At 34.8% G+C, this 59,588-nt stretch overlaps 3 protein-coding genes across 3 annotated transcripts; 1 reads left to right on the top strand and 2 right to left on the bottom strand.

Moving 5' to 3' along the window:
* Positions 1 to 23,941: 23,941 nt before the first annotated feature.
* On the top strand, positions 23,942 to 28,005 carry WRKY13 (WRKY DNA-binding protein 13). The gene is made up of 3 exons (XM_008234134.2): positions 23,942 to 24,516; positions 24,686 to 24,931; positions 27,608 to 28,005. Exons 1-3 carry the CDS (start codon positions 24,221 to 24,223, stop codon positions 27,783 to 27,785), a joined length of 720 nt encoding a protein of 239 aa, XP_008232356.2. The 5' UTR covers positions 23,942 to 24,220; the 3' UTR covers positions 27,786 to 28,005.
* A 10,574-nt stretch (positions 28,006 to 38,579) lies between these two features.
* LOC103331687 (uncharacterized) lies at positions 38,580 to 39,167 on the bottom strand. The gene is made up of 2 exons (XM_008234337.2): positions 38,981 to 39,167; positions 38,580 to 38,926 (listed from the first exon to the last, which is right to left on the bottom strand). Exons 1-2 carry the CDS (start codon positions 39,165 to 39,167, stop codon positions 38,580 to 38,582), a joined length of 534 nt encoding a protein of 177 aa, XP_008232559.2.
* Positions 39,168 to 52,356: 13,189 nt separating this feature from the next.
* Positions 52,357 to 56,656, bottom strand: BRI1 (Leucine-rich receptor-like protein kinase family protein). The gene has a single exon (XM_008234124.3). The coding sequence runs from the start codon at positions 56,260 to 56,262 to the stop codon at positions 52,651 to 52,653; it is 3,612 nt and encodes a 1,203-aa protein (XP_008232346.2). The 5' UTR covers positions 56,263 to 56,656; the 3' UTR covers positions 52,357 to 52,650.
* Positions 56,657 to 59,588: the final 2,932 nt, after the last annotated feature.

Below are 59,588 nucleotides of genomic sequence, written 5' to 3'. Positions count from 1 at the left end.
ACTCGAAATCAAATCGCTATGGCATAGGATCCTTAAGAGCAAGTACGGAATTGACTCAAATGGGTGGGACACTAAACAGATTCTTAATGTGTCTCGCAGGAATCCTTGGCAAGAAATTTCGAAAGGGTATAATTCTTTTATTTAATGTTGTAGATTTTCTGTTGGAAATGGGGAGAAAATTAGATTTTGGGAGGATCTTTGGCTGAAAGAAGGGATTCTAAAAAATCTGTTTCCTAGACTCTCTTCCTTGTCTAGGAGAAAAAATCAAAGTATATCCCGTTTTGTTAACATTCATGAGATGCCTCTTAATTGGGATTTTGATTTCAGAAGGAATTTGTTCGAGGCTGAAATGGCAGAAGTGGTAATACTTTTGGATATATTGGGGAAGGTGAGATTAAATAGTTCTAGATCAGATCGGAGATCATGCGAGATTGAGGAGCAGGGTTTCCTGCAAGTCTTTCAGGTCTTTTCTTCTCCTTACCACTAGGATGTCTTCCCACCTTCCATCTCAATCTGGAAGGCAAAGACACCTCCTAAAGGGTGTTTTGAGTTCCTTAGTATCACTGGGAAGGGGAAGAGAGTGGAATCCTTCGAGATTGTCTAGTTCATGCTATATTCTGGAATCTCTGGATGGAGCGAAATAGAAGAATTTTTCAGGATCATAGAGGAGTAGGGGTTGAGGAATTATGGGATAGAATTAAATTTTGGGCATCTCTTTGGGCTTCGGTTTCGGGGCAGTTCAAGGATTATCACTACTCTACCATCATGAGAGACATGATGGCAGTCTTAAGATGATTTTATTGAAGTTTTGTGTTTTTTGTGTTTTTTAAATACATATTTTTTTTTAAGTCTTAGTAGGTCAGACACTCTCTTTTTTAGGTTTTATTTGTTTTGATCGAGGATTTTTCCTCTTGATTATCAATACAATGTTTCTATTCAAAAAAAAAAAATTAAGAAGAATACAAAGATGGAGAAAGCTTCTTTAATGTCTACAGGATAATTAAATTTTGGGTATGCACGCTATGGTAACTTATCATTCAAAGATGATAGGGGAGAAATGACAAGGAAAGAAAAACAAACAAATAGGAAATTTCCTACTGCAAGAAGATAATGCATGAACAAGAATGTTTTCCTCCGAGAGTGTATGTGTAACTTTTGAGAAATGCTCGATTGAACTGAATCCTAAACCCAGATAAAGCCTGTTACACTGTTGCTGATCCGATTACCGATTCATAGGATTAACCAGAAGAGAAGGAAGTTAGGACCAGCTGAAAGAAGGACAGCGGGGAAAGTTCTCTAACCTGGGAAAAACCTTAGAATCCGTCTTTTTTGGACATAAATTTCTTTACCCTATATTCATCTTCATATATGTATGTGTAATTACCGCAACAAATGGTTGGACCTAAGATTATGCGAAAACCTTCATCAGAAGGTCTTCTTTTCCATTTATATTATTCCTAATTACTATGGTTTAATCTTCAGAATATATATAGAGCGTTTTCCTATTGTTTGGAGCAAACCATTTTCTTGGCCCCTAAACAGAATAAACAGCAACAAAGTTTGAAATCCAAACTAAAATACTAAGAAATTATAGGTTCAAATTCCAATCTGAGTGATAGAAAAGGTTCGAGCCACCATCTCTGCGACTCGAAAATTCTCTATCGCTTTCTCTAGGTTATTCGAGCTCTACAATTGGAGGTGAAATCTTCAGTTTCCCATGTAGGACACTGGACATGGAGATTTTGGAGCTTATGGGGGAAGCGAGCAAACGCCAAAGAGGGTACAGAGAAGAAGGGGAAAGATCAGCTGTGCTCAAATTGGTCTCCGCTCTATGTCCTTGTTGTATAAAATGTTGCCACGCGTCACTCTATTTAACGAACTCAAATCCCAGCATAACATTGTTTCTTACCCCATGTTTTATCCCTGTGGAAAGTTTTAATGACGACACCATTAATATGTTTGTTCTTACCATGTAATGTTCTTTTTTTTTTTTGGGTTACAAGGAAGGCTAAAAGCCCAGAATAAACAAACTAAGCACAAACAACACGGGACCTGGACACCCCAATAGCATCCTCAGCCAAACAAGTCAAAAGAAAAGCAGGCACCTTAGTAAAAACGCCAACCCCTAGGGCTAGGTTTACAAAATTTGTCCGATCATGTGATAGTGCGATCATGGGTGATTCGACCGTCTAAACGAGACCGAACTCTCAGGACTTGTGTCCTAGGCATATTGGAACCTTAGAGGACTCCTGAACTATGCGGTGCGAGGATTGCGGCTAGGATGGAAGGGGTATCTTCGAGGCCGACGAGGAATGCGGCTGAGGCTTGCAAGGATTGCAGCCCGGATCGAAGGGGTATCTCCGAGGCTTGCGAGTAATGCGGCTGGGGCTTGAGAGGGTAACGGCTCGGATGGAAGGGGTATCTCCGGGCCTACGAGGATTGCGGCCCGGCCTGGGAGGATGGAGTTGACGGTATTAGTGGAAGTGATGGATCAGGAATGAGGGTATGCCTAGGTGGAGAGAATCCTGAGATATTCTGAGACTAGACTAAAGGGAGTTCAATGTAGGGCATGTTTATATTTCAGTATGTGACTGATACGAGTTTTTGAAAGAACCACGTGTAGCTTGATCCCTCAGTAAGGGTACGTAGGCAGCCTGATGTTATAAGGTGCAGCCACGAGTTGGGGTCTTTGAGATTACTAGTATACTGTTGATATTCTGGAAGTTGAGATGAACTTTATTAGTTGAATGAATTGTTGGACAAGTTATGGCCTGAGGCTAGAATTTTATGGTGTTTATTTTCTTGGTTATAATTTAATGCATGCTGAATAGTTAGGTTATATATATGCTTATTTGACAGGTGAAAGTTTTGGGGAAATGATCAATACACAGAGGAGACTCTGCTGAATTTTCGGCAGAAGTCTAGTTGATAGATAATTTGGTTTCTAGTTAGGAGGGCAATTTGATCAATTGTGCCCGGCACCCGCTAGGTGTCGACACGCACAGGGTTTGGCTCGGATTCCAAAGTGGAATTTGGGTCGGGTCCTGTCAATAATGATATGGTTAAATCCTATAGATACCTTGTTATCTTCACTCTAGGAATTGGTAAGTGCGGACTATGAGGATGTAATTTGTTGATTATATCATTATTCTAGTAAACTGAGAAGATTACGGGCCGACATAAATTTTACAATTTTTGGATATAATGATACCATAACGTTGTAAGCGGAGTGTTGTCTTAGGATCCATAAACATGGTTTGTAGGTTACACAATTTGGGTAATGATTTACAGGTTTTTGCACCATGATTACAATATTAGGGTTCTCATCATCCTTAGCATTGTAATTTTGTTTATCTATTGAGTCGTGAATATTTAAAGAATAGTTATTTTAGAAAGGCACAGAGTTTTAAATAGAGGATATGGATCAAAATTATTTTCTTTAAAGAACAAGTATATTAAGTAGGTAAGTCCGCTTGACCATGAGGATGTAAATTTGGTCCTTATTCTAGTAAAATAAGAGTTTACAGTAATTAAGGAAAAGAAATAAATATTAAGGGCCGATCTTACAATTTTGGTAATTTATGATACGAGTTCAATACCTTATTATATGGTACCAAAACATAATTTGGTTGTAAAATGGATCTAAGAGGTAGATTATAAATTCATAAACATGTAAGTTACACAATTATGTAGTGATTTACAGGTTTATGTACCATGATTACAACGTTAGGGTTCTCATAATCCTTAACGTTGTAAATCCTTATTTTACAAGGATATAGATCCAAATTACAAAAAATAGGTAAGTCCAGACCACGAGGATGTAAATTGGGGTCCTTATTCTAATAAAATGAGGGTTTACAAGATTAAAGGCTGATTTTACAATTTTGTGATACGAGGGTACCAAAACGTTGTAAAAAGAATCCCTAAACTAGTAACTTACAAGTTTTTGGTAACAATTTACAAGGTTTTGCTCATGGATTACAATGTTAGGGTTCACCGAATCTATAATGTTGTAAATCATATGTTTACAAGGATATGTATCCACATTACAAGGAATTGGTAATGGTAGACCTTAGCGATGTAAAATCGGTCATTATTCTAGTAAAAAATGCTTTATAAGATTAAGGACTAAGGGTACCATAACATCGTAAAAAAAATCCCTAAACTAGTAACTTACAAGTTTTTGGTAACAATTTAAAAGGTTTTGCCCCTGGATTACAACGTTAGGGTTCACCAAATGCATAATATTGTAAATCACCATTTTACAAGGTTATGGATCCACGTTACAAGGAATCGGTAATAGTGGACCTTAGCGATGTAAAATGGGTCATTATTCTAGTAAAAAATGCTTTACAAGATTAAGGATTGAGGGTACCATAATGTCGTAAAGAGAATCCATAAACTCGTAACTTACAAGTTTTTTGTAACAATTTATAAGGTTTTGCTCATGGATTACAACGTTAGGGTTCACTAAATCCATAATGTTGTAAATCACCATTTTACAACGTTATGGATCCATATTGGATCCATATTACAAGGAATTGGTAATGGTGGACCTTAGCGATGTAAAATGGGTCATTATTCTAGCAAATAATGCTTTACAAGATTAAGGATTGAGGGCACCATAACGTCATAAAGAGAATCCCTAAACTCGTAACTTACAAGTTTTCGGTAACAATTTACTAGGTTTTGCTCTTGGATTACAATGTTAGGGTTCACCCAATCCATAATATTGTAAATCATATATGTTTACAGCATTAAGGAATCATGTTACAGTGTTTGGAACATGAGAGTTCTATAACATTATAAAGTTTATATCTAATCTTGTAAACAGGGGTTTACAACATTAAAGACTCATTTACAGTGTTTGGGACACAAGCGTTCCATAATATTGTAAAGTATATCCCTAATCTTGTAGGTTACAAGATTTGGGTTCCAATTTATGAGATTTCGCATGGTGATTACAACATTAAGGTTCAATTTAATCCATAATATTGTAATGGCCTAATTTACAATGAGAAGGATCTCAATTAGAATATTAAGGTAATGTTGGACCTTGAACAAGTAAAATCGTTCCTTATTCTTATAAAAACATGAGTTTACAACATTAAGGACTCATGTTATACTATTTTGGAAATGAAGATTCCATAAACTTGTAAATTCTATCCATAATCTCGTAGATTACAAGATTTTGACTCTCATTTACGAGATTTCATATCTTTATTACAATTTACAACTTTGAGGTTTACCGTAATACATAATGTTTCAATAGCCTAATTTACCTTTGAAATAGGTCGTTTGGCAATTTCCAATCAAGCAGTTGGTTTTCACAAATTGGAATGACAATTACATGGTGCCTGTTCATCGATTACAAACTTGACGTGGCTGAGCGAAAAGCAAAATATGCAACTTGATGTGACTCACGATGGCATGCTTATGAATTCGCAATGGCATAATACTTAGCATGTTAAAATATAATACTTCATAACTGTATTTATGTCGATCCATATTTTCATTCAAATATTTGTCAATATAAAGCATGAATTTTTATTTTTTATTTTTTTGTCATAATAACAACAATATAAAGCATGGATTTGTAAAAACCGTGTGTATGTTAGAAGCATTTGTGGATAAACGATGGTTAAGCCGCATCAGTGCGGTCAAGATCACCCTTGATTAACACATTAATTGCATTTACAAACATGTCTAAAAATACAATTAAGTTTGAATGATTTGATATTATTTATTGATTATGAATTTTGGTATTTGCATACTAACAATGTAAAAGTGCAAAAGCTGTTCTGTAAATTAATATTGGGATTCCAAACGTTGCCTCGCTGTTCAAAAAAGTAGTATGATATGACAACATTCACAAGGAAAAATATAATTTCAACCAAAAAAGCGAGGAAAATATAATTGCATCCATGTTTAATTACTTGTACATAACAAAATTTATATACATAGTTGGAGCATTCATTTAGTAGGTGCACAGATAATGGCAATTGTGTAACTGGAATGCAAATGAAACTGCTTTAGAAGAGTAATGAAGAAGAGCTGAGAAGATTTTTTTTATTTATTTTAAAAATGACGAAGAGCTGAGAAGATAGTAAAGACATAAAATGAGTGTCTTGAAGTACTGCCCTATCAGATTTTTTTGTATTAGATTTTTAAGCACACAATTTACACAGAGTTTTCTTAGGCAAGTAGCCTAAAAGAAAAAAACTAAACAAAGGAAAAGGAAAATAAAATAAAAGGCGAGTGTTATACTACTACCAGATATGATTCCTTATTGAATAGCAGCGTATGCAAAATTCTATGGTGAACATCGCGTTGCCATCAAAAAAATTAATATAGCATATTTGTGGTGGCATATTTTTGATTTCATCCAATTGCCATACAGCAGCCAGTTAGTGCATATGTGAAATCCAATTGCGCAAACTTTAAATGCAATTGGATTAACGAAACATCCAATTGCCAGACAGTATACAGGTAATTGCATATGCGAAATACAATTGCGCGAACTTGAAATGCAATTGGATATGTACCTTGTGAGATACATGGCCAGTGACATTGACATGTAGCATGGGATCATATGAGTTGCGGTTCTTGTGTATGTATCACCTCACGCCAAACAGAGGGTGATCCACATGGGTTTTGTGGTATGGTGTGGAACTTTCCTCTCGCTCAGTGGTTACAATAGAACAGTTGTTTTTTTCCCTTTGCCGCCTTGTTTGGCGTCACCTGAGTAGTTACAACTTTGCCTTCCCAGCGTTTCTGGAAAGTTGGCTTCTTGGTCGAGGGCTTCTTCCCCGTACTTCACAAGCGAAAGGCCTGAGAAAAATACAAAACTAATAAAGAAAAAATAGTAAGAATCATGCCAAAAACTACAGAAAATAGAACCCAATATAAATCAAATTTGACATGACAGAGAATGCAACCAATGACTGAGATTGAAAGAAATCTGTAATTTTTTTACCAATACATGAATGAATATTATTTATCCATAATTGTCTCTCTCTTGAATCCTATATTGGCAAATATTTTGTGCTTTCATGTTCAACTATAACAATAAAAGCTTCAGCTAAGTCGACTCTGTTGCATTCTATGCTTAAGATTTTGCACAATGAAGGTAACAGAGTCCTAATATTTTCACAGATGACCAAGCTGCTTGATATCCTTGAGGATTATTTGGCCATAGAATTAGAACTAGGGCCACAAGGCCATATATATTTTTTTGGGGGGGGGGGGAGAGGGAGGATCATGCTGCTCCAGGTAAAAAAAAAATGAAAAAGAAAAAGAAAAAGAAAAAGACTGATCCTGCCAAGAAGAAGAGAGACACAAGTCATGCTGCTATAAGGTCTGCTATTATGACGACTGCACACACATTATATAACATTTATAGACGAATTATTGATGATACAAACTATAAACAATGAATCAACAAGTTCGACCCTAGTCATTTGTTATCAACCAAATCTGAACTCGATCTCTTTAACTAGTGAGTTAGGGAGAGGCGAAAGGAGGGGTTGCAGGGGTGGAGAGGGAGAAAGGGGAACTGTGGCTACGACGGGGTGATTGGGGAGAAGGCGAGGGGGGAAAGGTAGCTATTGTGGGGTGGTTTGGGAGAGGGAGGATGGGGAGGATGGGCTGTTGGTTTTATTTTTTATTGGGTAGGTTTTTGGTTAATTTTTTATATTTAATTTTACATTTAAATATTTAAATACATAAAATTATGAAAATGTCCATTTCATGTCAGCAAGTTAATGATTTTACTGACCAAATTGAAGGAATTTGGGAAAGGGGGAAGCAAAAATAAAGCACTAGGGCACATCGATAATTAAGCCTAGTTTTAGTGTTTAGAAGAGAAAATGAGAGGCTATCATACAATGTAACCTTGAGAATCTAAGGGGAGTAAGCACAACAAAGTTGCATATGGAGAACTTATTTGGGTTGATGAGAACAGAGAACACAAAGTTAGAAGTCCTATTGTGGTGTCACCTTCTACCTTTTATTAAGTTTGTTAGTTGTTTGGAGCAGAATTTTTAAGTTGACAATGTTGGTGAAAATTTGGTTATCAAAAGAGTAATGCTAAGTTTTCCTTCTACTTCAGCAATTTCTTCTTGAATTGTTGTCTTTGAACTCCCAAAATTTGCTTATGCCCCCTCAATCTTGTTGTGTCTAAAGAAATTCTTTTTTCCTCAAAATTTTATGCATTGCTAGTTTTCTCAAATTTTAAAACTTTAATCAAACCATAACCGCTAATTGGGCAGAAAGCATCTTTCATAAAACCAGTCATTTCAAAAAACTAAAATCTCAAACAACAAACCCGTATGAAAATACTTTTTTTTTCTTTCTATTTTATGCTTTACCCCATATTTTGGAGTTCTTCTTGATCCCTCCAAATTAGAATGGAAAACTTAATTGATCATAGATTTCAAATATATAGAAAACAAATGCAGGCAATTCTTTAGAAACTTAGGTGAATATGATTCAAACTTGAGACCCTTTTCAATATTGGAAATAAAAATGCTAGACCATAAAATAATTTGTAAGGGCAAAATGGGTCTTCCTCAAGACCTAGGAAAACGGCTGCTATGTTAGGGATGTATTATAAAAGGACTAGTTGTGTGTGTACATATATATAGTCCCTTTCTATTGAGAGACATCCTTTAGGTCCCTTTACGATTTTCTTTTTTAACAAAACATACTATCTATTTTTCAAGTCTCCATTCATAGATCATCATTACAAAAAATTAGGCAAATCAAAAATTATTAAGACATCTAGTTGGAACCAACAAAATACACGAACACTGTATTTTGCCTCTGTACGAAGAACTATGATGCTTCTTTAGATCATAAGTGGCCTTTCTTTGACAGTATTTGTGTACTTATGGGATGTGCTTCAATGGCTTTTTGGTTGGTGGTTGGCTAGATCTGTTTTCATCTCCATAGTACGTTTTGTCTTTGTACGAAGAATTATGATGCGTTCTCTAAATTATAGGAGGCATACTTTGACAGTATAAGCATAGTGTTGGGATGTGTTTTTATGGTTGGGTTCTAGATTTGTCTGTTTTCGCATAAGTTGTTCGACAATTCTGTTTAGTCAACAGCATGAGTGGTACTCTTTCCTCCCCCGGGGATTTGTTTTCTCTAAAAAGGTTTTAACAAGGCCACTTTATATCATGCTAGTTTATTCCCATGTACTGGTTCTTTTGCAATAAATGCAAATACAATCTTTTCTCATAAAAGAAAAGGCTATAATAACAACCATTTAATTGAGTAGTCAAATGATTTTGGATATAAGTGATTTTTTGCATAGATGATCTTTGAGGTAATATCTTAAACCTAGACATTTGGATCATTGAAATACAATGCATGGTGGGCCCCACAAGAGTGTCCCTCAAATAAGTTATTTGAGAGAACTAAGCTTATTTGAGGGATTAATAAATAAATAAATAAATAAATAAAAACTTATTTAAAGAATCCCTCAACTGAAGCACACGATCGTTAATATAACTTAGATCTACCCAATACTTTACTATTGTGGAACTTAAGGCACGATAGTACAATTCGAGTTATCACCATGTCTTCACATGAATGCATGACGTTCTCGTGTCGCTAGACCAATTTCTAATGAGCCTCCCTATAGTCACTAATATAGTCTGTATCAACTCAGACTCAGTGCTATTTCGTTGGGGGCCTCAACACACACTAGCACAACGTGGGGTATCACAGTCTCCTTCACTCAAGTACTTTGACATCCTCGTCAGGCACGTAGGTCATATACCTTGGTGAGTTTTTATTTATTCTTATAGTTAGTATATAATCTTCACTCATGGGCTATGGGCCAAATGCAGGGCTACAATTTAGCCCTCCAAAATATTATTATATAGGGTTAAATTTTTCCATCTCCATACATGCACGACTATATTTTAGGACTTTTTATATTTTATTATTTTGAGAAGAACTATGGTATAATACTCATATATTCTACTATTATGTATTGTTTAAAGAAATGTGGAATGAAATCAATGTGAAAATGTTTGAAGAAATTTGGAGGTATTTTTAGATATATGTTAGGTTTTTTTTTTTAAAGTCCCACAAAGGCTATTTTGAAAAAAAATGATGCATTTCAAAACTATTTTTATAATTTCTTTTAAAAAAATGAATTATATATATTTAAACATCTATATATATAAAGCAAAAGGCAGAGAATGGTGAAACATTCAAAATACTAGAAAATACCCTTAGTTAATTCAAACATTAAAAATTGAAATTATTAATTAAATGAAGATAATATGGTAAATTCATATTTTTTATATTAAAAAAATTAAAATTAAAAACAAAATCAGATAATAGTTCCTACTTTTATAGAACATACCTACCCATGTTATCTTTTCTTATTTCTAAAAATAAAATAAAAAATAAAAAATAAAACCAATTGGCACATGCTGCCTAGGGTCTAGTTAAAAGAACAAAACAAGTTAACATTCCAGAAGGTTATGACCTCTAACAGTTAGAACCAATTTTTTTAATATTCCTTACATCTTAAATAATTAAACATGATTTTATGAAATTTTAGTATAAAGTATAGATTGACTTATTGAACCCCAGTGACCACATCATCGAACCACAAAGGGCTGACAATGGGTCGGGTCGTGTCGGGATATTAAACGTGTCAAGAATGCTCAACTCGAACCCAACCCATTCAATAAACATGTCGTGTCGGGTTCGGGTCGTCTTTTATGTAACGGTTTGATAAATAATAACATGCATGTTACAAAAGTCACAACTGAAAAAAATTTAAATAAAAAAAAACGGAGAGAGGAGAGAAAATATAAGGAAAAGAAAAAAAAAGGATAGAGAGAGGAGAGAAGAGAGAAGGAAAAGAAAAAGAGAAAGAGAGAGAGAGAGAGAGAGAGAGAGAGAAGGAAAGAAATAAAAATAAAAAAGAGAGGAGAGAAAACTAAAGAGAAGGAAAAGAAAGAAGAAAAATAAGAGAGGAGAGAAAACTAAAGAGAAGTAAGAAAAGAGAGGAAAAAGAGAGAAGGAAAAGAAATTAAAAAAGAGAGAGGAGAAGACAGAAAAGACAGAAAATTGAGGGGTTTTCCAGATCATGGTACCTCCATGGACAGTTGTGATTTTGTTGAGAAGAGAGAGATGATTGATGAGAGAGAAATTGAGAGAGTTCTAGTTGGGGTGTTTCAAGTATGCAGAGAACTCACTCAGCTCATCAACCGGAGAAAGGTGGAAGAAAAGAAAAGAAAAGGATGAGGGTGTTGGAAAGTGGGAAAAGTACAAAAAACACCTCCTTATTTCTTATTGTAAAATGGGTTTTGTTTTTGTGTACGCGTGTGCATCTCGGTTCATCCTGCGGATGAGCCTATCCTTTTCCTTTTCTTCAGATGGATCATGGAAGGCTTTGCCAATCTATAATAATCTTAAGGCCCATCAAAACCCACTAAATTTAAATTTACTTCTAGTCCATTACCCAAAGACAAAATAAAAAGGCCCAATTCAACTATGTACTATGCTACAAGCCCACACCACCATTAGCACATCAAAAAAAAAATTTCTTTTGGGTTTTTATCACAAAACGTTCATAAAGTTTAAGAAATTATCAAGTTGCATCTTTTATGGTTTTTTATGTCATTAAGGTTAACGCTTGTGCTCACAAGTAGTCCATGATGTGAGGTTTTGTTAAGAATTATGTTAGGGTTTGGGTGAAATTTTTTAAGAATTGTTATATATGTTATAGTATTTCTTTTTAGGATATCATGTCACATGATAATAATAGACTGGCAAAAAAGGAAAAACTATTTATTCATTTTTTGAAAAAAGTGGTAACGATAACAAGGATACACATTTTGCAATCGATGTTGATACTTCAATTCCTTAGGAACTTACTCAACTCGGATCTTAAGTAGTTGAGCAATGTGTTTGATTTGATATTTATTTATATTTTGTACTTCTTTGTATTATATTTGCTCGTAATGTGGTCTTGTTTGATTTATAAAATTTTGTTTACATTTTTTTTTCAAGAGAAAAAAGTCTAATAATATATCTCCTATAAATAAATAAAAATAGCCTACCCCTATAAAAATTCATAGGTCTGCCATTGTACATGATGTCAACTTTCTTGAATAACAACTTCGGAATTCATTCAACGGCAACAGCAACACAAGCAACAAGGCACATACGACTTAAGGCTTTTACTATCTCTCAAAAGCTGTTTCAGTTCTCTCTTTATGATGAGATTAGGGTTAGAGAACGTATTTGATGATAGCAGGGTCTTAAGCATATATAGGGCTAAGTGAAATCATCTCTACTCATCACCAAGGCCTAGCTAACTTGACTAACACTCTATGACCATCAAGCAACAGTTCACACAAAAATAAATTATTAGGACCCTTTTAATTGGTTACAAAACTTTCCTTAATTCACAAAATTCTGAGCCGCAAGGTATAACCACATTTAAACTCTTATCAAACCTCAATAAGAAACTTTGGATTCTGGTGTGGAAGTAACAACCGTGAAACGTTGTTGTCGTCATGATAGTCACTGTCTTTTGTCCCATGTACACAAGTATTTGGCTCCAGTTGTTAGCCTTGAACATGGGTTTGAAGCTGCAACACAAAGAAGATATGGGTTTAGCTAGTTGGGTCAAGTTCAATTTTAGCCGGTATAGCACTCTCTCTTCAGGTTGCCCTGGAGGAAGTGGAAGGGTGTCCTACTTCTTAGTCTTTTTTTGTCTAATAATTTTCAAGAACTCTTTGAGGAGTTTGTTGTGCTGTATTTTCTCTTTTAAGCTTTCACTATGAATATGTCGTTTTTGTCGTTTCACGGTAGATTTGTATTGTAGGAGACTTACTTTTGGTTACTGAAGCAGGGATTTTAATCACTTGTTAGGTTGTGAGTGATTCTCTCAATATCAATTCAATTTGTTGTCGTATTTGGTCACTGGAGAAGATTTATCAATATTTGGTATTATAGTGGATTTGTGCTTTTTTTTTCTCATATGAATAAAATAATATCACCTTCTTTTTTTGGGTCTTTTTGAAGACCTTTTCAATTGAGATGAGCGATAACATACTAAACTCACACACAGTACACGGATGTTAGAACTCGAACCCATGACCTTTTCTAAGGAGAGCATTTGCTCCATTCCACTACATTAGTGGGTCTTTGCATATCGCTCTTTATTATAAATAAAATATAAAATAAAAAAATCTTGCAACAACAAAGCTCACTCTAATCACAATATTCAAGAAGAACTTTACCAAACTTGAAAGCGAAGCAATTAACCTGACATATAGAAAATAGAAAATTAATTCAAGAAGAACTTCATCAACTTACAGTAACCGATTCGGGTTAATTGCTAATAGGGGAGGGGGCCCTCATGTATGGGGTCTTTTGCAACTAGTCTCAAACTGCGACAAAGCTCTAATAAAATATTAAAATGTAATCATGATTTGTGAGGCTTCTTGATAATTAGATGAAGTGTTTTCTAATTCACTAGTTGGATCCTAATTGGGCAATAACAATGGAGAGTATTATTAGAATGTGAGCATCTATTCCAAAACCAAGTGTTAATGGGTGGAGAGGCCCCCTCACGTATGGCGTCTTTTGCAACTAGCACGTTACACATGGAAAATTCTTATTAAGTAACGTGAGAGGATGTGACTATTGAGCTTGACACATGAATATATCATGCTCTAATATCATATAAGAATATGAGCATCTAACTCAAAAAATCAATTGTCAACAGGTGGAGAAGTTCAAGATCTTGTAAGCATTGCAAAGCTTCCACCCTCCCAACCTCAACAACGAGCTCACGACCATACCAAATGAAAGGGACTGCCTTAGCACTCCGAAATAGCTATCATCCACTTTCTAATGAAAAAATCTATATTTTTCATAACCCAAAATATAAGATTTTAAGATTTGTGAGATTGAGAAGTGTCCATTGCATGAAAATAGACACTTTGGATTGTACACATGGATCTTGGAATGATTAACATGATTTAGGAGTTTGGCTATGTCTCTTCTCTCCTTTTTGCCAGTGAAATAGACATCCAAAAGTTTTCCCAACAGGAAGATGGAGAGAAGGAGCAGGGGAGGAAAAAGGTTTTCACAATCCCTGTGACCATATTCCAAGTAGTGATTGGAAAGTGTTGTAAATAACTTTAATCCCCAACCGGACGAAAATATAGTTGGCAAAGGACCAATATAATCTGAGTTCAGTGAATTGCAAAAACATTAGCCAACCAAAAGCATGTTATTTTAACTTATGTGTCCAATGACTCGGCCCACATGTTAAAGCCGATTAAGGGTAAATACAGTCATTAAGAAAACTACGTTTTCTTTAAAAAGAAATGAAAACAAAGTACGCTATGTTTTCCTTAAGAAATGATCATTCGCAAGATGGACGTTACTAAACAACCTAATTTTAATCGTGTGTTTTTTCCTTCTCACAGATAATAATCGGGTGCAATCACTCGCACATACATAATCATATATACTAAAAATAAGAGGGTGATATAAAAATAAAACTCAATCAGGTTCTCATATGTAGACTTTGGCAGCAGCAGCTAGCAGCTGCCGGCAGTCAATGGTTTGGTACAGTCCAAGTAGCTCATCACGCCCCACTGACTGCAGTCTGCAGACCGACAATGTGGTGAGGCCGAAGAGCACGCATGACAGCTTCTCAAGCTCCTCTCACTGACATGAATATCTTCCAATATTGAACCGTCATTTTCATATATATCTATCATCAAGTTTAATAATATTTGATCCATTGAGCTTGTAGTTTAAGTGGTTAAAAGTATTTATCTTTGAACTCAAAGTCCTAGATTCAATTTCCCCACCTCTAATATCGCTTGTATAAAATAAGAGAGTTGATTTTCCAACTCCCCTTTTATCCACTTACACTTCTTTCATTTTAAATTATATTAGTAAATTGACCTTAGACCCATAAAATTCATTTTAAATTACCTACAACCCTTTCCTTTAGTTTTCTATTTAAAATACCCAATTTTTTCAAATAATACCCGATGACTAGGATCCAACTAAGCAAGTTACCTAATATAACTTAAAATCTAATTTATTGTATTTTTCGGATTCCAAAAGTACCCCTATTTATAAGTTAATGTGTTCTTCGGGGGGTGTAACTAATGACACACATTGAATTTGGAAATATCTCTAAATAGTTGAAATGGATGTAAGAACTAATTTAGAAACTTATTTGAAATTAAATATTAAATTCCACATTAAAGTATTAGTAATCTATTTTTAAATTAATATTGTTTTCCTTCTATGAATTATGACTAGTAATCTATTTAACGTATTAGTAATTTAAATTCAATATTAAATTTAGGAATTAATGTTGTTTTCCTTTTATGAGTTATACAACTAGTATTCTTTTTTATTATAGTTTTATGAATAATAGTGTACATTCTAATTATGTTGAAAAATAATTTGATAATCTATTTATTGTTTGTTTTTTGAGAAACATTTTTTTAATGAACCTATTTTTTTCTCTAAATAATGCACCTTTTTTTTCTCTAAATAAAGCACCTATTACTTGTTTTATTAAAAATAATTTGATCATCTTTTTATTGTTTGTTTTATGAAAACAATTTTTTTAAATGAACCTATTTTTTCTCTCAAAATAATGTACCTATTTTTTTTCTCTAATAATTTACCTAGTAAAAAAATTTACTTAGTATAATGAACCTATTTTTTTTGCTAAATTTTGTATCTATTTTTTTCTCTAAATAATGTACCTATTTTTTTTTTCTCTATTAATGTATACCTAGTAAAACAATTTACCTAGTATAATGAACTTTTTTTTTTCTTCTAAATAACGTAACTATTTTTAATTTATGAAAAATGTACACACAAAATGTAAAGGAGTTCTGAATTCCTGTTAAATTTGAAGTAAATAATTTTACCCAGTGGACCATTGAAGTTATTATTGGACTGTACGTATTCAGTACTGTACGTAAATCCCATGTGCTTGTTTCTTTTCTTTTCTTTCTTTCACCTGATCAGTTGAGTGAGTGAGAGAGAGGCAGGCAGGCAGGCAGGCAGGCAGGCAGGCTGGGCGTGGAGAGTAGTTCAGCTTCAATGCGTAAAGCTGCTTTCCTCATATGCTCTCTCCATATATCTAGGTTATGGACCTACCTACCCTCCTTTCATACATAACCATACACCATACTTTCCTCTTTAACTTTCTTCCCTTTCTTCTTACTTTTTTTCAAATTTTTTTTAAAAAGTATATATAAAAGAAGAAAGAGACCCAAACAAATTTTTAAAAAAAAGTATATATGGTGGGGGTGTTGTTCATGTATGATCCTCTACAATATCAGCTTCACCTTACAATTGTGAGACTAAATGGTGTGAGTAATGCTACTCTTATAACATTAATATATTATATTCTCATATCACCTTATGTGACATACGAAGTGGACAACCACATCAAGTAAAAAGTGTCAATAAATCATAAAAGAAAATAAAACGTTAAATTAATTTTAATTGATGTGAATGTCCACCTCATCTATCATATCAGGTTATATGGCAATATAATATACAAATGTGGTAAGAGTAGCATTATTCAAATGGTATCTTTTTCTGATGGAAAGAAATTTTCAATTAAAAAAAACCTTACACATGGCAACTAGATAGAAAGCCACATGGATAAAGAGACTTTACTCGAAGAACTCGACTATGCCCAAAACTCTAATGTACATCTTGGGTTTTTGATAGTAATGGTTCATGAATTTATACCTAAGTTTCAATTTGGTACTCGAAATTTTATATATATATATATAGTAAATTTGGTCATCCAACTCTCTTAGGGCCAGTTTGGGATTGCTATCACTTTTAAAAAATTTGTTTTTACTATGCTTTGAAAATAATTAGCTGTAAAGTAAAGCAACTCTATGTTTGGTAAATAATTATTTTAAAGTGCTGTTAGTACTAAAAGCAATGTCAAAACCGTTTGGTAAATTTTAATATAAAACTGTTGTAACTGTGGATAATGATTCAAATAGACATGATATTAAAAATGTTATGCGCTAATTATGTGGTGGTAGTGGAGGTGGTGAAAGAGATGGAGGTGAAGATGGTGGTGAAAGAGGTGGTGGTTGTGGCAGTGGTGGTGGAGGTGGAGATGGAAGAGGAGGAGGTGGTGGTGGCAAAGGTGGTAGAGTTGGATGTGGATGTGGAGGTGGAGGTGGTATCATTTTAAAAAATTAATTATGGTATTTTGGGAATTTGAAAAATTCATTAAAGTCTTATCTCTGCTTTTTTAAAAAAACCATTCTGTCACATCCCGAATCGGCTCTGCTGTAGTATGATATTGTCCGCTTTGGGCCCTCTACCCTCATGGTTTTGTTTATGAGAACTCATGAGCAATTTGAAGTCACTCATCCCAGATTGCTCTAGCCCAAACTTGCTTAACGTCGGAGTTCTCATGGAATCTGAAGCTAGTGAGCTCCCAAAAGGTCTCGTGCTAGATGGAGGTGAGCATGTACATATAAGACAATCACTCCCTCTCCGTTGGTCGATGTGAGATGTTACAATCCACCCCCTTAGTGGCCTGACGTCCTCGTCGGCACACTCGCACCACAAGGCAAAGTGGCTCTAATACCATTTTGTCACATCCCAGATCGGCTATATTGTAACACGATATTGTCCACTTTGGGCTCTCTACCATCACGGTTTTGTTTATGGGAACTCACGAGCAACTTCCCAGTGGGTCACCCATCCTGGAATTGCTCTAGCCCAAACTAGCTTAACTTCGGAGTTCTTATGGAATCCGAAGCCAGTGAGTTCCCAAAAGGCCTCATGCTAGATGGAGGTGAGCATATACATATAAGGCACATCACCCCCTCTCCATTGGTTCGATGTGGGATGTTACAATTTTATTTTTACTAAACACCTTAAACTGCTTAACTTTAAAGTGAAGCAGGTTTTTGGCAAAACAAAGCAATCCCAAACGAGGCCTCAGTCATGCCAATCGAGTCCTTTTGTCATAGTTTTCGTTAACATATGATGTATATTTTAAGAGAGGGGAGGAACAAAACTAAATAAGTGTTGTCGGCAGCGGTGGCTAGAAAATCATTCTAAAGGGACGGTGGCGATGGGCTGATACCGGTGGCTTTCGAGCTCAAATCCCCTTGATATTCTAACCCTCCTAACTTCTCCGTTACAACTTTGAATTACACGTTGTTTGCTCCTAAGTGCTCGTGCAAATGAGCCCAACCTCATGGTGCTAAGAAAATTATCAAAACTTGTCCCAAACAAAAGTGGCTCAAAATGTTAGGTTTAACACTATAGGTGCAAAACTATCAATTTATGCTAAAAATTTCGAAAATTAAAAAATAAATTCCGGACGAGTTATTATACAAAATCAAAATGAGTGGCAAATTGGATGGAATGTGAGGAAAATTAAGGGTAGGGGAGAAACAATTATTCTAAGAAAAAAGGTTAGGGGACAAATAAAGAAAAAATTTAACTATAAATTAAGAGGGAATTTTGACAGTTTACTCTAACAGGGAGGGACGGGCAACCTTATCATTAAATTATGCCCGTCTTCATAAAAATAGTCGTGGTCATTACTTTTATTCTTTTTTCCTTTTCACTAATTAAGGTCATTTAGTATTAGTGGCAAGCTTTTCTTTTTTTAATTTAACACGAATTTAAGAAATTACAAATATGGGAGAATAAAATAAAAAATTAGGGAAATGTCTAGATAAGGTAATGATTAGAATTGTGACGGCAATTGTGAAGTTCAATGGACCACAAAATTAGCCCTTCGGCCCTACTTCCAGAAGGTATCGGTATATCTTCAAATTAGCTTCATTTTATTGTATTTTTTTTCTTTTCTTCTTAGCCTACATTTTATTCCATTTACATATCATGCAAAATTGTATATAAGAATTTATTTTGGTAAATTTCAGGGGAGGGAGGAGAGGGCAAGTTTCGACCCCATATCATGGTATGAAATAAAGTCCTCTATAGTTTGATCTAGAAACTCCACGTATATTTATGGTATTTGGGTGAAATATTGTTACAAATCCATCACCAAAATACCATAAATATACGTGCATTTTTAATAAATCCATTTTCTTAATTAGGTCCAAATATTTTCCTTCTTCTCTTGTAGTTTAGATTATCGCGTATATTCAAAGAAAAAAAGTCTAGTATCAATTTTATTTTTAAATTTTTTTAAATTTAAACTTAAACCAATAAAAATGAGAAATGATGCTTGAGCTTAACAACATTTTTGCACTTTTACTAATAATTATTTGGTCTAGGAGTATTTAATGTTCACCTTGTTGGAGAAACTAACGAGTTCAAATCTCATGATCGAAAATTATTAAAAATAAAATGGTGCAAGATTACAATTGAGAGGATAAATAGCATTCATTATGACTTTTTTTAGTTGAGAAAATAGCGATAAAATATTATTGAAAGAGGTATTGGATACAAATTATGGGGATAAAGGTCAAGATGATTAGGTGAGCATTTCTAAGGGCATGGTCGTTGAACTAACCAAGTAGCCTACCCTTTTTAGAGGGAACAACAACCTCTGATAGAACACCCTCTTTCCCATACAGCCAACCAAAACCTAGAAAATTAAGAAAATACATAGAAATAACTTACGAGCACTTATGTAAGCATCTCCAGGACTTAAGTACGAACAAATTAACTTACGAGACTTGAAAGAAAACATAGAAACAACAACAATTCACCAGTATAATGGGACATCATCACATGCTAAACTTGCACATAACGACATTATAATCTAGGCCTCTTCCATTTTAAATTTTGAATTTAAGGTCATTAGCACACTAAAAGCCTAACATAATATTTTTTTTGTTTCTTAAAGTAAAGATTTCCTCCTTCAGTTTTAATAACTTGTATGTTCTTTTGCCACAACACAAGTCATCATAATGCTACATGCCATTGCCCACCACTGGAGCCCAAAAACTGTATATGGTAATTAAACTTTGGCAAAAGATGTGAGAATTTGTCATACAAAAAGCAAAAAAAAAAAAAAACAAATGAAAGAATTTTTTTGTACGGAGAATTGTGTCCAAGGCCAGGCCAAAATGGCTCCCATATAATTATTTTCCCCTTTGTTTTGGCTTTTTGAGAGGAAAAGCAAGAAAGAAAAGTCGATGAAAATATAAAATAGGGGGATGTAATCTGAGTGGAATTATGACAACCTATAAACAGAGACAAAAAGAAATGATGTCTGTTTGCCACCCCACTCCTCTCTCTCTCTCTCTCTTCATCTCCTAACTCACAAACCTAGATATAGATTTTATTCCCTTTCTAAGTATCCCTCTGACATCATACCTACGCCACCCCCACGCCAGCAATCAACCAATTTAAATCCAATTTAAATTCTTAAACGTCTCACTCTCACGCAATACATTTCTTTCTCTTTCCCTTTTTTTTTCTCAAGAAAAGAAAATACATCTGTTCTTTCTAGGGCTCTAGTTTTGGCTCCCTTGAGACACAGAGACCTTTGTTTAAATTTGTATCCTTCTTTCTAGTTTTGAACAATTTTCTTTTCTTAGCTTTTCTGCACTTGAACTACCTTCCTTTTGCAATATTAATTTTTAAAATATTTTTGGATATTTAAAATAATTTTATATGAATTTTTTAAAATTAAAATTATTTTTAAAGTCAATTTTGGAATTAAATACTATTTTTTATTAAATCTGTTTTTAAATAAAATTTAAATAAATTATTAATTTTAAATTCCATAAAGTAATTATACAAGACTAAAACATTACTTAATAACATAATGTTTTAGTCTTGTTTAATTTCTGTTTTTTTTGCTGCAATTTGTTAGGCTTGGCGTGGTTATGAATGGAAGTACACCTTGTGTACTTGGACTCCCCTGCATTATTTGGATTAACCTCTTGTAGTTATTGTGCTTCCATATTTATATAAACCTTATGTGGTTAGTTTGTATTTGTATTGATCCTTGTGGCTGACTGTCTTTATGCCTAAATTATGAATGCAATCTATTTCATTTCTCTATAATAAAAAAAATAAAAAAGGAAGAGCGTGAAACTCCAAAGAAAAACAATAAAAAATGGAATATTTTTTATTTTTTATTTTTAAGGGATTGGGGCTATTTATAAGGGGGCTATATAAGAATGGAAGGTTCTTGCCAAAAAATATATATAAGAATGGAAGGTTGAGATTAATTTTTTGGGGCGGTGAAATCTAGTATGTTGGATCGTAATAAAAAAAATCTGATCAATAGTCAAGATTGCGTCGATTATCGAAGAGAAACGACAGCATCACTTAAGTGAACAACATGTAATTTGAATAAACGGCCAAGATCTTCTTGCTGACAAGATATCAACAACTGAGATGAATGGCTATGGCACTATAGATTTGCAACCCGAGAATACGTAGTATCAAAATGACGCCGTTTTGAATTTGCGTCAGCACCTCTCTCATTCAATCGCGTAGTGCCATGTCACATAATGCCAATATTAAAAGAAATTCCAAATTCAAATTCTTAACCCTCATTGATTAAAATTTTTAAAAAGAAGAAGAAGAAGAAACATTTGCACTTGTAAAATTAACACCAATAGAAAAGTAATAAAATAAAAATGACTGAGGTATCATAATATTAAGTCATGCATAAAAAATTTAATTTAAAAAAAAGATTTGGGTATCATAATAATAAGTCATGCCAACGACAAAGGAAAAGGCAAAAAAGAAAAAGAAAAGAGAACTCAGGTATGCATGTTCATGCAATGGCCCAGTAAGGCACTTTAATTTTTTTTTTTTTTTTTTTTTTGGAATAAAACAGAAAGTCTAAACTACAAGGGAAAATGAGGTGTTATGGTGGTTTAGAGACCACTGATCTTCAAGTCAATACCCTTTTTTACTAGGCTGGACCCTGTTGGCCTTAACCTTACTAACTTAAGCGGTTTATAGTATTTACTCATGCACTCGAGGTCTTAGGTTTGATTTTCCCTCCCTCAATATCTCATGTATAGAAGAAAAAAAAAAACTTTAGAAACGTCAAAATTCATACATTAAATAATAAAGTTATGGTTATAAGATTAGTGAATTATTATTATTATTATTATTATACAGTTATCATCCATGAAATTTGAATTTAGGACCAAATAATCATCAGAATAGGATATGGAATCGCTCTTTTATATTTTCATTTGAGTACCAAATTTGATCTTCAAATTTTATTCACCAAATAATGTGACAAAGTTTGTATGATTTAAATATTAATTTTTACTAGAAAGTAAGGCATTGACCCGTATATTGACACGTTATTTGGCAAAATTTGGGTGAATAAACTTATGAATTTAACATTATTGTTTTGAAGTAAAAAACTCATTTGGAACTCAACAGTGGAAAACTAATAAATTCCAAATGAGAAAAGGTTTAGTGGTTAAGAAAATTAATTATGAAGGTCAAAACATTTTGAGTCAAAAATTTATAAGTCCATTTCAAATAAGTAATTATGTAACCATAATCCTATCTTGCATGTTACATAATACATCATTGCAAGTTCCCAACCTGCAAGCAATTAGTCGTTTGAATGATAAATCATTCTAACCATCATATGCGATGCCTATATTAGCTAGTTACATATATATAAATATATATGTGTGTGTATATCTTTTGCATTTTCTTTAATGATCTCTTCAGTCATGAATCATAAACTTGTATTAACATAATGGGGTTATAAGTTAATCATGTTATCTGAGTTTAACAAACGGATGAAGTACAAAAGACACATTATAGGTCGTCAAAGTTTTTTATTTTTATTTTTATTTTTTGGGTCAAACAAAGGTCATCAAAGATTACCATGCCTAATTGCAGAGATGATAACAAAGGTCATCAAAGATTACCATGCCTAATTGCAGAGATGATAACAATATGATACGGTGGTTTGGAAATGGAGAAATTGTGTGGTAGATGTGGGGTTGGTTGAGGCATAAAAGAAAGTTAATTGCAAAAGGGGGATTAGAAAGGTGAGAAGCTTTTTCTCTGCAAAAAGTCAAATAGGGCCTCTTTCACAAATCATAATGATATCTTCACCGCCGATGCAGAGGGGGTAGATTTGCACCCAAGATTCATCATCATTGCCCTCTAAATATTTTCTTTTTGGTGTCCCAAAAGAAACCCTAGAAAAAATTGTCCAAAAGAAACCTAGAAATTGATAGATACATGAATTATAATGACCTTCTCAGTAAGCTTTTTCTTTTTGAAAGCTTTTGCAGTGAATGATATAATTAATTTTCACTTGTATGCACACTTATATTTCAGATCTTTGTTCTATTATTGTCTACTCATCTATGTTAACTTTTATTCAGTCCCCCCCTCCCTCCCTCCCCCAACCCAATGCAACCATCCACGACAACAGAGGTTGGACAAACTTTTCATGCAACCTTATCATAAACACAACTTTTTTTTCTTTTTTCTTTTTAAATACAAGCGATATTTTATTTTAATCTAATTTATATTGCGGAGAGGGGGATTCAAACTCGGGTGCAGAGTGGAGAGCACATTCACTCTACCAAAGCTTGACTAAGCCCATGTTTGAAAAACGACAACTTTTTTTATAATTAAGCATGCAAATAAACCAGCTATATTTTACATTTACTTGTCCTCTATTGTTGACCTTCACACAAAAACAACAGTGAAATTCCACTAACAAGTACTTCTTGTGAGACATGTACATATATCCCATACTTTTGAGGTCAAATGGCAACATGGTTTTCGCCACTCCACATATTACTCCAAAATCCAAACCACCAGCTTCAGTTGAAAATGTTAAAGTCTTTGTCTCAGTATTATAATATCACACTTTTTTCTCCTTTATTGTTTTATATTCTGAATTTTTCATCCTTAAATTTGAAAGGGTGTTTTAGACACACACAAAAAGAGGGGGAGAGAGAGAGAGAGGAAACGCAACAAGGGAAAGTGGTAGTCCATGTTAAATTTATAGGTATTTGGTTACTTTCAAATCTTGGTATATAATTCCCTTTTTCAATCTATATATCCTTGAAGTTTGAGAGAGAGCCTCTTGGTGTGCTTTTAATCTAGACTCTGCTTATACTCGTTCCTAGATAGATTTCCTTGGATTATTCTCTCATCGATTTTCTACACCCTTCAAGAAGAGAGAGAGTGAGAGAGAGAGAGAGAGAGAGAGATGGCATCTACGACGTCCCAGGCCATGCTCAGCCAGCAGCAGGGCTTGTTTGAGAATGAAGAGGGTTCTAATGCACAGATGGGTTTCTTTTCAATCCCACCAAACTTGAACTTTTCTTCATTGGGATCTCTCAAAGCCTTCGGTTCTTCTAGCATACCTTCAAGCACCAATCTCTCTGAAACCCTACTCCCATCACTCACTCCTCTAAAGCATAGAGAAGATCATAACATCACTACTAGTTCTGATTTTGGAGGATCCCAACTCCTTTCCTTGCAAAGATCCACTGCAAATCTCTGGTAAAATAATATAATTAATATCACACTTAATTTCCACATCTAGTGATTATATATGTAGTCTTGAATCTTGATCTCCTTTTTGAATTGAATTCTCTTGCATGCAATACAATTACTCATGTAAAACTAAGAATATTAGAAGTATAAACATGTTTTGGTACATATGGTCTAGGGCATGGGGAGAGGTGAGCGATGATCATGAGTGCCTAAGCAGCAAGAGATCAAACGGTGGAGATGATCGCCATCATCAACATATGGGAGTTTCAGCAATGAAGATGAAGAAGATGAAGGCAATTAGGAGGAAGGTGAGGGAGCCTAGGTTTTGCTTCAAAACCATGAGTGAGGTTGATGTGCTTGATGATGGATACAAGTGGAGGAAGTACGGACAGAAGGTGGTAAAGAACACGCAGCATCCCAGGTGAGACAATTCACATTTTCTACACTCGTCTCTCCTTTTCTTTTCTCTTTTTCTTCAATTCTTTTGCTTTAATCACATCTTCTGCAAAAGTTTATTGCATGTCAAATTGGATTTTAGCTTCTAGTTGTACCCCATACACATGATGTGCTCCTCTCTCTCTCTCTCTCTCTCTCTCTCTCTCTCTCATTATTGTCATTGTTATCATTATTATCATTAGGCTTTTACAGGCTTGGCGCTGGAGATTTGACGGGTAGATGGGTCTGAATAATTTACAATATTGATAAGTACAGTAATAATATTTCCGACCAAAAAGAAAAAAGAAGATGGTTAACTATTAATGCACTTGTAATATTTTAGAGCCTTTTGCAAATGCCATTTCCAAAAAGAACTAATTATTAGTACTTTTGGAGATAAAATTCATAATATAAAGATCACGAAACACCAACATACTGTGCAAAGATTGATCAATTATAATGCTTTATAAAAGGAAACAAACAATTTCTTAATCCCACAGATGCCGAAGAGAAATTATTACGGGGCGGATGATATTGCCGGAAATGAGTACTCTAAAATCACTTTTTCTTGGAATATTGATTTAATGTACGTCCCTAAGATTGGATTCCATGAAAAAGAAGAAGAAAGCTGCCAGTACTAGGACAAAAATCATCACCAGAATAGGTGAACTACTGTACATGTGGTGGAGCTTCAATCCATTTCATTGGCCATGTTTAATCATAAGAATTAGGGTAATTTGATTATAATTATTGGTTGCAAAACTAGGTTATACCAAAATTAGGAAAGCATGGGCACATTATTACTTGCATGGTTTAGAAAGGGGTGCATCATGCACGGGTTGGGTATTTATTGCTACTATTTCTGCAAGTTACCTTCATGATATGTCAGATAGAGGAATTTTCAAATGCACACCAATAATTTATAACAGCACAAATCACTAGTTTTGGTGCCACCAGATCACAATGTGTTTTCATCATCTAAATGTTCGTTTTCAGGTCTTTCCTTCCTCCAAGGAAGGTCATCATCCCCTAGAAAAATTTATCAAATAATCGACTAGCTATTTGATCATTCCCATCATAAGTTTTATTGAATTCACTTTGATTATAAGACAGTTCGGATCATGAAATTGCGTTGTGGATGTTGGCCTACGACGGTGGTTCGTGATTTTTTAAGTTACATATGGTGTGCATTTTGAAAAATTTCTGATGTCGTACATCTAAGTGTCATTGTCAACCAAGTACTATTGATTAATTATGTGGCATCTTCTTTAAATTTAGATTAATCTGCTGACTTAATTAACATGTTTATATATCTATCCGGGTGTGAGTCACCATAGGAGTTGAAATTAAGTCCAGCAAAATTCCACAGAAATGATTTGAACTTTGAATGTGAGCGTATATATATCCTGCATAATCATATGCCTCATTTGTTGAATTTACTGGTGTCATGTGGTTTCCAAGAGTTAATAATTATGGTGTTCAAAGCTATATACAACATAGTCAAAAGTTGGACTTATAATTAGAGTAGAATATCTTGCATGAAATGGAAATCCTTCCCCACCCCTACCTGAACTTGACTAGGATTTAATTTAACTTTTTCTGAGTTTATAAACCTTTTTAGAGCTGGGTTTGTTAACTTATGTGGAGCATGTGTACTACTGATCAAGACATGTGAATGAATTGTCTCCTCTGATACAAATATCTGATATACAGTTGAGTTATATAAGCTTTGAGCATTCAACCTACAATATTGAAATAGGATATAATGAGTGAAGAGACCAAAGTTTTATACACTAATTATCGCTATGGTACATAGTAAGAGTTCCTACTTTCCTGCTAATAGCAGTGTGACATGTGTGCAGAAATTTTTCTTTTTGTGTTTTTGATGAATTATTTTTGCATATGTGTCAAACTATAATTCGCAAGGAGTACCTCATTACCGGTAAGGAATATCCATGCAAGAATTGGAATTCTTTAGATGCGTGATCCTTGACTTAGATCATTGGATGATATTTGATTTAATGGTGATATGTCATGTTCTCCCCGTCCATTGTTTGGCAATATAAGACGCTTATATTCATATTGTCATCATTAATTAGGTTGCTTAAATTCATAGTATGACAATATAAATAGTTGTACGACAATATGAGTTCGGCGCAAAAAAACACATTTACCTGTATATGTATTATAAAATTATCGGAAAGCCAGACATCTTGTAACCAGAAAAGACCAAGACTTGGATCGGTTAGTCAACAAATTGCATCATAAGAAAACATGTGCAGTTTTCAGGTGAGTGCTTATTGTGTTTAATTAAATTGTTTGGCTAAAGTAAAGCAGAAATAGTATTTTGGGCTTGGAATTTCAGGGTTAAATGTAGGTCCCACAACTAGTCCTCTTATGATTTCATTTTCCTAAAAGGCAACGAAGCTCTCATCAAAGTTTTGAGACCTAACATTCTAGCTAGCTATAAGGCTCTGTCGAAGATCTTTCTGAGATCTTTCTGTTCACAATGCTTTTCTGAAGTGATGAGATGAGATATTTGTGTGCTTGCATTTGTTTGGTTCTATATGACCATGTTTTATTTAGTTAGGTTTATCAAGCTGCTTCAAAGTTTCTTGAATTACTTTTTGGTGCATGCATGCATATGTACATGCAAATGCAGGAGCTATTATCGTTGCACCATGGACAACTGCCGGGTAAAGAAAAGAGTGGAGCGATTAGCCGAGGACCCGAGGATGGTGATCACAACCTACGAAGGGCGGCACGTGCATTCTCCATCGCACGATCTTGATCAAGATTCACAGCAAGCTTCATCTCACCTAAATAACTTCTTCTGGTAGACCATTCTGTATATTATAATTCTGTATCCTTTGGCTGCACTGTGGTTGTGTATTCATGTCTTTGGCAGTGTTTGGATGGATATATAGGATAATAAGCATGATGCATGGGCTTGATTGCCCCTTTTTGTTGATCAGCCTAGCCTCCTGCTTTCGCTAATATATAAACTGCCTAATGAATAAAGCAATTGTTTCAATAAAATTTATTACCAACTTTTGCACAGCTTTCACTTTTTCTATTGTAGTTTTCTAAATCAATCATGGATTTTGATTTCTGCTCTCCTTTCCTTGGGATTAAGATTTCTTTTCTAGCTAATTAGAGGGACATGATGGGATGAAGTAATCAATGGTTGCTTATTGGGTGTTTTCAATTTAGATTTTAAAAGATTTTAAAGAAGTTTAAAAGTTTCGGTGTTATTCAATCACGATTTTATAGCAGTTTATTCAATTATGGGCGTATTCAATTCATACTTTTTAAACAACATTCAAATTTGGATGTATTCAATCACGACTTTAAAAGACTTTATAAAAGTTTGGAGTGTATTAAAAAAATTCATTGATTTTAAAGGAAATACAAAAGCAGATTTCATTTGATAATAGATTAATTTTAGGCCATGACAAATTTTTGCTTCCCCTCCATAGATTTTGATAGATATATTATTTTTATTCTCAAGATATGATTTCACTACTTCTACTACTACCATCTTATCATGACTATCACCATCGCCACCACCACCACAGTCATCGTTGTTGCCTTCACCACCACCCCCAAAACCACCACCACCACCGCCGCCACCACCATGACCATGACTGCCTCCGCCACCACCTCCACCACCACTACCAACCTTACTATCAGCCCCACCACCATCACTGGCACCGCCACCTCCACCACCTCATCCCACCACCACCTTCACCACCTCACTCCCACCACCACCACCACTACCACTCCCACCTCCTCCACCACTACCTCCCCCACAAACCACCATCATCACTGCCATCGCCATCACCATTGCCATCGCTATAAACTCCATTAAAATTAATAATAAAATTATAACAAACTTAGTTAAAATCTATACACGAATTTAGTCAAAATCTATGTGAAGTTTGTAGAATTTAGTCAAACTCAATTAAATTCAATTAAACTCCATCAACTCTATAACTCTTTTAAAATCATTTAAAAACTAAATTGAATACATCCTCTCAAAATAACTACAGTTCAGAAATCTCATAATATCATATTTGTCAATGATATTATGATAGGGCTCATTTAGTATTTCCTCTCCCTGAAGTGGTCCATGGGCTTGGAATGAATAGCGTAGTGGCCCTAACTAATATTATGTCCCCTGCCCAGCCTATATTGAACAAGTGTGTTAGGCCTGAAGAGCCAATCCTACACGAGCTGCTTGCGTCTTGAACTTGGGCCTTAAACCTTACAATATTAAAAGAACGATTTATTTGCAAACATCACTCTACATTTTTTATTTTGCGTTAATTTCAATTGAGTGCTGCTAAATAAACTCTAAAATTAATTGAGTACATCCTATGATCTAAGTACATTCTAAAAATATGTGGTATCATGTTTCACAATTCAATATATTCTTTTTAGTCATTTTATATTAGGGTAAATTAGTAATTCAATAAATACTTTGATAGTAAGGTGTACTTAGTTAATTTTAAGGTTCATTTAGTAGCACTCTTTCAATTTATTATCCTAAACTCTCAATCAAGGCAGGTTTGCCCATGCACTCTAAATTTTAACAGTCATTTACCCTAATCTTTTTAATTTTTTGCAATTTAATTCCGTTGTAAACTTCATTATCAACATGTCCTTTAATTGCCTACGTGGTGGGCCTGGGTTAGATGAAGGGTATTTTTCGAGCAATAGGTGTCTTCCAGCCCAAACCTGCAGAAAATGTGTCATAGTTTTTAAACAATAGTACTTGCAAAAGATACCATTTACTTGAAAATACCCTTCAACTGACATTAAAAGAAGCAAATAGGTGAGACCTAGGCCTACTATGTAGAAAATTAAAGAAAAATTTGACGGTGAAGTTAACGCCGGAACCATATTGCAAAAAAATGAAAATGATTAGGTTACATGATTGTTAAAATGGAGAGTGTAGGGGTAAACATACCTTAGGGTGAGAGTTCAAGGTATTAAATTGAAATTACCTCTTTTATTTTTAATATGAGCGAGGGATATTCGAACTTGAGACCTATATCAATAAAATGAAGAAAAAAAGATACCATTAAACCAATAACTAGTTGATTGCTCTAAGTTTTTAGGTCAAACTTTCAATCTTTAAGTTCATAACATCAACCGACCACTAATAATAAGGGTGGACATCAATTCAGCTAAACCAACTAAATCAACTAATTTGAACCATCATGGCTAGTTTTGTTTGGTTTTAACCAAGACAAAACTCAAATGTTTTAAAATCCAACAGGACCTTTATGGTTTGTTCAGTTACGATTTTTGAGGTTTTGCAAATCGGCATAAATCTAAACGCCCACTTGTATATTTATTTTTATTTTATTTTATTTAACACACATAGTTTTCTTATTGGATAATAAATAGGTAAGGATATTTACTTTGAAGTTTGATGGAACTTTGAAGCAATTGATCTTTGAATTGTAATTATATTAGTTATTGAAGTTTAAAGTTTGATGATATATTGAATTTAAGGATGGTTTGATTTGCTAGAAAATAATACATACGTAACAAGTTATAATATATATTTTTTGTTTACTTAGCTAACGAAGTCGGAAAATGCAATAGAAAAATGATTTTACTTACGCCCAACCGTTCAAAAATTGGTTTGGTTTATTTCAGTTTCCTCAATGATTTTTGTCAAAACCAAATAGAATCATACCATTTTATTATAATCAGTTAGACCGGGGCTACAAAGTAAAATTGATCCAATCTGGACCGTGCCCACCCCTAATCAATAACCGTCTCTTGCCCCTCTGAACATTGGACTTTCATTGATGGTACAAATAGAACCCACTGATTAAAAACTAGATTGATTCAGACTTCATTTTCCTAACAAGCCACTGTAACCAAGCCTTCACTTACTGTTATGTCCATGGCTGGGAACGGCAAGGGGTGCAATAGATTGCAATCATGAAGAGGAGCTTTCCTATGGTATCTTGCAGAAACCATGATGCAATTACCACTGTACCTTCATGTTTGTATGCCTGCCAAATATCACAGATTCTATTCAGATTGGAGTGCATTATTACACCTTTACAGTTTCCATTTTCTCTCAAAAGTGGTCAATCCAATGGCCTTTCTGTACAAATTTGGAGCCCATCATGTTTCCGAATTGGACTTTTCCTTGATGGCGCATAAGACAAACTTATATGAGTGTGCCAAAACACAAAAGAGCTCAAATGAGAAAATTCCGAATGCTTTTGCTCTACTGCGGTGAATTTACCAAGCAAACATGGCCCACCCAATTTTTACTAGCCAGAATAAATGTACGAAATGTTATCTACAATTGTCACATGATATTTATCACCTTATTCCAAAAGAAAATACTATAATTTTTATTTGGTTAAAAAAAAACCATCTCTTACTTATATATATTTTCTAGTGTGTATACTCTATATAGCCAAAATGACGGTCGGTTTAGGGTTAGGTTTAAGATTTATTACAAAGAAAGTTAAACGAAAGTCTAAATTGGATTAGTTTTGACTATGAACATGATATTTTCAAGAAAATAGAAGTAAATAATATAATTTCATGAGATTTGAACTCAGGACCTCCTAGATGATCAGTAGATGTCATTAAACTAAATGGTTAATGACCTATTCACATTAAACTGCTACTCTAAACAATGATATTCTTTTTTTTTTTTTTTTTTTTTTTTTTTAAATAAAGCAATCATTTAAACTATAAGAAGAGAGAAAAATCTCACACACGCATCAAGGTCTCATGGGAGTTCGAAGTTAAAATCACTGATTTGCAAATCAAAACTCATTTTCACTGAACTAGACCTCGTTAGCTAAGCAATGATATCCTAATGTAGCTATTAGTCGTAAATTGGTATTGCTAAAACTTGAAACCATCTCAATGTTCCTTCCCTTTTTCAAATTTTGTCCCCAAAGTTATGGTTTTTTGAATAGGAATAATTGGGAATGGATGCATGCATGGGGTGTCATGCTGCTTTGTTTCTAGTTTTATAAAAACACACCCGAAAGCCGAGGGTCACATACATTCAAGTGGCACAAAGAAAATAGAAAATATTTGTTTTGCCAACTCGATACACTTGGAATTGGACAGATCGTAGGAGTTAACTATTAGCATTTGACCCAATAAATTATAGATGCTGGCATTATGTGCCATATGCAGCTGGCAAAAAAAAAAAAAAATTTAAAAAAATTCAGTCCACGAGCACAAAGGAATTAATAATTTCTTGTATTTCTTGTTTGTGGTATTAAAAAATATTGGTGTTGTAGTAGTAATCGAGAATGAAGACTTTTTAAATGTATATGAAACTTTCGAAGTGCACAATTTTAAAAATAAAAATAAAATAAACTGATGAAAGCATCTTATTCTTAGAATTGTGTATACGTACGTACATGTCTGTACAATGGTACGATGTACGTTTGTGATCTGTATGGTTGTAAACTGTGTGTGTCTATATTTAATACTAAAACAGTGTTGAAGAGAGTTTTGCTAATTAATTATAAGTCTTTTTTTTTTAAAAAGGATCTTTTGTATTAAGATGAGATACACTAAACTCACACACACAATACGGATGCTAAAACTCATCGTAAGTATTAGTCCATTGTTCTGAAATATGAACAAAAACATGCTATGGTAGTTAATAAGTTCTCTTTGCAATACGAAAGAAAGAAAGAAAAAATTGTTAGTTAACATAAGAAAGTTATTTAAGAATTATCCTAATGTATATTCACATTGTAAACTAATTAAAAAGATAAAAGGATCGAGTAGCTCATGGACGTTTGAGGTGAATTTTATATAAGACTACCATTCTTAGAGGAAATACATGTGATGCGTCTTTTTATAACTAAATTTTTGTAAAGATGATCTTTGACTAATGACATAAAAAAATAAATGAGTCCAATTATGAGATGATATCATGAGGAGCTTAAACGATTGGATAGCCTCATATTTTTTACTAACGAGTTAGCATTTGAGGTTTCTATATATATATATTTCAAAGTAGAGTGTATAATTTTCTACAAGAATAACAAGACAAAAATATTCGCCCATGTCTCCCTTTTTTTACGATCTTCCCAATTGCCCACGTTCATCCATTCTCATTTGTTTAGGTCAGAAAGAAACCCCATTTATTCTTAATTGCACATCCTACTCTCCCGTGACAATTATTACAAGACAAAGTCCATTAAAAAAAAAACAATTAAACTTAGCAAAAGGTAGACACACATAAACATCTTCATCAAAAAGACACACATAAACATGAGCACGTGAGGCCCACTAACTTGTACGTTAATCTTACTTATCTCTCACTAATCATGCATTTTTCAGTCACATACTTCCAAAACAAAAACATAAATTTGGTTCGTGGTTTGTAATTTAATTAAGAAAATGCGTTAAAAGGAGGGCCCACCTCGTAAATCTGCGCACGGCCCGGTTGAAGTTGAATGTATTGATTGCATGCCTCGAGGTCTTGCCCACCCTTAAGTCCGTTCGGTTCGAATAAAGAATTTAAGGGTTTAGGGAAATCATTTGCAAGGGATAAAAAATAAAAGAATTATTTATAAATTATAATATTTAATAATGTCAGGAAAGTAATCAAGAAATACTATTTTATTTCCTTATCAATGTTTGATTCGTGAAGGAATGTAAAACAAACTTTGTTTAAGTTTTCAATTATACCCATATTAGAAATATGAACTAAATAAAATAAAAGAAGAATGCATTTAATGTTATATTGTAATTCTAAATAGTTATTGAGAACATAATGATCATGAAAAATAGTCGTGAAAAAATACATTTAATGATAGGCCTAGTTTCCGATGGAAAGGGAAAATGAAACCCAAGGGGGTGGAGAGTCTCATTTCCCCTCATATTTTCCCATAAGAGAGACGAACATTTTCCATGCTTAGACTTATCAGATTTCCCATTCTCAAGCCTCATTTCCCATGAACCAAACACACTCTTAGTTTTCATGTAAACTCCCCCCTCTACACACTCCATGTTGTAACTTTTGCTCATACCAATTCTTCAGAATGTTTACTTTGGCAATATATATATATATATAGTTTTTCTCTTATTCCGACTCGTGCGGATGCCCTTGTAAACAGTGGCGGAGCCAGAAATTCTATCAAGGAGAGTCAACTTTAAATAGCTTTATAGTTACAATGAACTTAATTTTTATAGGAAAATATATATATAAGAATTCATTATAATGATTAAATTTCAATATCACAAATTTAATATCTTAGTAAGTATAACCCAAAATCTAGCAACCTAAAAATAATGAAAGAGTATCAAAAGTTGATTTTAGATAGAATGAGAAAATCAAATAAAATATATGACACACACATATAAATGACATATGAAGACATGAAAACAAATATAGATCATATTCATGTTCATTGTAGACAATTTACATTTGTGAGAAGGGTCAATAGTAAGTATAGCTATAAAAACAACTTGGATAACATAGATAAATATTATATTTTCAAAATGTTGAGAAGGGTCAAGTGACCCTTGTGGGCCTTAATTGGCTCCGCCAATGCTTGTAAACAGGTAAGAAAGCAGAGAGGGGTAGTAGAAAATACATATTGTTCGCACAATAATAACATTCGGATGTCCGCATAAGAGAAAAAATATATATAAAGATACTAGTAGTTGGGGCGAGTACTAGAGTGGCTAAATAACAAGAACAACGAAGATATTATTTAGAGAATATTATCTCCAATAAATACATCGATACATGACTTAGTATCAAGAGTAATGAGTTGACTCACTAATTAACCATAAGTGGACTCATTAAAGTTATGGTAGAATGGTTTGAATTGGTCGGTTTGTTGGTCAAAATTGGCCACCGAACTAATTACATCGGCAAGGAAACTTCCATGATTGATGTCGACCTAATGTCGTTTCATTACAAAATCGAATTGGTTGTGGTCAGTGGTGGTAGTGCTAACGAGATGCACGTGAAAGGAGATTCGACAAAGACTAAAGGAGTTTCAACTATATTCAATGATAATCCGACAATATTTGAGTGTGCCAATTAACAGCCACTCTCTCGCTCTATGAGTCCTAAAGGAAAAGTCCATAGAGAGGCGAGGAGGAAGAAGCGTCACTGTCCCTCCTCCTCCTCATCTCTTCTAGTCTTTTCCTTTTAGGTTGGTGAATAAGTCCACTGGGGCATTTTGAATAAAAAATCTCTTGTAGTGGTTTCTTCTAAGCCATGGTTAAATTGAAGTTCCTCATCACCCCTTTTAGTCTGTGTTCCCAATTACTCCTAAAACCCGCTCCCTGACGTTGCTCATGTTCTTTAAATTTGATTCTACATCATCTGTGATGGAGGTTGTTGCAAATCACCTAATTGTTCTTTGGCAAAGTTATTGTTTTCGTTTATTTTTTCGCTCTTATGCACAGGAAGATCACTGGAATCATATTTTCCCCAGATCTGATACGGATGCGATGATGGGTGTGGCGGCGACGACGCTTCTTCAGGTGGTAGTGGTAGGCTCATGAGTTGATTTAGGGTTTTGACTATGTTGGGTTTGTGAGCTTTGTTTGGGCTTATGACTAATTGTGGTGATGCGGGCTCGTAGTTTTAGTGCGGTTTTTGTCTACATTAGTTTTGCTTTTAGCATGTTAGTTTGTTGCCCTATTGAGATTGGTATTTTAGATGTCTTTGATTGTACCGTTGAAGTTTATCTAATGAAGTTTCTATTTGATTAAAAAAAAATCTATATTCGATGATAGTTGGGACAATTGGAGCAAATTTGACAAGATAGGAGGAATGAGGAAGAGATATAGAGAGAGATTGTCGTAGATCGTAGTGAGGTCTTTAACGACGCGACGAATGGCGATAAGTGGCGAGGAGATAGAGAGAGGGGGGAGGTTGAGAGAATGCAGAAGGACATGATAGCATTAGCATATTTAGTGGCATTTTCAAATGAATGGATTAAGGTAAAATATAAAAAATAAAGACTGCTGCTAAATGAACCCTAAAATTAACTAAGAACACCTTATGATCTAAGTACACCATAATATTTTAATCAAAATGTAAAATTAACTAAGTACACCCTATAAAACTACCAAAAATACCCCTGGTACACCCTAATACTTGTAGTATTACTTTATAGTTGATTTTCAGCTTGACTTTTTTAATAGTGTTTATAAATATTTGACTTTTCATATGGATTTATGTTTCTACTAAAATTGTTAACACTTTTTTCGCAATTTCAAGTTCTTGCAATCACCACCTCTTTCGTTGAAAACACAATAGGACAAATGGGAAATTAAGCACAAATTATCTCATAACATTTTTTGTGCTGAAAGAAGCCAAATGAGCAAAAAGCCATCATAATTATTATATTTATGTTACAAAACAAGAACTGCCAATGGTATAATGGAAATGAAAATAATACTTAATGTCACCAATATGATGCTTCAAAAAGCTACTCAATAAATATAGGGTCATTATCATAAGGGTCCGCTACACCAGCTTCATATCTAAAATGACGTATAGGATCCTGATATGGCATAAGCCAATTTGATGCAGTTATGGTTGCACATCTCAACCAATGCTCATCAACTGGTGGCATAGGGTGTTGACCTTCCAAATAAACCTGTAAAATAAAAAAAATTAAATAAATCAAGTTATGTGAAAAGAATAGTTAGCAAACATATATATGCATAAACATCTTAATTGATTTACCTTAATCTAGTGGTTGTGGTTAACAAATCTAATAGAAATCTCACGGCTATAGATAGAATCCAATGGAGCAGTCTCATATGGAAAAAATGGAACTGACTGATGTACTGACCAAGTCATGAGGATTACATTATAACAAGATACAGTGAGGTGTCCTATATTTGGTATAGTCATCCACCTATCTTGAAGTGGGAACTCCTCAAAATAGTCCAACATATACTTAATATGTTGTACCCGTTCCTTACCATTTCATATTAACTCGTATATGACAGATTCTTTCCTCAACTCCTTCCATAAGTCTCTGAGTACTTTGCCCCAAGCATTGTCACCAAACCCCATCAATGATCCAATGGCTCTAAAACCACAATTACCATCCCCCTCTAATATGTATCAACGTATGTTTAGGAAACCATTTGTTAAACTCTGGTGTTAAGCAAGAGTCATCTACAATGGGTTTAGGCCTATAGACATGCATATTACAATTACACCCAAATTACGATATAAATGACAGTATACAAAATTTAATATTGTAACTACTTATAGGTAGCTTCAAAGGCGGCTTCTTTGAATTCACATATGGCAATGGTTGTGTTTGACTATTGCATATTGATCGCTTTTGAGGTATGGTATTTGGCTTCTTAAGTGGCGGTCCTGTAACAACATTGTCAATCGAGTGTGCACTATCTTGACCAAATAAGACAACCTCAAAAGCAGAAGGCAAATGTCGAGTAGATGTGTCAACTTTTGGATAACCTTTTGTTTTAATCTTCACATGGGGTTGTGTAAGTGTGGTAGATGTGGGATTCATAATCTCTTGTAACTTCATACTAATATGTCTCTTTGTCTCATAACTACAACTTTGAAACCATTTCACAAATAATTCTAACTGTGCATTTTCTGGAGGATTGTTCGGTGTAGCAGTAGGTTGGGGCTTCAAAAAATCTAACTTCCATCAATGAGGATATGAATACAATCAAGTGGAATAGGCCTATGAGTCCGTTTGAACTCTTGCATCTCATGTGCACATGGTAATCCGTGTGTGTGTTTTATTATGCAACTACATGATAACGGATCAACCCCAATATAAATCTAACCGCTTCAACTCAACCATAATATTATCCTACGCAGAAATAGATACAAAACCAATCAACTCCTTGAAGTCTTCTTTCTTGCAGTCATGTCTTTATCTCAGTATGTTGCAATTCTATTAAAGGATGAATTTTGTCCCGTGATGTTCCAAATGTACACATGCTATTACCAAGTTGTTTCTACAACTTTACATGTGCAGTCTTCGCCCTGTATATTGTAGCAATATGTTTCATGTGAAGTAATATATAATGTATGCTATATAAATATTAACTGAAAATCAATAATAAATATCTATTTGATGTTGTATTCCCAAAATGCATACATGTGTTTGTCCAAGCAGTAACAAATCTTTCTTTATAAGGAATCAACCATGTCTCCTTCACATAGTTGATGCCAGAATTGTGATCTTTGAAGTTGGTCTGCAAGGCTAGTAGATGTCTTTCATACTCGGCTTCTGTGTTTGAAGAAACAAGCATATTCCATGAAATTAAAAATTTGTCTGAACTAGCTTTGTCTTCAAATACATTTTTTCATTTTCCTAAGACTCCCTTATTAATATACAAATTTATAAATAAACCCAATCCTAGACATGTATTTATAAAAAAACACAAACACTATTTAAACATAGAAACACACCCAAAATCAACAATTGTATATTTTTTGGGTGTGTTTATAAATGAGTTTTGAGTGTGTGTAATGATGGGTTTTGGGTGTGTTTATAAAGTGTTTTGGGTGTTGGGTTTTTTTATAATTTCAGCCCCCATTTTGGGTGTTTTAGTGAAACTCCCTTATTAATATGCCATGTACATAATAAATGTCAAACACCAGGAAAGACTTCATGGAGTGCATTCATGAGAGCCAACTCTCTATCTATGACAATAACACTAGGAATCGAATTAACATCCATAATACTCCTTAGTCTAGCCAATGCCCATCTGTAGTTGTCTTCTTTCTCAGCACTAAGATAAACAAATGCAATTGAGAATGTAAGATGTGTAGACATCAGCCCCACAATCTCCAAAAGTGGATAGCAAAACCTGTTTGTCTTGTATGTGTAATCCATTATCAAAATATGAGGAAATGTGCGCAGTAGCTTAATACTTGTAGGGTGAGCATAAAACAAATCACGTACAATATTAGCGGTACCATAGCTTCTATGCCACTCTACATACTCATGGGCAAACAACTTTCATAGCAATACATGCATCTCTAACATACCTGCTTTCTCAATCACCCTACTTTTTTGTCTGGCATTGTAGATTCTTTTCATTATGGTCACATTTAACCCATATCTACGTTTAAGAGTATATAGTATATCCTTTGGCCTAGCCAAACTCTTAGACATGTCAACCACTAGTAAATTCTCTTCCACAGTTAATCTCCCTGCATATGAATGCCCTTCCATATTTAGTGCTGCAGGATGGTTATGAACTCCACATACAACCTCAAGTTGCCATGCATCTCCAGGACCACAGTTCACACCCTTCAATGAAAAGGGGCAACCACACTTCGTCGTACTGGTAGACTTCACACTTTTTTTCTTTGGAGGGTTTGAACTTTGATCAAGCTTATGTATTGTCTTGCTATCTGATTCCAGAACTTTTTTTTCCTAAATTGGCCACCCCTCGCACAACAAAATAGAATTAAACCGGTCTTGAATTTACCAGCTCCTCCAATATCAGACATTTTAATGATAATCACAAAGCCATTCCTTTTCCCTTGTTCACGAGTCCATCTTATTAATACATCACGACTAACAAATATCTGTAAAATCACTAAAATTAAATTAATGTATGGAGTTATAAAATAAATATATAAATATTCATAAATTTACCTCGTTTGTGATAAATTCATTTTTGTAGTCTAAAACACATTGTTTATTGATGTTGGTGTCTTGCTTAGATACATCTTTTGGATGCTGCTAAAAAAAACCCTCATATTTGTCATTGTTCGGTAAGCACGCTTTAGCCTAAACCAAAAATAAAAATCAAAGTTAATACCTCTTTTGATGACTCCCTAGAAATGTATGAAGCATCCATTCTAAAATTTCAAAAGTAACCCAATTTGCAAATCTGCATAATTTCAAAAGTACAAAAGAGGCTTTGAAACTCCTTAGGATAGGAATCCAAATACATAGATAAATAAATAAGCAATTAAAATGGAGCATTACTTTATAGTAGAAAGGCTAGTGAGGGCAATAATTCCTGAGCTATGCCTCAGGTCACGACAGAAGAGAAAATTTCACCATAGGAGGAGGAAATAGAATATAATAATTAATGAACTAATTTATATGAAGTTATGTCATGAAACAATAAACTAAAATAAAATTTCACCATGTATACAAGCTTATATGCAAAATTAAAGACTAATTGGATTCTAAAGTGTACAGAATAGATTGAAACCTTCATGTTATTTACTCATATCAAGAAACAGCAAGGCTACTTTTTAAGCTCTCCAATCAATATGCAGAACTCGTCAACATTGACAACAACCAAGTCAAAAGCACCCTTCTAAAAAATAGCCAACGTCGAGTAGATGTGTCACCGAACTGAAGGCTGCTTTTTAAGTTGTCCAATCCAAGTTGCCAAAAGAAAGAAAGAAGGCTTCATCTGCTCCAAGCTATTCTGACTCGCGGATCACAAAGATGGGGACCAAGTAATCTCTTGATTAGGGTCAATATGGTTAGTAGGGTGTACTTATTAAAATTATATTTATTTCACAATTCCATATATCCTTTTTGGTCATTTTTATATTAGGGTAAATCAGTAATTCAATATATACTTTTGTAGTATGGTGTACTCGATTAATTTTAGGGTTCGTTTAGCAGCACTCAAAATAAAATATTTTCAATTCTGAAACTCTAAAATAAAATAAAATAAATAAAAAAATACACCAAACCGGACATACATGATTGGTTTAGCTGATTAGGACTTTTTTTTTTGGTTATAAATTCCCAACTGTAATTAGAACCTTACTAGCAAAACTAAGCTGAATAAAGGCAAAAAACATGAAGAAAAATTTGTATAATCTTTGTCTAGATCATCAGTATCACATTGGGCACGCTTAATGCTATCTAGTTAAAAACCTTGTTAGGAAAAATCGAGTGGAATAAAAACCTAGGTGAGAGAAAGAAAAGTACGTACTATATATATAGCATACTTTTAGATGCTCTAGATAACTGCATCCTTCAATCAAATCGTTTTAAAATTCGACGTATCTAGTTATAATACACAATATTTTGGAATGTGGGCTTCAGCAAGAATTTGGTAACAAAGTTCGCCAGATTATCAATGGAACGAATTTTGTTCCATTTCAATTAATTAAATTTATTACAGCTCGTGTGTGTAGACAAATGTCATCAAATTTGTGTTTTATTTGCACTACTTAGTCAATATCTCAATGCATTTAATCAACTCAATTCGAATCAAGGCTTAAATCCAAACAAACTCATCAAGTAAGCTAGGATCGCTCAACACAAGATACATGATTATGTATAAACCCCATAACTGGGTAAAACTGAGGGCATATGCTAGCTGATGATCCACTATGAAAAATAATATGGATACAAAGAACACAATGAAAAAATTAAGTCAAATTAATACCTTTGAAGTTAATAACTCATATCGGCAACTCAAATAAAGTTAGATGCAATCTTCGTGATAAATTCATGTAAGATCTACAATATGAACTCTACTCAAAAGGGAGGAAAAAAACATATTCAAAGTTCATCTTCCAACATCTAAATGATCCTCATGAAGTAGAAGTACATATTTGAAGTCAAAAGAGACGGAAAAAGAAACTCAATCTCATATTGTAAAAGGGTTAAGGTCTTAGAAGGCCTTTGGCTTTTTCAATTGTAAGTATCTCTGCTCAAGCTTCTAAGCGAAAAATGTTTCAGAAAAATACTTATAGCCTAGCTGAAACAAACGAAGTGAACACCCATAAAAAAGATAATCTATAAAACTTGATCGATTATGTAATTATGTTGATTGATTAAGAACGAAGACAATGTTTCCATATTTGTGTATGTGGAACAAAAATTATAATCCAACCTATGCATATTAGTATGATTAAAATCATCGTCAATTTAAACTTATGAATGCATGATCTAGATGAAGTTATCGCAACTCCAAACTTTTCATAAACTTCATCCTTTAAAAAATATCCTCTTTGAAGCTTTCCACATTCTTGATCAAGGAATCAATGGCCAAAACTTATGCTATCCTAAACCTAATATTACAACCAAATGGGCATTTTGATCTAGGCAAATACCAAATAAATTATTATGTTGACAACCTCAAACAGTTGCATAAAAAATAACAAATATGTGTGAGTGCCACCTAATTTTAAAATAAATAAATTTGAAAGAAAAAAATTAGGATCCCCTAGCATGTCCGTAAGAATTTGAATTCAAGGTAAATTCTTGAATGCATACTAACATAGGAAAAAAAAAATTCAAATATATGTTAAGAACTCATGGGTAGAACTTTCCCTTAAAACCTGGCTTGTAAGGGAAGGGTTCTCAGGAGAACGTCCTCGTTGGTCCACTTGCGTGAGAAATCAAGCACTGATGCCAATGGTTAAGAGCCCATTGGTAGCATGGTGGTAATCGTTGTAAGACAATGTCTTGTTTTAACCACGATTGTGGTCTTCTAATCACATGTGCACTTAAGAGTTTGCATTGATCACGATATACAACTTTAACATGTCTGCAGCTCTTGTTCTAAGTGTATTTAAATTGAAACACAAAAGCCATGAGGATTTCTAATTACACATAAATTGAAACAACCTATCCTAATGCAATGAGTTTTACTCAAGTGTTTCTTGATGGGCAAGATACTAGGGTAATTGTTATAAATAGATGTCCCTTCCTTATCGACTAAACACACTCAAATAGAAAATCTCACCCCATCTAGAGAGAGCTAAGGAACCAAGTAGATAAGAAGATTTATATTCACCATGTTAGACCAAGGTTAATTTTGAGGTTCAAAGGCATGCTAGAACTTACATGTGGTATCAGAGCACTAGGTCTTGTTCTTTAATCGAACTTTTTCGATTTTTCAAGTATGCATAAACCTCATCTTTAAATTTGATAATTAGTCATGAAGCATGTAGCTTAAAAACAATTGCATATCTTATGTGACAAGGTATGATCAAGGGCTTCAAGATTCTATGCTCAATCATGCTTGGAAGGCTATTGATGAAAGACTGTGAATTTTCAGTTTTATAAGTTAAATAAGCCATAACTGCTTAAATGTTACAAAGTGATTGTCAATCAACAGATTGATTAAGATTTGCATCACAACTAGTAGCCTTTTGTGCTATTTCTATCCACATATGGAAAGAATACAAATTGATAACAGATGTGATGGATTAGTGTGAATGAAAGGATTGAACAGACTAATAAAAAAACCTTCTCGATCCACAAATGAGAGGTTTACTTGTGCAGGAATTCTATTCAAACCCTAATTCAGTGCTTTGGAATATGTTCAACTAACAACCCACATGTGTGAGATGATAATGTTTAGATACAGAACCATGGGAACAATTTATTTATTATTTACAGTGAATACCTCAAACTATCAATCCATTGAAACTCTGATTGTATCAAACTATCAAAATTGGAAGTAAGATATGCAAATATCCTTGGGGTTTTTGGACTATGATGTTGTTCTCAAAGAAGATCTACTCCAAGAACCAGAAGTGGGAGAAGACAAATTGCATGACCATGCTGATTATGCAAAGGTATATGTCATCATCTGTGAAAGGAAGCATTCCCAAATCTAAGAATGCAAAGCAATATTATCAGAGCATTGCAGAAAGATTCAAAGAGTCTAAGAAAACTTTGAAAAGCACACTGCTAAACCAACTAGTTGAGATGAAATATTATAGGCAAGGATGTGTAAGAGCTCACATCATGAATATGATCGGCATTAGGTCAAAAATGCAAGAGATGGATATGATTATAGATAAAGATATGATGGTAGACTTTGTTTTGAATTCACTACCTAAGGAATTTAAGTCTCTTATAAACACCTACATTGCTCAGAAAGAGTGTTGGACACTCAACTATCTCATCACTATAAGTGTTCAACATGAACATAACAATATAAGGGAACAAAGTGCAAAGGTAGCGAACATAGTGCAAACCAAACAGTATAAGGAGAATAAGAACAAAGTTGTTGTTTCTGGAAAAGAGAAAGAAAAGGAAAATAACAATTCAAAAGCTTTGAAACCAGTGGGATTGAAATATTTTTTCTACAAGAAGAATGGACATATGAAGAAGGAATGTATGAGTTACAAGAAATAAACAAAAGGCTAAAGGTTAAAGTATTCAAGTTTTGGTTTGTTTCAAATCTATACTTTATTAAGTGTGTTGGGCAGATTTCAATCAAATCCTGGACATGCTCACTAGATGATAGGTAAAAGGGTTATGAGATATCTACAGAGAACAAAGAATTACAAGTTGATTATTTGAAGAAGTGACGTATTGGAATTAGAAGGGTTTGCAGACGCAAACTTTGCAGGATGTAAAGATGATTTGAAATCAACATTTGGCTATGTGTTTCAATTTGCAAGAGCAGCTGTTTCATGGAGAAGTATTAAAAAAAACCTCTCACAATTGCATCAACTATGTTGGCTGAATTCCTAGCTTGTTATGAAGCTACTTCTCAAGCTATGTGGTTAAAGAATTTTATAACTAGCTGGAATGTAGTTGAGTAAATACATAGACCTATACAACTTTGGAATGACAACAGTGCAACAGTTCTTTTTTGCAAAAGGGAATAAGATGACAAAGTCTTCAAGAATTCTAGAGTTTAAATTCTTCACAGTTAAAGAAAAGATCAATAATGGCTACAATATTTTGGATCATATTAGCACATATGCTATAATATGCTCTTACTAAAGGGCTTCCAAATGGTGTATTTCATAAATGTGTCATTAGTATGAGATTAATAACTTATATGAGTGGCTAAAAGAGTGGGAGTTAGTTTTATTTTGGTAGATTTAACTTGTTTTGTTAGTTTTTAGTTTTGATTAACTAGTGGTAGTTTCAATGAATGATTTTCAAATTTGAGGTTTAATAGAATTCATTTTGTTCACTTTAAATTTTATTAGTTATTTGTAATTGCTTGTTAGTTGAATACATATAGGGAGCATTGCTAGCATTAAAGATAGTTGCGTTGGAATTGTATTCATGACATAGTCTGTATCTTTGCTTGTTCAAAGTGAGACCTTGGTAGTCATTTGTAGGGACAATTGAATAAACGTGACTTATGTTAAGCACTTCCAGTTTAGTCATGATTATTCTACGGTTTTAGTCTTGATCGAAGCTTCATGTAGTATTAGAAAACTTTAAGTGTAATTATAAAGACTTTGATGATTGTATGTTCAATAAGTCTTGATAGTTCCTTACTGTTTTTTTTTATCACTGACAGAGGATTAGTGAGAATTTGTTTGGTTATATTTCACAAGGGCTTTAAGTGGACAATTCAATTCTTCTTTTGTGATTATTTGACCAAGTGGGAAACTGTAAGAAAACATCTTGTCTTAACCACGATTGTGGTCTTCTAATCACATGTGCACTCAAGAGTTTGCATTGATCAAGATATACAGTTGTAACATGTTTGCAGCTCTTGTTCTAAGTGTATTTAAATTGAAACACAAAAGCCTTGAGGATTCCTAATTACATATGGATTGAAAAAACTATCTAATACAATGAGGTTTACTAGAATGTTTCTTGATGGGAAAGACACTAGGGTAATTGCTTATAAATAGATGTCCCTTCCCTATCGGCTGAACACACTCAAACATAAAATCACACCCCCTTTAGAGAGAGAGCTAAGGAGCTGAGTAGATCGGACCAAGGTTAGTGTTGAGGTTCAAAGGCATGCTAGAACTTATATTTGTTTTCCTCCTTTGAGTTGGCTTCACTCATCTACTAGTATTCAATGACTTGATATTATGCCAATGTATATTAACTTTCATCTTAATCTAGCCTATAGATCACCCCTTCTATCAAGCTGTACCTCATTGCGTGGTGAAACCAGGCTCTAATGCCAATTATTAAGAGTGCATGTGTAGAGAAATAAGTACTTTAATTACTTAAGTGACATGTTGCCTACTCATTTGCCTCATGAAAAAAAAAAAATAGTCACTCCAATGGACTAGGCAATGCAATTGTACCAATCATTATTTTATCATTAAAAACATGTGGAATGGTGGAAAAAAGTTACTACCAACTAAAAATTAAAAACATGTGGGATCCAATTTGCCTAATGCTTTTGAAGTAGGCAACATTGCCTTAATTGGGAGAGTACGTGTATTTTGCCTACTCATTTATTTACATGTTCCCTTGGAGCATGAAAATGCTGATGTGGCAAGGCAAATTAGCTTTGCCTACTCTTTTGCCCTATCCCTTGGAGATGCTCTAAGGAAAAGAGTGCTCAGAAGCTTTTAAACTACCCTATATACTATTATTAGTTAAATGATAAATTAATTAGACATCTGATTTCTATCATGATCATTTCAGTATTTTTATCAAATATAATGTGTTTAAGTATTTATTTAATTGTAATTAAATAGTAAGAGACTTGTAGTTCAAGTGGTTAAGAGCAATTACCAATGCACATGAGGTCTTGTGCCAGGCTAGCGTTAGCGCACGGGTTTGAATTCTTTTTACCATTAGCGTGTATGTCACGCACCAATAGTAAAAAATAATAATTGAACTTTCGTGCACTAACGCCACCAAGGCCAGCCCGCTTTCCCTAACAGATAGAAGCCACATGGTGCTTCCTGGGGTGTCCAATCCAATATTTATCCTCAAATCTAACGGCTACCAATTTTTGTGTAAAAAGAGTTGAAAAAAAAAATTTGAAATTATTTTTAAAAAAATACCAAAAAATTCTGAAATTTTTTTCCATAAACACCTACTAATATTCTTTCCACACCAAATCTTCATACAAATTCTTCTCCTTCCAATATTATTCACTTCCACACCAAAATTTCTACTACTAAATTTCATTTGTGTAAAAATACAAATGGCTTCTTCCATCGAAGTCGGAGGGTCGTAGACAACCATGGAAGATGTTTTGTTGTGTGAGTGGGTCCAAGTTGGTCATTGCCCTATCACGGGCAATGAGATGAAGTTCTCTCATATGTGGAGAAAAATTCATGCTGAATTTTCTGAAAGATCGGGTTCGGCTTGTACGGAAATGACCTTGGTTAGTAGGTGCCAAATTCTGAATAAAGAGTTAGGAAAAAGAGAGATGAGTTGGCAAAAGTGAGGGACAACTTTCGAAGCAGCGAAAATCTTGGCAACGAGGTAAATTATTTGTAATTGTCGTTTTATTAAATTTAAGGGTAAACTATAGTAAATCCCCCAACCTATAGGGTCATTTACGAGTTCATACCCGATTTTGGGGACATTTACGAGTACATACTCAACGTCACGGAAAACCTACAAATTGCCCCCTCCGTTAGCCAAACCGTTAGTGAATCTGTTAAATGCTGAGGTGGCAAATGTTGGTTCCATTTTTTAATGAGGTGAACTTACATGTGGACAAAAAAAAAATTTATCTACTTTTTAAAATAAGTTTTGAAATATTAAAATCACTATTTCATTAAAAAGTAAAGAATAATCAAATCAAAAAGTAAAGAAACAACTAGCTCACCACCCCCATCCAAAAAAAATATCAATGTCCCCGACCCATCCTTATTCCCCCACCTCATATCATCATCCCACTTCCAGAGCCATGGTTGGGTGCACACAAAACCCATATGAACTCTATTTCATTAAACAAAACCCATATGAACTCTATTCCCCCGCCATCTGCCAAATTAATAAAAAATCATCTTTTGTTGTTTAGTGAAATAGAGAGCACACAAAATCCAGATCTGATTCTGGGTTAGGAGGGAGCTTTGGTGGGTGTTGGAGATGGAGGGGAGATGGAAGGCCGTGGTTAGATGTCTAGATTTGATATTTCTCTAAAATGAAATTTGAATTGAAATTTGGAGGCCGTTAGATTGAATAAAATTTCAAATTCGAGCTATTTGGTTTGATAATACTAGACATTTATTTCGAAATTTTCATTTTGAAATCTCCATTTTGGCATCTTGAAAGGTGATGTTGCTGCCCAATTTTTATTTATTTTTTGTAATATTTGCTGCCCAAATTTCATCCATACTGAGCTTGGGTAAATTAAAAATGGAAGTGGCAACTCGTGGTAAGCAGAGGGAAGTGGAGTTTGGTTGTATTGGAGAGAGAGAGAGAGAGAGAGAGAGAGAGAGAGAGAGAGAGAGAGAGAGAGAGAGAGAGAATGACATTGGCAGTGGGTTCGGGGTGGATCGACGAAGGATTAAGTCGGAGGAAGGGAGGATGAGGGTTGGCTGGGTGGAATGATGGGAGGCGGCTGGTGGGTCGTTAGGCGATAGTGGAAGTTCCACAGAGAGAGATGCCAAGGGGTGGGTGGTGCTGGTGCAGGTTGGAGATGGTGGTTGTAGGAAGATGGTGCATGTTGAAAATGGTGTCTGGGTATGGTTTTTTTAAATTTTTTTAATTTTTTTTTAATATGTTTAATTTATTAATATATTTTTTAAAATGAATTTTTTTATTATTTTTTGTCCACGTGGAACTCCACGTCGATTAAAAATGGGTCCCACAAATGTCACGTAGGCAGATAACGGATTTTCTGACGATCTCGCTAACGGAGGGGGCAATTTGTAGTTTTTATGTGACGTTGAGTATGTACTCGTAAATGTCCCTAAAATCGGGTATGAACTCGTAAATGACCCTATAGGTTGGGGGGTTTACTGTAGTTTACCCTAAATTTAATGCCATATTTTTTGATATTTTTTGATATTTTTAATTTTTTATTATTATAGATTATGCAAGCACAAATGTAGTTTGGTTCCATTGGCCAAGGCAAAACATCTTTCAACAATCACCAATGTTGGGAGGTTGTGAAAAATTATTCGAGATTCAAAATTATTCATATGGGTCAGACCGTTGTGTTGAATGAGATGACGCTCGATGATTCACCGGCATCGGATTTGTCGTTGGAGTCCCCGATGAATCAAGACTCATAAATCCAAAGGGAGCTAAGGCCTATTGGGAGGAAGGCGGCAAAGGTCAAGAGAGGGAGCAATTCGACCAATAATTGTACAAAATTTTTGGAGCAAATTGCTATCAACGGCACAGTTAGAATTAAGAGAGACATGAAAAAAGATGCGGCTAACAAGGCAAGAGATGAAGCATTTTCTAGAGAAAGGGAGTATGCACACAAACAAGACATGGACAAGAAGGATCCAGAAATCATGGTCATGGATACGAGCCATTGTCCCCATAATAAAGTCATTTTGGAAGCTAGAATGAAGGGATGTTATGAGAAGAAGGTTTTTCCATGACGATGGACCTAGTAACATAGATTGGAAAAATGATGAAAACCATTAGGTTGTATTGATAGAGTTGACATTTATTAATTAGTTGTATTGCTTGTCTTTTATTTAATAGGTTGTAATGCTTGTCTTTTATTAAATTGGTTATATTTCTTCATTAGTTGTGTTGCTTTTCTTTTATTGAATAAATAAAGCATTCAATAATATAACTATTTATTTAAAACATTGCATACATCAAAACAAAGCATAATTCATTACAAAACACAAAAAAAAACATAATTCAAAACAAAACACAAACAAAGCATAATTCAAAACAAAGCATAATTAAAAACGCAGCACCAAACTTAACTTTATTGACATTGACTGTCTCTCAGCGCCCATAAGTGCTATATCAAGTCAACTTGACGTCTTTTGTGAATATAAGAAGATTGCATTTATGTATAACACTCAATCATACCGTTGTTGTAACAACCATCCCTAATTAACGGTTCGTGCTCCAATAGTTGTTCATTTTCTCCCACGGGCCGTTCATAAATTCTTGTCAATGTCGTGTTCATGGTATCGGGTTCGAACATCTCTAGTTCATCATAATTATACTCATCCTCCACAATCATGTTATGAAGGATGATGCACGTCATCATAATGCTTCGAAGCACATCTTCATCAAACAAACAAGCAGCAACCCTAATGATTGAACATCGAGCTTGGAGGATACCAAAACACCTTTCCACATCATTCCTATAACCTTGTTGATAGACAACAAAGTATTTTTCCTTCTTTGATTGGGAATGCAGAATTGTTTTGACGAATGTCGTCCACCTTGGGCAAATTCCGTCTGCTAAGTGGTATCCACTCCAGTAGACGGTATTGTTGATTTCATAAGTGATCTGAGAGGCTTGACATCTCAACACATCGTTGAACACCAGAGATTGACCGAGCACGTTAAGGTTGTTTTGAGATCCCGCAACTCCAAAAAAAGGCATGCCAAACTCAGGTATCTAATGAGAGAATGCAATGGCTTCCAGAATTGCCCAACTACCCTTGAAAATCAAAACTAGAGTACAACGAATTTGGGATAAAGTAATCTTCTAAGAGATTCTTACCTCCAGAATGCCTACGTCTGTCCACGCTCAGGCCACAACCGACTTGTGAACCACGGTGGCCTTGGCTTGATTGATGGAAAATAGTTATTGCCATGGCAACTTGATCATCATCGTCTTCCCACTCCCTTTCTTCTTCAACTCATTTGCACATTCTTTCTTCATTTTCTCGCTCTTGCCTCTCCAACAACCTCATTGTGTAAGACATTGAGAGTAGAATGTGCTTTCTAAAATATGAGAAATGAAAGGATAGAGAGGATATGGTGTAAAAGGTCTAAGTTGAGGTTGTGGTTTTATAAAGGAATTTAGAAGATAGAGATGACACGTGGCGCAATTTTAGAGGGTGAAAATCTTATTTGAAATATGAAATTTGAATTTTATAATAAATATCGACACTTGGCAACCGAGAATCTTATTCAAAAATCTTATCTGAAATTTGATATGTGAGTTTTTTTTTTATAAATATGGACATTTGGCAATCGAAAATCTTATCCAAAAAATTTATTCAAAATATGAGATGTGAATTTTATAATAGATATTAACACGTAGCAACCGAAAATCTTATCCAAATTAATCGTTTAAGTATAAAAAATAAAATAAAAAATTAAAGTTAATAGTAATTGCCTTTTGACATGGAAATAGGTGAAAACACAATTGCCTTTTACAAAAATTGACACTATTCACGTGAATGATAACAACCCTTACCTCCCCTTGTCTATTGACATGATAAATGAGTGAAAATACTCTAAATGTATATATTATTATTATCTATAGGTACCCATTATATATATACATACACAAACTTATCAAAAGTTAGGAAAGAAATAAATACATAAAATGACATCTTAGTCATGGCATCGGTGGTGGGGAACGTTGGGCTCTGTTCCAAGTCAAGATCTCACACAAGAAGTTGATAATGTTTCATATAGCCAACAATTATTTTATTTGTTTCTTAAGAGGTCGGGGTTTTGTTGATGCTTAAAATAGAGACGCACATTTTCCCAGCTGGAAGAGAAATTATAATCTTCTCTCTCTCTGCCCCTCTCTCTCTCTGTCTCGGCCGAGAGCACGTGTGGTGCACCATTGCACACTGTCGATGAAAAAGAGACAAATTTTTATTGTTTATATTAAATTTACAAATTTATAAATAAACTCAATCCTAAACATGTATTTATAAAAAAACTCAAACATTATTTAAACATAGAAACACACCCAAAATCAACTTTTTGGGTGTGTTTATAAATGGGTTTTGAGTGTATGTAATGATGGGTTTTGGGTGTGTTTATATGTTTAAATAGTGTTTGGATTTTTTTATAATTTCAACCTCCATTTGGGATGTTTTAGTGAAACTCCCTATTAAATTTTGTTTAAGAGCATGCCAATTTTTGAGCTTACAGTTAGCAATTATGGGATTGGGACTTCTCCACAAGATGGTCCAGAGTCCAGACTTGTATACGTGAATGGTGTGAAACAACTTCTGCAAACAGAGTTAGAGAAGTCTTTAAAATTAAGTGAAATGTTCCATCAATACCATGTAAATATAATCAAGCATTTTGGCATTCATATATATCACATTTTGATAGAAAGCGATATTGGAAAGAGGAAATCGAACCTAAGATATGAGGGTGCATGAATAAATGTTCTTAACCACTTAAACTAAAAGCCCTTTGCAGCAGTCAGTGTATGTGAGTTCATTTTCATTTTCTTCAATATGTGCTACATGTCTAGTTTGATTTTTTATTTTTTATTTCTTCTTTCCTTTTTTATTATATTTTATATTTTGAAATTTGAATAACCCTTCAGCAAATTACAGAAACTTGCTAGAAGACAATTCATTTCAAGAAAGAAATCTTCTTTGTTTCTTGTAAAATCCTCAGTTAGGTTTTGGTGGTGCACTTGGTTCTGCTTTTAAATTATGGGCACATGGGTTGCCATGCTATATCAATAATCAGGATAATGAGCAGAAGTTGGGGGTACCATAAAAGAGAAAATGAAAACAAATCAGGTAGACTGAAGTCTGAGGAAAGGGCCAAAAAAACCCCTCCACTAAGCCATCATCAATGAGGTCAGAGAGATGCAACAGCTTCTTTTGGAGGATTTGATCTGAATCCAAATGCTCTCTTATAAAAGAAAAAAATAAAAACTGAGAACCAAATTTAAGCAGCATGACAACTGAAGCTGTTTATATACACATTTATCACAAGTTAAACAACCTTCTATGTATAAATAACAAGATTACATACATTAAATGGTACAGCAAAACAGGCAGCTTCACAGCATTTGAAGTTGTAAAGAAGAGGGAAAAAAATTGGGGGAGCTGAAAGTATCATCTCCACCTTGTTTCTTCTTTCTTCCAAAGAATTCTCTTGAAAATTGGCTTGGCTTTTTGGGCTACTGCTTGCTTTCAGGGACTTCTTTTATGCTCATCTCTACCATTTCAACTGCATCAAAACCTCCGTCCTCGGTGGCTATGGTTGATTGAGAGTCAATTCCAGACCCTGTTTGGATTTCCTTGAACATTGCCATGACTTGAATCATTGTGGGACGCCGCCATGGCCTATCCTCCAAACAAGCACAAGCTACCTTTAAATGCTGTAAAAGCTCAATCTCAAGGCTCGCGTCCTCTTTCATGAGCTCTGGATCAAAAACATCACTTATTTTCAATTTTGCATGTTGTTTTACCCAACCCACAAGATTATTGTCACCAAAATCTGCTGAATCTGTAGGACGCTTTCCTGTCAGCAGCTCAAGCAATACTACACCATAACTATAAACATCACCTTTAGTAGAACATCTGAAGCTCTGGTAGTATTCAGGTGGGACATAACCAGGTGTGCCTGCTAGAGTGCTCACGCTCAAATGGGTGTCCATTGCACTCATAAGCCTTGCCATTCCAAAATCGGAGACTCTGGCTTCCAAATTTTCATCGAGCAGCACGTTGCTTGATTTCATGTCCCTGTGAATGATGTGTGGGATGCAATTGTGGTGAAGAAAGGCCAGTCCCCTCGCAGATCCAATCGCAATTTTCCTCCTTGCAGCCCAGTTCAGCTTGATGCCAGCTTTCTTTGGCTCATGTAAAACATCATCTAAGCTTCCATACTTCATGTACTCATAAACCAAAAGCCGTTCTTCTCCTACTTTGCAGTATCCAAGGAGGGGAACGAGGTTTCGGTGTTTGATCTTCCCTATTGTTTCCATTTCAGCAGTGAATTCACGATCACCCTGTCCGCTGATATGTATCAATTTCTTGATGGCTACAATGCTGCCATCTTTCAGTTTGGCCTTGTATACATCACCAAAACCACCAGAGCCTATAAGGCTGTCGTCATGGAAACCATTGGTGGCCTCAAGAAGGTCTGCAAAAGTGAGCTTTTGAAGGGGCTTCTCAAATGTAGCAAGGTTGATGCTTAACGCTTCCTTAGTGCCAGGTAGCTTCCAGCCATTGACAGTGCCTGATTGGTTACGACTGTCAATATAAACATCAAGGGCTGAATCCTTCTTTTTTCGCCTCTTCTTGGTTTCAATGGCAACAATAAGCAAACCGAAGATGCAGAAAAGGGAGAAGAGCAATCCCATTGCCACACTGCCCACCAGGGATGCTTGTCGCCGATGAGACTTTTGATGCGCATTTTCATTTGGCCCAGAAGCTCCGCCACATGGAGATAAAGGGTAGCCACAGAGGCCTGAATTGTTGATGAATCTGTAGGCAGGGAATGTCTCAAATTGACCCGACTCTGGAATCATTCCAGATAAAAGGTTGTTTGATAGATCAATCTCCATGAGCAAGGAAAGGCCAGTCAGAGCCTGTGGAATAGTTCCCTCAAGAATATTGCTAGAGAGATCAAGAATGTTAACGCTTCTCAATTTTCCAAGCTCTTCTGGGATTGAACCAGATATGTTGTTATGGCCCAAATTCAAAATATAGAGATAGTACATCTTCCCGATCTCTTTGGGAATGCTACCGGATAAAAAATTATGTGAAAGATCAAGAAAAATCATAGACCCATTGTGGTTAAACGTTGGTTGGATCATACCTCTGTACACTCTAGTGAAGTTGCAAGGATTTCTTGTCGAAATCCTGTTCAGTCGCTGGTCTCTGATCCCCGCAAACTCGAGCAAATTCCCTGCTCCATGGCACTCTTTGCTACCATCATTCTTGATATATGCATACGTTTTGGAAACGATAAAATTCACTGCAATGTTGCCAGATTGTTTGAAAAGCACAGGAGGGATTGTACCATTCAAGAAGTTGGTATTGAGATCCAACCATATCAAGCTCTTACAGTCACCGAGCTCCGGAGGAATGTTTCCATAGAATGAGTTGTTACTGAGTTTGAGTATTGCAAGTTTTGTAAGCTTCCCAATCCACCCAGGAATCTCACCGCTCAACTTGTTGTTTGACAATGAAATCCAATTCAAACTGGTGCAGTTGCTTAGCCCAATAGGAAGGGACCCAGTCAGCTCGTTGAAGTCTAGAATAAGATTCTCAAGTGACCCAAGGTTCATTAGCTCTTGTGGGATTTCCCCACTAAGCTGATTCAACCAAATGATCAAATCGCGAAGTTTCGACAGAGACCCCAAGCTTGAAGGGATGGTACCCGTGAGGAAATTGAAGCTCAAATCAAGAGAAACCAGCTGAGAACAGTTGCTCAGAGTTGGAGGAATACTACCACTGAACATATTGTTCTGAAGGTACAACTCCTTCCAGCTGTTCATGGGATCTCCACAAAGCCCAACAGGAATTGGCCCAGTCAAATTGTTGGAACTGAGATCCAAACTCTTCAAAGTTGCAAGCTTGGACAGAGAACCAGGCAGACGACCAAAAAAATTGTTCAAAGAAAGAGACACAGACTTTAAGTTGCTAAGCTTCATCAAAATCTCAATAGGCAATTCACCAAATAAGTTATTTCTGGACAGGTCCAAGGACTCCAACAAAGTACAAGAGGTCAAAGCATCAGGAACCGTACCGGTAAGGCTATTGGACGAAAGATCGAGCTCCACAAGCTGTGCACAAGTATCCAATAAGTTCATAGGAAATGTACCTAGAAACCCATTTCCTGCAAGTGAAAGAAACTTCAACTTCTTTGTGGGCATGTCTGGAACTTGACCATAGAAGTGGTTGACGGAGAGGTTCAAGAAAGTGAGCTGGTTGCAGGAAGATATAGCGCGCCCAATGTCGCCTGAAAACTTGTTTCCAGAGATGTCAAGGTGGTCCAAAGCCAAGCAATCACCAAAAGAAGGAACGGAAACAGAGAAATTGTTGGAGGACAAGTCTAAGTGCTTCAATTTCTTGCAGCTAGAAACACTGCTCATCTCCCCTGATATCTTGTTCCCTTTCAAAACCAGTTGCTGCAAGTCACCACAACCGTTGGATAACATCCAAGGGACCACGTTTGGGCCAGAAATCTTGTTGTATGAAAGATCAAGAACCTGGAGGCTGAGCCTGAACCCAGTAGAGTCCTTGGTGGAGAAATCAAGAGAGTTTGAAGAGAGATTGAGAAACTTCAAGGCAGAGCAAGCACCCAAGCTGGAGACATCAGATATTGGGCCTGACAAGGAGTTCTCAGCTAGATCTATGGTGGTGAGGAGAGGGCTGCACTTGGATTTAGGAGGGAAGGAGATGGAGCCAGAGAGAGAAGTTGATTTTAGAGTGAGAGATTCAAGAGAATCAAGTGTCATCAAGAAAGTGGAGACAAGGGTGAGATTGGTGTTTAAGGCGGTGCCGCTGAGGTCTATGGAGGAAACCCCGGTTTGCTTGCAGGAAATACCATTAAAGGCACATGGGTTTTGGTTGGGGAGCCAGGTGGGGAGAAGGGTTGGGCTTGGAAGAGAGTATTTGAAGTTGAGGAGCTTTTGGGTGTCTCTGTAAGCAGAAGACGAAGAAGATGAGGATGCTGGGCGTGATGCAGAGAAGGCTTGGAGAAAGAGTAAGTGAAGAAGAAGGAGAAGGAAGGGGAAGGAGAAGTGAGAGTGGTGCTGTGAAATAGCTTTGTGGAGTTTCATTTTGTAAGTTCACTTTTGAGGTGCTAAAAGAAGTGGTTTTGGTTTTATGTTCTTAGGTCTGCCATTAGAGAGAGCTCAGAAGCTATACCTGCTGGTTTAGATAGAGAGAGAGAGAGTCAAAAGTCAGAATAAGGAAGGTAAGAAGGGTATTTATCAAGTGGAGGGAGTGGACACAGGGATTGCTCACATGCCATGTGACTCTCTCTCTCTGTGCCTGTTTGTTTGTCTGAATTTACACTTTCTCTCTCTACTTTTCTTCTTTAAAATCACCTTTTAATCTTCTTCTTCTTCTTCTTCTTTTATTATCAATCATTCTTTTAACTCTCAGTTTTCTTTTTCCTTTGTTTCTGTAATGGAGGAGTTTAAGAAATACCACTCTCTCTCTCTCTCTCTCTCTCCTCAAGGCTTAATTATGGGCACTATTATCTGCTTGTCTCTCTAGCTTTATGGCTTTCTTTCTGCGTACGTGAGAAGAACTGAGAGATCAAAACCAATGATACATCCATCACTGTCAATTAATGAAGATTCCAGCCTCTTAATTTATTGGCACTTTTTTAATTAAGGGATCTGGTCTTATCAAATACAAAAATTAAGAGATCTGGTCAATTTTATATGGACTTCTTTTTCTTTTTTAAGCTTTGTTATTCTTATGCTATATTGTTATTGAAATGACTCACTTTACAATATGTGTCTTTTATACTCTTTATTTCTATCATTTTTTTATAATAAAAAAAAGAGAAATTTGCATAAATACCACCTGAACTTTCAGGTATGTGCGTTATTACCACATGAACTTTTAATTTTTATTTTTAACCACCCGAACTTTGTAAAGTGTTGCAATCCACCACCTAAGTCTAACTCCGTTTAAATTTTCGTTAAGTTTAAGGGTATATTCGTCAATTAACTATAACAAAGAATAATTATATAAAAAAACAGATTTTAAAAAAAACGTTAACCTAATTACAGCGCCCTCACCCTACCCTACTCCTACTTTTCCAACTTTTTCAACTTCAATTCTCTCCACCACAAAAAAAACCCACCCTCCCAAAACCCACTCTTCTGCACACACCATACTCTATATTCATCTTTTTGTCTCTTGGCATCTCTTGTGTGGTTGTTGAAATTGACTAGCAAACTGAGGACTGAAGTAACTGATATGGATAATAACTTCAGATACGCTGGGGATCCACCAAATTATGGTAAGATTCGACAATTACATATTTATACATTTTAGATTGTGAGTAATTGTTTGGTAAGTTTTGTGGTGATTGATACGTTTGAGTTTTTAACGTTTTATGGTCAATAGTGATTCTAAACTTATATGTTTTTCTGAATTTCGTGTTTGTTTAACTTTACTGTAACTTTAAAAAAAATTTATTGCTGTTCAATCTTGTAGTTTGCTAGGTCTATTATGATATTTTGCTTAACAACTAGATTTGCATCGAGTGTGGCTATGTCAAATATGTCAAATTTTCAAGATTATATTTTATGCTGTGACTCACACATCACATATATGTACTTCATGAGAACTACATTACCAATCTTTGGAAGCCTATTATGATATGGTTGATACCTACTATATCTCCCTTGACTTTTTAATACCTAAGTAGACAATTAAGCCACTTTCTCATTAATTGCAAATTTTAATAAGTTAACTCTTTCATTTTTTTTATAGTACACTCTCATATGCCAACTTCTTTAAGTGGTTATTTGTAGGGCACAAACCCAACAAAATAAAATAAAAAAACATTGCCTTGTTTAGTTCAACAAAAAGGAGCAGCTCCTAATAGTTGTTATTTGGTTTATGAAGATAGTTCTGAAAAATTATATGTTTTGTTTGTTATTTGCATGTATAAAACTAAATTCACATGAAAATTACGATCATGTATAGTGTATTACTGTGGATATATATGTTAAATTTTTGAAATTTTAAAAATAGTGGTACGTAACTTTTGTTTGTTCAATGTTCTATAAGCAGAGGGTTTAGATCCAGCATTGTGGACTGCTGAAATACACCATGGTAATGGATACAATTTTTATTCTGATGGTAGTGTGGTCCGGGTAGACAACTTAAATCAAGACTACATGTCACCTTTCGATTTTGATGATTTTGCAAAGAAATTGGGGTATCAAGAACGTGTTGGATACTACTATAGAGTGCCAGAGGGAGTAAATGGGGTGGAAAGTAAGTTGGTTTGTATTACAAATGATGAGGTGTTTAATAACTTGCTGCATAGTAGAGTTGTTGTCATTTATTTCTCTTATGGAATTTCTTGTGGGCTTCTAGAGAGTCAGGCATCTATTAATAATAATTATGTGCAGCAAATAGATATATTTCAAACTGAGAAGCAACAAAGTAACACACTTCAGCCAGATAAGTCTCCTCAATTAGATGTGCTAGAATTTAATTGGGTGGATGTGGATGTACAAGAAGAGGAAGCAACCACTGAATCTGATGATGAATTTATTGATTCTGATTATGAGCAAGATGAAGAAAGGCTTGGTGTATCATTTGAGCAAAATGAAGATGATGTCATATATGACCAAAATGTAGAAGGTTCTAACAAGGAAGATATACAAAATGAGATTGGACCAGAAGAGCAAGAGTTTGATGAATACAATTCAGAAGATCTTAAAAGCCTAGATGGGAACTCATCTAGTGATGAAGAACCAAATACAGTGAATAGGAGAAGGATGAAGAAGAAATTGCCCAAATTTAAACAATTCAGGAGAGAAACTGATATTAGAACCATAGAGTTTCATTTGGGGATGGTATTTGCAAATGCCAAAGAATTCAAAGAAGCTGTGAAATGGCATTGCAGGTCTTACAAGTTCAAAATAAATGATTCGTATAAGGTTAAGGTTGTTTGTAAAGCCGAGCCATGCCCTTGGTCTGTGTATGCTTCTTCAAATGACTTGTCTAATAAACATTCCCCTTTACATGTTAAAACATTAGTTCCAAATCACACATATGTGGAGCTGATGAAAACAATACAAGTGTGACTAGTACTTGGTTGGCTGAGAGATATGCTGATGATCTATTCATTAATCCAAAAATGGATGTGAAGACAATGAAAGCTGTGGTGAGGAAAGATTATATGGCAGAAATCTCAAGGTGGAAAGCATATAGAGCAAGATCAATAGTAAATGAGAAGCTTGAGGGTTCCTACTAAGAGCAGTATTCCATACTTAGAGATTACTGTGAAAAGCTTAAGAGGTCCAATCCTAGAAGTACAATTATGTTGAAAAGACCAAGTGCATCAAGAGGCCAACCAAGAACTATCATTTGTAGGTAAAAAGACCGAGTGCATCAAGAGGCCAACCAA

The sequence above is a fragment of the Prunus mume genome, linkage group LG1 (assembly GCF_029339155.1).
Source record: "Prunus mume cultivar Tortuosa linkage group LG1, ASM2933915v1, whole genome shotgun sequence".
NCBI lineage: Eukaryota > Viridiplantae > Streptophyta > Magnoliopsida > Rosales > Rosaceae > Prunus > Prunus mume.
The sequence above is the reverse complement of the archived record's forward strand: the minus strand, read 5'-3'. Positions and strand labels throughout refer to the sequence as shown.

What these genes read in the sequence shown, in the direction of transcription:
- BRI1 (XM_008234124.3), bottom strand. Translation starts at nt 56,262, where the DNA reads ATGAAACTCCACAAAGCTATTTCACAGCACCACTCTCACTTCTCCTTC.
- LOC103331687 (XM_008234337.2), bottom strand. Translation starts at nt 39,167, where the DNA reads ATGGAAGGGCATTCATATGCAGGGAGATTAACTGTGGAAGAGAATTTA. An exon ending in TAGGGTGATTGAGAAAGCAG is followed by an intron (nt 38,927 to 38,980) that starts GTATGTTAGAGA and finishes ATGAGTATGTAG; the next exon opens with AGTGGCATAGAAGCTATGGT.
- WRKY13 (XM_008234134.2), top strand. Translation starts at nt 24,221, where the DNA reads ATGGCATCTACGACGTCCCAGGCCATGCTCAGCCAGCAGCAGGGCTTG. An exon ending in AGATCCACTGCAAATCTCTG is followed by an intron (nt 24,517 to 24,685) that starts GTAAAATAATAT and finishes CATATGGTCTAG; the next exon opens with GGCATGGGGAGAGGTGAGCG. An exon ending in AAGAACACGCAGCATCCCAG is followed by an intron (nt 24,932 to 27,607) that starts GTGAGACAATTC and finishes ATGCAAATGCAG; the next exon opens with GAGCTATTATCGTTGCACCA.